The sequence below is a fragment of the Eucyclogobius newberryi genome, unplaced genomic scaffold, assembly GCF_026437365.1.
Source record: "Eucyclogobius newberryi isolate DKJ021-1_F unplaced genomic scaffold, fEucNew1.0.hap1 SCAF_21, whole genome shotgun sequence".
Lineage (NCBI taxonomy): Eukaryota > Metazoa > Chordata > Actinopteri > Gobiiformes > Gobiidae > Eucyclogobius > Eucyclogobius newberryi.
Genome location: NW_027315846.1, coordinates 22042970 through 22115058, shown reverse-complemented (window position 1 = coordinate 22115058; position 72089 = coordinate 22042970). Strand labels below are relative to the sequence as shown.

The window sequence follows — 72089 nt, the reverse complement described above, 5'->3', positions numbered from 1 at the left end:
GCCTGGAGGCGGACCTGCTAATGAATGCTAGGCCCAGAAATAAGAAAGTTAAAAGATGGTCCTTTATAAAGTAATTTAAGAAAATCCTGTTAGCTGGATCAAGTACAAGAGTATAATGTCTCCAAACGAGAGACGGAGAGCTTCACTTAATAACAAATGAAGGAGGTGGAGAGATAAAGAGCAGAATCAATTATAGGACAGGCCTGTAAACAGAGCTGCAGGAGGAAGAGGGGCGGCACGTGGAGGTCCCCCGGGGGACGGTCCCACTCCACAGCCCACAGGTGAACCAGGCAGGTGGGCGAAGAGGCCAAGAGTTTGTCCCAAGTTACTCCAACTCCAAACTTAGCAGTGTAAGGCAAGGCAAGGCAAGGCAAGTTTATTTGTAGAGCACATTTCATACACAAGGCAATTCAAAGTGCTTCACAAGTGTAGCGCCTCCATCCGCTACACGGTTCACGATAAAAGGGACACTTGTGTAAAATCCACTTTCATGAGTTTTTAGCCATGTTACTACTGTGTTTCTTCATCATATTCCTATTCAAAGTTATTTTTCGATTGGTTCATGCATGTTTGAGTAATCCTGTAGTGTTATGCATTTGAGGTTTGGTGCTCAGAAAGTTCCTGTTTTCACCTATTCCCGCCCACATCCCTGTACTTATCTGTGATTGTTTTTTTTTTTTTTTTTTTTTTTGTGTTAAAACATTTTTCAATAGCCATTCTTCATAAAAATTAAAACACATCCAGAACAAGCAGCTATCAGCTCTGCAGTTATGAACAGGAAGACACTGGGCCAACGTCTATTACAAAGCCATTTTAGAGCAGTTTTACATTTTACAAATAACAAAATGTTAAATTATAGATTCATATTAAGTTTAAGGAAAAAGCATAATATATATCCTTAAATTAACAGCATTGTGACAGGCCAATAAATGAATGACTGTATGAGGGAGGGCATCAGGTATAAAGCTCAGATGTAAAAGAGGGAAAAAATAAATATAAATTATAATCACTGGACTTCCTGTGGTTGTGTGACTGGTGTTTTATATTTATTTGTGAATCGAGTCATCATAATTTTTATGGGCCATGTTTACACTTTTATAGAAAGAATATTTGTTTTATACTCAGTCCAGATAAGAAGGTGTAATGTATCTATCTACTTGTACATTGTGAAAGTAAAAGGTATGTATGAAAAATATCACTCAAAACACTAGTTACTTTTTAATACAATTTAAGATAATTTTTAGAGCAGTCTTTTATATAAAACTTAGGTATTTTAACAGTTTAAAAGGTGAATGACATAGTTATAAACCACAATGGCATAGTCTCGGCCCTGTGTGCTGTAGAAAGGAGCAGAGACAGAGGTGGGACTTGTACTGAAATGTAGTTCATTACAATTACATGCTAGAATTATACGCACAAGTGTAAAAATATAATGGTCCCAAAAAGAAATTCTCCCAAAAAATCGACTCAATTGCAGTAACATCACTAGTTGTAATGAGTTAATTTGCACCCCTGATTACTCATCATGGAAACAATTATTCTCAACATTTTCAATACTTTTTTGTTGTTGTTGTTTTAATTTACTACAACATTATTTGTATTTTATTACAAAGGTAATCTTATTTACAATATAACATATATCTGGATTTTTATCAAACTAAGCTTTTCTTTTTTTGATAATAATAATAATAATAATAATAATAATAATAATAATAATAATAATAATAATAATAATAATAATAATAATAATAATAAATATATCAGGGTGGACCTTCATTGCAAAATTGTCTGTTAAAATACAATTTAAATATAAGTCTAGAGAGAATACAATGACTGAGAGGGGCTTCTTTGATCAAACGTATGAAATCAATTTGTACGGTCTGAGGCTCTAAAAAATAATAAAATGTTTTAGAAAAGACCGAGCCTAATTAAATGTTTACATATATGAATAGTTATAATTTAAAAGATTTGTAATAACCATTTATCCATTTTCACTTTTATCCATATTTATTGTGCCTGAATACAAATCCAAACATATAGTCACTTCAGACTACAAGAATACATTTCAAATATTTTCTTATAGCTAAATTATTTTTCCCATCAATGAATAATATAAAATATGTAACAATATAGAATAGCTCCAGGCTGTTGTATGTGAGAATATGGTGGTGTCCCTCTCTCAAATGTAGTTTACTTATTATTAGAGGCAAATTATTATTTTCATACAATAATAGGCTGCAAGAATGTCTCTACAAAAAACAAATGTCCCCCAATATTTGTTTCAAAATTATATTTAGAGTATAATAAAAAACGAATACAATTATTTTGAAATATATTATATACAGCCAACTGAAAATAACACTCCTGTCCCTGTAATTTTAAAATGACAGTTTGGAAGTGGATAAAACATGGACAGGACGAAACCAGAGCAAATCGACTGTGAATTGGCCTGATGCTGTTAGTATGTTAACCTAGTGTCACGCTCTGACCTCTCTGACCTCTCTGACCTCTCTGACCTCTCTGACCTCTCTGACCCTCTCTCTGACCCTCTCTGACCCTCTCCTCTCACAGATTACAGTCGGGATGAGCGCTCTCTCCGCGGGCCCTGCTCCACGCACTGATGCCGCCTCTCCTGGGCCTCTTCACGGGGGAAATGTTTGTTTCTCTGTGCTGTGCTGTGCTCTGGGTAATTCTTAATGCCTTCTAGAGATTATACGGTAACTCCCAAACTCCCATGATTATAATTAAGCCTGACTTGGTTATAAAATGAGAAAATAGCAATCTAGCTGTGCGTCGTGTGAGGGAGCGCGGTGCGCGTCTTCTGCGTCTCCAAATATCTCCGCATTTCTCTGTATGATGCATTGTGAGTGTTGAGGGAAGAAAGTGGTGCAATGGAAAGGCACATTTGCAGGGCTCAGTTTGGCACCAAGACGGCTATCATCTTCCTCCTGGCAAAAAGAGAAAAAGAAGAAATGGCACAAACATTGGCTCCATTCTGTGGCCCGTGATTATTCTGTTGCACTCTCTCTCTCTGAGCTCCTCTCTCTTTCTGTATCACTTACAAAGGCAGCGCTGCCTCCAAAACGAGGCCACGTACGGAAGGTATGCAAATGAAATCATGGCTCGTGGATTAGAATGGGACACCATATACCCTAAATCATGATTGTCAATCATAGCTGCGGATTAAGGGATATGGGCTCACAGACCTAAAAAAGCAACATTCCCCCTCAGGCACTTCCCCATTGTGAGACGCTCTGAGGAACGCACGCAGCACTGGAGCACCAGTGCCCCCTTGTGGCGCGCTCGCGCTACAGCAGCTCAGCGCTGGCACACGCGGGCCTGTTCATCCACGGAGCGTGGCCCGGGGCGAAAGCTTGATTAGACAAACGCACTTGCTTTGGTGATGCACTGTTTCATCTGGAGTGAGGAGAGACCTCTGTGTGTGTGCCATGTTCTGCTGCACATCAGTGTGCGCAGGGCCACGGGCAGATGTAGCTCTGCCCTGTGAGCCGCGCGTTTAGCGCGTGTAGCGCGCCGCTCCCGCTCCATCACAATCAATTAGTTCTTTAAAGTGTCTGTGATGTGAACATGGGCTCCCGTGTAGGCCGTTTGATGTGCATTTGTACTGTTTAGTATGGGCCACATTTGTCACACATGCAGTGTTTGACATGCGTGTACTCTGCCTAATGACACATGCAGAGGACCGTCTGGATAAACACAGAAAAGTATCAAATAAAGTTGTAAGTTGAAAATAAAGTTACTCTAGTATTTTTTCTCTCTCTTTCCCCCCAAAAAACAGTTATTTTAAAATCACAACCCTTCCTATCAGTTTGCAGCATTGACATTTGCTAAAATAATAAAATAATTGTCCTTACTAATATTGTATGTAACAATAATTGTAATATTCTAACACTATTCATGTTGTTAAGCCCATCACAGTGAATAAACACTGCCCTTAGGCTTCAGCCCTAAGAGCCTTAGCTGCAGGCATAGGGCCCACAACAGAATCAGAATTACAAGTAAAATAAAATAAAATGAATTCAAGTATATGTAATCGATGAGTTATTCCCATCCATCTTCACCCTTCCTAACATTATGAGAGGACGTGTTGAGCCGAATTAATGTGTTCAGTGTTTGGAGTGGTGCATATTTGAGGCTCACAGACATGTTTGGTGTGCTGTAGACCCCGGAGCCCTCAGCTAGAGTGCCAGTCTGTTCCTGTGGAGCGCTGAACCAGACCAAGCAGCCAAAAGAGAGAAGGAGAGGAGAGGGAGAGAGGAGAGGGAGAGAGTGGGGCTGGGGCACAGGGCCAGCACAGAGCAGTGGAAACGCTCCTCCACGCCTCACAATTAATACTGCTTCTAAAGGAGACATGGCACGACGCAGAGAGGCACAAACAAGAGCACACTGTTACATTTGCACTCTTAAAGGGGCGCTGCATATGCTCCGGCTGAATGTAGCCCAGCAGAGGAGCAGAGTTGGCATCACTCACATCCTGCACAGCTCCTGCCGCTCTCAAGGTGGCCGTCACCTGTGCCATTTTGGACAGGGCATTTTCTGGGCACCGGGTCAGAGCCAGGGCAACATCTGCAGCACACCAGAGCTCCTGGCTGTAAGCCCAAGACCAGACACGACCGATGTTCATTTACACTATAGTTATAGAGTTCAAGAACAAATGGAAACGATCACACTGGTTGTTTGCAGTTATGCATGTTTAGTATATTGAGTAACAGGAGTAATAAAAAGCCAGTTATAAATATTTGAAGTAATATGTGTGTACAATTGTGGCTGCTTTTACAGTCCATTCACTTTTTTTTTTGCAATATTTGAACCTCAACCATGACATTTATAGCCAATTTTTAGCACATTTCTGATGAATTGCTGTCTGAATATTGTCATTGCAATAACCAAAATGCTTTTTGTCAATATTTCCCACTCTTAAAGTGTTTTGTACTAAGCCTACAATACTTACAATATTTATTATACTGTGTATCAACTCATCGTTCAATACATGATAGATGGAACAATATGTTTTGGAGCTCAATTAGGTGAACCTATTTTGTGGTATATTAACATTTTAGCCGTAGAAGGATGAATAATTAAAATCTATGACCCATTTATGATACTTAAGTGTTTCATTCTGTTATTTATTTCTGCAAAAAATATTTGTTTACATCATTTACTGTAATATTTCCATGCAACAATCTATTGCACTCGAAAAAATGTATCGTGACAGGTTTGAGTAGTGTTCAGGCTTGAGTATTGGTCCAAAGTACATTTTTTGTTATTTATTATTTAAAAAAATATATTTGTGACCTGAAAGATAGTCACCCTGCAACCAGAGAGTGCTGGGTTCAAATAAGTAGACTTCAGAAGCTAGTAAGTAATAGTGGTGGTACAGAGCGCAGCAGAAGTTATGGAGGTATATTTTGCTATTATTCTATAGATTTTCATTTTAAAAGGTGACATATTATGCTTTATTCTGGAACCTAATAATACACTACAACATAAGTAGATCACTATTTTATATTTTGTTAATTGAAAATGGCTCATAGAACCTACCTACCTACCTAATGTGTATCATTTTGAATCGCAAATCAGTGTAGGGCAGAGGGTGGAGATAGGGGGTAGATGTAAGCAGGAATTCTCTGAGCTCTCAAAAATATAGTATTACTCAACTAGTATACTATGAACCAATCAAAATAGAACTTTGAGTAAAGATATGAAGAAACACCAGTGAAACATGGCTAAAAGCTCACAAAAGGAAATATGCAAAGTCCCCTTTAACTAGTTACTTTAAATACTTTTACTACAGTAATATCCAGTGACATTTTGAAGTAACAGTAGTTCCCTTCTAGTCCTGATTTGAACTGATTCTCCCCGTGTTTCATCAGTTGAAACAATCCCATCTGTGTGCAGTGTGTGTATTCTCAATTAGCTGGCTCACGTCAACTCTGCATCTTCTTGTTGCTAATGCGGCCCCAGCGCTGCGTCCCCGCCGAGCCCACCTGAGCCATCTCTCTAATGGTGAGGAAATCGAGTGCACAACTGGATACAAGCCGGCTGCACGCTAAAGAGCAAATCATTATGCATCATTAGGTGAAGACTTAGTTTAAACGTGTTTAGCAGGAATTAAGCAAAGCTGTTGTTGACATGGATTGACTGCTGTAATGCTTTATTGTCAGCGCTCCAGGAGGCAGAGGCAGGGCCAGGGCTGGAGTACCACTGCACTCAAAGCAAAGCATTATGGGATGTTGGAGGACCAGCCGGGCATGAAGCTAGAGTGGACAAACAGGACCGGTCACGTGGTAAATGGCACAGGCTCCTCCTAAAGCTTGGGCTCGATCAGTGTGCAATGAATTGGAAAATGTTTTGATGTAAAATGTACAGCAAAGAATGACACAGTTCAACATGTGATTCTAATTCCTTACAATGGAAACCTGTGCTTAGAAAAGTCAGGTTTTCACTTTGACAGAGGATGTTCCGTTCTAAATGAGAGAACAATGAACTGGGATCTTCTGGTGAAACTTTGTGCTTTTAGTTGACAGTGCGGTGCATTTGTCCTGGTGTCTGTCTCTTGCCAAATGTGTATGTGCTAGAGTGGCTCACAGTGACGCAGAGGAGAGGACAGTCTTATCCAGTGCACCAGTGTTGACAGCATCACTAATCCCCTCCACCTGCTCAAACAGCCACCCCAAAAAGCAGAGCCCCCTCCCTGGTGTGTGCGTGTGCTGGGAGTCCCCAGGGCCTCGCTGTGCTGCTGCCTCCGTCTCCACACCGGTTATCAAGCTTGGCCCGGCTCCTCTCCCTCCTCCCCTCCATCAAACACACACAGTAATCGCTGCAAAAACAAATACTTTTCAAATGTTTGGAATGGGCCCACTGTTTGCATCAGGGCCTAACAAAATAATTTTTACAAGCTATCCAGTTGTGATTAGGGCTGAGAGAATTGAATTTATGTGGCATTGATAATATTAATATTAGCCTAATTAATGATGTTGTTTGAACTTGCCCCGCTCTGTGTACCTTCTACACAACACTAACCAGCTGGAGCTGCAGCTGAGCTCAGGCATCTCTATCTGCCCGCTCTTCCCAGTCCATGACTACAGCACACAATTCATCAACTGGCAGATATCTAATCCCCTCTGGCTCTGCACACTTCCTCAAGTCAAAGAAAGAACTTTACTCTGGTGGCAAGAATTCCCATGAATACTTGATGACTTTCATAGAAAGGCGAACTGTTTCATCTTGCTTTCAAAGTGACATTCGCAGTCAGTAACTTTCAATTCACTGCTCAGTCTCAGAACAGAGGCGTGATGATTGCACCATCTTTGAAATGAGTTGCTAATTGAGGTAAACAGTAGTGCTGAGAGCAGCTGTAAGCAGCAGAGTCTTTGACAATGTGACTGTCAGGTTGTGAGCAGACACATTAACACATGACTGTGGTTTGTTTCTTTAATCAGCGAGGTCACATCAGAGAATGTTCTGACCCAGAAACAGCCTCAGAGCATCAGAGCATCAGAGCAGCGCTGTGTGCAGCCTGTGCACTCACATTCACACACTCAGTGCCATCCAGAGGGGCTGAGACTGGACCACCCCAACAGCTTCATAACACTCACTGGGATGACCTCTGCTCCAGCAGGTCTCAGGTCAGGGGTCAGAGGTGGTCATGTGGCTGTCAGACACAGAGCCCTATCTCGTGCTTCTCTCAGAGCTCTGCACTTGATTGCACTGAGGCTCTGACAGCTTTCTTTGACTGTAGCTTTAGGTTTATTCCTGCACAGCCACAGAATTACATATATATTTGGCACAATCAATGTCTTTATATATGCACAGAATTCAGTGTTATCCAGTTTACATATATTTTCTGAAATCCAACCATGAGGACTTGAAGAATTAGTATTTAAAACAATTGAAAAGAGTCTAATGACATCAAAATGAAGTAAAGTAAAATGCACATATGCCTCCTTCTTGGTTTCCCACAACAGTCTTCTGTGGGTCGCTCCCTGAGGCAGGGACGAGCATCTTCAAGGTGCATGTTTCAGCTCAAAGCCCTTGTGGACGGAGTGAGGAGCCCGGCCGCTCACTAGCTGAAGTGGCGCCCCAGCCTGGACTGCCTGTAGTCCACCCTCAGCTGGACGAAGGCGTGGAGCAGGTTGCGGTCCAGGTTGGTGAGCTGCTCTCCAGAACACACCTGCTTCAGGTTGTCAGGGGCGACCACCAGGAGGTTACACAGAGCATGGAGAGTGTCGAAGAGCTGCAGCACCAAAGGGACCTACAAAAAAGTGCAAAAATATAACATATTATAGTATTTATTTATTCAACCTAACCTACATGAATTCTAACATTTCATTAAGTTTGTATTCTATACACAAATAATAATATTGCCACACACACATTCTCAAACAGCAACAGAGGGAGGAAGTCCAAGTTAAAATGTTACTTCCCCAAATCGTTACATGCTCATGACTTAAATCAAAATCAATACCCAAATACTAAAGTAAAACTAGATTCAAAACTAGACACACATTTCAATTGTTGGACAAAAGTTGGACTTTACTTGGTTTTAGAATTGTCTTGGTTTATATAAGAACTAGTACAACTGAATTATTTGTGTAGGAAATTAAGATTATATGCGTTTTTTCCGTAGGATCAAAATTGAGTTTGACATTTTAGTATCATCAACTCTAACTGGCTCTCACAAACCCCTCTGCACACGGCCCAATTCTTTATATGCATTTTTTCTTAAATTTGTTGGTTGTCTTAACAATAAACTCTGCTTTATACACAAACACCATCAAATGGACAACACACAGCTGTCACAAATTGCTGCTTTTTCCAATATTCTCAACCCATTCCATTTACTACAAGGAAAAACGCCTACAAACAACAGAGCCTTACAACCCTAACTTATTCTGTCACAAGCAAAAAGCTAAAGGGAAACAGTATTTTGTTATATAGACACATCATTTAGCTTTCCTTTGACGTAGCGCCTCAGGAACCCGGCCCCCTCTCTCCCTCTCCCCCTCTCTCTCACCCGGAAGTCCTTGGCGCAGCGTCGGTATTCGGCCACGTCGCAGATGGCCAGCATGCCCCCCATGGAGCTGTAGCTGAACTGCTGCAGGTGCTCGTGGATCAGCCTGTGGAAGCGGATCCCCAGCTCCGTCAGCACCGTGTCCACGTTCTTCCCGTCCATGGACTTCCTCACGTGCTCCACCTGACGCCTCACGTACGCGCACACTTTAGAGCAGGCCTGCAATGAGAAGCAACATTCAAAACACTGTGTCTAAATATATCAGATGATTGCAGTTGAATGAGTCTTACTGTGGTGTACTGGATCATGACATTGTTCTCGTCTTCAGGCCTAAAATCAGTCTTCTTCTGTTCTGTTGCCAAAATGTGCTTCATCTGTCCCGCCATGCAGTTTAGTGTTCTATTTAGAGCAGGGAATATGTTTAGGCTTCGCTTTCTGCAATCCATTGTTTCATCATTTGCTCTACCTGTCAATTCCAGTGTCCAGTTTGACTTCCATTTGTTCGATCACCTCCTTCTTCTTGTGCAGGCACTCGGCCAACTTTGGTGATGAGCTGAGAAGACACATTTTGTAATGCAAGTACTTTACAAAAGTAACCGAGGAAGAGGTTTTGGTACAGACCTTATTAGTGGCATTAGCTGGTCATTGAACTGCTTATCAAACAGGTGAAATATGGAGTTTGCCTGTTGAACCACATCCAGGAAGTACAAGTTTGCATTTTTGGCATCGGGTGAGGGAATGGCTGCATAAAACAACATGCTCACTTTTAATACAGAGATTTATTAGGTTTTTATTGACATGTTTTAGAGGAGTGGTCACCTACCGGCCAGGCCAATCTCCAGGGCATAATCTATGTGGTCCACACACAGATGTTCTACTAACAATAGAAAGATTGAGAAGGCGTTTCTCGGCAGGTCAGAAGGATCTGAAAGCTACATAAAAATAATTCAAATCAACACCACACTCATATAAGCGCTGATAATAGTTTATATATATGTTGTACTAGATTTTTACGTTCATAAAAATGTGGAAAACTGTTTACACATTATTCCTCACTTTGTTAATGCATTCTTAACATTTTAGTTGTTCACCGCACTGAGTTTATGAGCACATTTTACAACTTTCAGAGGCCAGAACAAAGTTTTACGGTCACGCCACTGATAAACACAACTAGCATGCTAACAGCGCACCAGCATTACCTCCTGGTTTGCAAACGATAAAACACTCCATAATTGGATGCGGAGCGTGCATACAAAAAGAAGCCAGTCTATTATAACATGACTCAAACAGATTTGTTGTAAAAACTAAAATGTAATCACTGAAATGATTTGGAGATAAATAACTCGCAGGGGAAATGTAAATTAAGTTAAGAGTTTAAATTGTTTGCTTTTTGTCCCTTTAAAGTGCATTGCAAGTTATCATGGTTTCATTAGGTGGGATTGTACCTAGTATAGTTATAGTTTGAAGTATACAATGATAGGAAGTAGAACTGAGAATGAAATGCTTTTATCTAGATCATTTAATGCCTTTTAATGCATTCACAGCGCTTTTTAAAGATTACCCACAATGCCAGTGCTCTTGCTTGGCATGATAAATAAGCAAATATGTAACTTAAAAATAATTGTGAACATTCATATTACTGATTCGATTCGATATATTCTGCAGCCCTAAAAGGCACTTTAAATCCATTGCAGATGGACGGATTCCTCACCCTGTGGCATCTCTCAAAAGCATGTCTGGTTTCCTGCAGGAGATTGACCACCAGCTCTGGGGACAGAAAGGTCTCTCCGTGGGTGTCGATGCTGGGACCTAGGGGCAGATTGGTGCGCTGTCTGATCCTCTCCTTTAACTCCTGGATACTGTGGCGGGACATGAAGACAGCCGTGTAAACCGCTAGACCACATAAGAGCCACGACAATCTGGTCAAGCCCACCCGTACCTTCCCGTGCCGATGGGCCGCTTCTGGTGGTTCTTAGAGTCGTAGTAGCGCTGCAGGATCATGCCCCCCCGAGAGCGCAGGTACTCCCTCTCCATGTCCATGTAGCTCTCCAGGTATGTGGAGAAGATGCTCTTTATCAGTTTGGAAAGGAACGTGTGCTTGTCCGAGCCCAGGTTAAACTCGGAGAGCTTAGTGGCCAGAGCTGTGGTGCTGTAATAAGAATGGTTCGGTGTTAGGAGCTTTAAATCATTAGAAGATTTTATTTGTTTGTTTTTAAAGCTTTTGTTGTTTGTAATCTTGTCCCTGATATGCTTAGGTTGAGTCTTTTTTATCAATTCTCTGTCAGTAAAGGCACATGGTTTGGAGATCAGACTTTGGAAGAAGGCATTTTAAGATTTTTATGTTAGAGTTGTCAAAACCCAAAAGGAGGAAGTATGTATTTAAATCTATAACTCGTCTATAGCTCACAAACTACTTGCATGCATTCATTTTCAGGCTTAGAACACATTTCTCAGATGGCAAAGTGAAGCTGGGGTTTCAGCTCTTACTTCCTGGATGACAAGAAATAAAATACTTTATTAGGGGTTAGTTACTTTATTATTAGCGGTGGCACTTTGTCACAAAGTGCTGCTTTTACTATGCACCCATTCCCCAGCTTTACATTTTTATTTTAAACAAAATGTTATTAAAATGTGGTCATGCTTAGATAGTTGCTATGAATATAATGAAAGCAATTATTATTTGCTTTTAATAAGACTAAATCAAATCTAATTAAATATCAAACATTGAGATTGATCATTATGAGGTGGAAGTTTTAATACATCTCGTTGTCATATTGCTCATCCCCATTTATAATTGACTGGGCCCAGAGGCCATCTCAGACCTAATCCAAATTTACCAATTTACATTTGATCAATTTATGCCTATTTATTAGTCTTGTCATTTTTATGTATGGTTTTATTTATTGTGTTATCTATTGTGTAAAATGTGCAATAGAAATGAAGTGGATGGGATTAGATCGCAAAGGGCCATTTACTACCGTGTGTAAAGGTCGTAGAGGTTCTTGAGGTACTGTTCCACATCCGAGTGCCGCGTACTGTCAAGTTTTTCCTTCACATGAGCCTGAGGAAGAATATATCATGAAGACAAAAATACATTTACACTATATCCATTGGTGAGCAAAGACAGATTTACCTGTAGTTTGTTTTCAAAGATGTTCTGGATGAGTTTGGCCATCACAGTCTCGGGGCTGCTGAACACCTCCCCCACCTGCTTGTTGACCCTCTGACAGAGCGCTGCGGTGTCCTCGAACACATCGTTTCTCATGTAGGCTCCCTGTCCCATTAAACATTGTTGAGGAATTTGATAGGAAAACTCACAATATTTATTAATCTTCTAAATGTCTTGAATACACTCACTTCCTGACATTGCTTGATGTAGACATCCACACAATGTGCATAGCCCTGAAGGACAAAGTTACAAACTGTATGAGTGCATTCTTTAAATATATGCCTTAAAAGTGCTGATGTCCCTTACCTTGAAATGTAATAAAACTGCTGCCACTTCCCTCATTCGTCCAATCTCACCCCTGCGCTGGGCTGTTGTAAACTCCTGGATCAACTGTCGCTCCAAATCATGGTATTTACCTTTCAAATGCAAGCAAAAATCTTATATAGTTTGTCATCTTTTGTGGGTCATAGCCAAAGCAAAAACAATAAACTCACTTGCTATTTTGGCCTTGACCTCAGAAAATCTGCCAAATACAAAAACACATTATTGGGTTGCCAAATTGGTTTAGATAATGAGGCATAACTGTATTTGTAAACCAATGTTACATACGTTCATTTTTGATACAAGAGTTGAATGTTAAATAAAGTGCAAGTCTGCTTACTGACAGGGACAAACAGTGAGCTCACCTGTCAAACGGCAGCTCCTGGGCGATGAGGTGCAACTTCTGAATGATGTCAGCTGCCTCTTTAATCTGCACCACAAGAGTGAGAGAGAGAGGAGGAGGATGGGGAAAGAAACAGTGAGAAGAGAGGGAGAGGAGATGGAGAGAGACAGTGAGAGTGAGGGGAGAGGAGAAAGGGCGGGAGGGGAGAGGGAGAAGTAAGTGTCCAATGCAGGTTTAGATGACAGAGGCAGGCCGCTGGCAGTTCTTCTTGTCGCAGTCTGACTTGTGCTGGTGCTGATGAGCAGCCTGCTGCCTGTGTGTTCTCCAGGAGCAGATAACAGGCCCTCACCTGGCCATCAGCAGCTACAGCAGCAGCACATCCACCTCTTTATTGGCATGATTTTTCTGAATGGGCTGTAATCCCACAGGAGTCTAAATCGCCTTCAATAATCTGTCGGGCCAGGGATATGTGTGTAAGGGGCCTGTAGACCCCCTCCCCTCGTGCCTCCTGACATACACGCAGGAGAAAAAGCCAGTGGTAGCAAAGGCCCGCGTTCACAACTCCTCTGTTCGCGCAGATGCCTGACTCAGCTAACATCATTACTGTGCTCCCGTGAGGAGGATCCAGCCTTTCTGCTCGGCGAAGGTTTTCTAAGTATCTGTCCCCCAGCTAAGATTAGCTAAATCCCATGTAAGTAATGTAGCCGTCTCCCTGCAGTCAGGGTTTAGCAGCACTTGTCTCCACGCTGGCGGCCCAGCCCTCCCTTTCAGAAGGATTAGCAAAGCCATACCCCTTCAGCTATTCACTTGCAGCTTTCCTCCTCTCCTCATCTGGAGGTATGCTCAGGAAGTCTGTGGACAGATATTTCAGAACGCCGCTCTGGAAAAACAGGCTCCATCTGTAGCTCTCGTCTGTGGGATTGACCCCAGACTCCCAGCGCGCATCCACTAATGATGCTTCTGCTGACAGGACTTAGTCTAAAGCAGGCCCTACTCTACTGCAACGGCAAAATCAAACTTTCAGGGTCAGCGTTTATTTAGCTCACAGAATTGGCTGAAATAGACAAAAACTGTAATTTGAGTGCATATTATCATTTACTGTACATAAATACTGCAATAATGCGACACAAAGCTGAGGACCAAACACATTTCCACTCCTCGAAAGCCCACTAAATGTAATTAAAGTTGACATGAACATGTTGACATCCATGTTAGTCAATCAGCCAGCTATTGTCACACAGCAAATGACAGTTTATTAATCCAAATTAGCCCAGGGATCCAACTAAAGGGATAAACTTGACAAATTAATATGGGTGGTTTGCCTCCTAATCCTGTTCATTCTCACCTCCAGCGCTGTCTCAGCTGGATACTTGTCACTGCCTACACTGAGCATCAGAGAACACCTGCAGGGCTCTCACCTTGTCTGGGTTATGAAACACATCACTGCGGAGGTCTCCATCCAGGAACTCATTGAAGTAGGTCATGAGACGCTGGGCCTCCACAGCCCTCTGCCGGGGCGTGTTCACCCCCTCCAACTGGTCCCCAAGGTGGCACACCTTAGTCGCCACGTAGCTGATGTGTTCATCCAGCTCCTGAAAGTGCTGAAAGGCCACCTGGATTCATAGAACATCAAACTAAATTAGCAAATGAGACTGGGGAGTGGTATAAAATCAAACGATAAACATAAACACATTCCACACCTGGTTGCTCCTCTGCAGGTCCTGCACTTTGTGAGCAAACTCCTTGGCTTCTCGATGACACTGATGTTCAAGTTTCTCCACTTTCCGTTGGATTTTCTCATCTAGCTGCTTCAGCTCCTCTATATGGCTCTCAAATTCTTCTAACAGTCTATAAAAACATGGGAACCATCAGATCAAAAACAGATGAGTGGACCATCAGACTTGTGCAGTCTGCTAGAGTCATTTGGATTGAGGGTTAAATCTGTCCTACTGACCTCGCACTTATAGTTACTGATTACAGAATAACGCTGTTGCTTAATTCCTGGGCCCTAGACTTAAGAAGCTCTGAGAAGCAGCAGCTTCGTCAGCTGCATTTAAAATGTCATCAGGACGCTGAGGAAATGTTCCAAGTCAGCAGCACATTTCAGAACAGGAAACATCCCAAAACGACGAGTTTATAATCTCCTGACTAATTCCCTCGCACTGGTTGGAGCTTAAAGACATCTCCCATCCTTCCATAGACACACGCTCTGTGGTGACGCAGAATGGTGGCCTCCTCTGATATGTGGGCTCAGGGAGCTTCAGCAAGGTGCTGGTGGTGGAGGAGGCAACAGTTTTATGGAAGAAACAGATAAGTCAGCACACCCAAGTGTAGTTAAACTGGTGTGGCATTTGTGCTTATGAGCGGTAACACAAGCATAAACATCACAGCCACCACCGCAGAGAGCTCAGCTTTGAATACATTCTTAGACATTAGCAAATACTACTATGCCAAGTGCCACAACAATAACAACATTTATAGAAAGCTGAAGTGACAGTACAAAATTGTGAATTAATCTGGATCTATCTAAAGGAAAGTGCTGATGCAGCAAGAGAAAGCAAATCTGATGCCAGTCCAGAGGTCTTTTGCTGTATGTGATCTATAATCAAGCAGATCATGTGACAGTGACAGTCTTCATGTACCTTTTGGGGTCAAAGGCCTCGGCCCCTCCTTTAGAGCCCCCTCCTGGAGTCCTCCAGGCCAGTCTCTCAATGTACTCATCTGCATCGAAGGGCTCCTGCAGGGACAGTGTTCAGGGACAGTGTTCAGAGTGTGAGCAGCTCTTACAAACCACAAACAAAAACAATGAATAGCACTCATTCATAAGCTTCTACATCTATTCTACTTCTGTAGTTAAGTCTATAAGTATTCTGTAGTGCCACTGTGTAAATGAAAAGCATCGGTCCTTATGTATATCTCTTAAATGTTTACAACTGTATACTTCTGCATTTGGGGCTAATTAACCGTATCATACGTCAGAAATAAAAGTGAATAGAAAGGCTTCCATATCTCAGCTTTAGCCGCTGAGCTAAAAAGGGGCTAACACAGCTCGGACTGTTCTTACCTCGAACAGCTGAGCAGTGGTCGCCATGGTAACACTGGCGCCGCAGTCTAAAGTAGAGTAGGGTCAGGGTCCTAAAGCAGAGCAGCACATACACCTCCACATGGATTGGGTGATCTCTGCACAGATGTCCTTTGTTGACAGCTAACACTTAGCTGCAGCTAGCGCTCTAGCCTTTTCCTGTATGAGGGTGGGACAGCTGCAGGCCAGTGCGCATGCGCGCCATCAGCTGAGAGTTGTCACGTGAGGAAACACAGGAAGTGTTGTTCATCTGCTTTTCTTTTCCACATGATTTTGCCTCAGTTGTGATGCAATTACCTGGTGCACAACGGATTAAATATTAATTATTTCTTGGTCCGTATTTTCTAAATGATGGCGTTTTGACGCTGGAGTCATGAGCATCCGGGCTCTGTGGATCATTTCCCTTGAAAAGGGAGACCATGTATCTTTACGATACTCCAAGTAAGTAAATGAGTACATAAATTTACAGGTCCGACCCTTTGTAAAGAGCTGGAGGTTGGTACAACGTTGTTCTCTTGGAATGAAGAAAAACATCTGCCAGTTTAATTTTTGGCTGAGGCTGAAACTAATGACGATTTCATTTAAAAAAAATGCTTTTGTTTGGTATTTATTTAATTCAATCCTAAACGTTTTTTGTTTTTTTTCAAACCAGAATACCTCATTCCATGAGTAAACTGAATCAATTTTCCCTTCAAATGCAGTATTCATCCTCTGCTCTGTGTTCCCTGTATATCAGAAAGCTCAAGTCTCCTCTTTCTCTTTACAGGAGATTTTCCACTGTGGAGCACCGGGCTAAGCTGCTGGCGGGCGCAGTGTATGTCCCTGTCCCAGATGAGGACGTGGTGCTGCAGCTCCTGTTGACTGAGCTGGGGCTGTCAGACTCAGAGAAGTCCTACGTGTCTTCTCGGGACAACTGCTCCCACTGTCCGCGCACCCCAGCCCTGGAGCTGCGTCTGAGCGGCCGTGAGCAGGACACCCTCTGGCCTGTGCTGACTGTTTCTCAGGGATCACTTATTCTGGCATGTTTGCCTTTAGTAGATGTCCCCACAAAACCACGTCCAGCCTTGCTTAGCCTGCTCTCTGTATCCAAAGGCCTCACACTTCTTTCAGGCCTGCAGACATTCCTCCTCAGCTCTGGTAAGTCGGACTCTGAAGGACTGGCCTCCCGACTGGCTCTTTTACCTTCAGTGCTGCTGCAGATCTGCCCCCTGGGAACACCCCTGGACGTTCCTATTGTGGGATCTACTGCCACGTCCACAGCAGCCATACCTGTGGGAAACCAGAAGCAGCCAGCTTGGAAGACAGGACTACACCGAGGCAGAGCAGTAGTTAACGTGGCTCTGACTGAGGTGGTGCGCTCGATGCAGTACGGGAACCCCACCAGACAAGACCTGTGGGATGTCTATGGAACTGTGACATGCAAAGTAAGTTCAAGTTAACCGAGGCTCCAGGGTACATTCCAAACCCCCACCGCCGCCTGCACCACAAATGACCTCTAATACAATTTAAATTCGACAGTTGACAGCTGTTTGTTTTGTTCCTACAGTGTGAAGTGGAGGGTGTTCTTCCTGACGTCACTGTGACCCTGACGCTGCCGCCGAATGGCTCTCCGCTGCAGGACATTCTGGTTCATCCCTGCGTTACTTCCCTGGACGCCAGCATCCTCACAGCCTCCAGCGTGGACAGCAGTGACAGCTCTGCCTTCTCGGGACCCTACAAGTTCCCCTTCTCCCCTCCTCTAGAGGCCTTCAGACTGTGCAGCTATACTTCCCAGGCAAGACGTCAGGAAATTCAACCATGTCCTAAATAAGGGCTGCACAATATGGCTTTTTTATAGTTGTTTATTATTGATTTCCATTGCTTCTGTCAGGTCCCTGTGCCGCCAATCCTCGGTTCTTATCAGCTGAAGATCGAAGACAACCTTTTGCACGTATCAGCCACTTTAAAGCTTCACGAGAGCGTAAAGAACAGCTTTGAATACTGTGAAGCGCACCTGCCATTTTTCAACAGGTATTTACTTCAGATGACACAGGTTTCACACCATTTTAGTCCATATGCATTGTTACATCATTTTGCATATCATTGCATCATCGTTGCAGGGATCAGATGAGTGCGGTGGACGTGAAAGTCAGCCATGGACAGATGGATGTCTCAAAGGAAAAGAACCTGCTTGTGTGGCTCATAGGTATGGTCTCTAATAAATACTTATATATATTAAAAAAACAATCAATTAAATTAATACTTTTAATAATACTGAATTACTAGGGCAAAAATTTTCAAAGTCACGAGAAGTTTCACTTGAAGGGAAGATCAGCTTTGGCGGACCAGCAGCAGGACCCACAGACCCCTTGTGCAGTGAACTTACAGCTTATATTAAGGTGAGTACGTTTGGGACATAGTTGTATCTCTACAGAAAATGTTGCGATAAACGATAATATGCGTTTTATGTCTCTGGCATCTTAAGCCTAAAGCGAGATTAACACTTTTCTGAATGAATTATGTTGTAAATAGAACATGGCACAATGAAAAAAACTCGTAGTTAGTAACTGTATATAATAAGTCCTTGATATGTATGTAATGTAACTGTACTAAAGATCAGAAAAAGTGACTTACTTGTGCAAATACAAGGTACATGGCATAAATATTATTATAATATTGAGCTCCGAATATATTGTTTAATCTCTCAAAATCAATGGGAAAAAAATGAAGCCTCATGGACCAATGACCCCTTCACAGCACAAAGCTCCACCAAAATGAAGCCGCAAAATACTGCCATCCACTGGAGATTTAAATGTATTACAAACAATATAACGTTTATTTTGAAGCTTTTGTCAATTATAAAAATAAGAAGAATTTGTATGATTATTAAATGTTTTTTGCATAGGCATATACAGAATATTTTTTTATTTCAGACAAACCGAAGCCCTTAGTCACATGACTTTCTTGTTCATAACACACGGTTCATTTCAAAGCTTTTTTACACACACTCTTTAGCTCGAACATGGCTTCCAACTCTTGCTTTATTTTGCGTATCACAAGTAAATACTACTATTACTACCTTTGCTAATTCTACTCTGCTCTTCAAATTTGCACTATTACTGTTAAACACCCAAATCTGTAGAATACTTTTCCAAACTGTTTTCCCCACAGTTGTATTTCAAAGTGCCTGATCTCACATTGTCGGGGTGCGTTGTGGACCAGCATTCAGTCCAGGTTTACTCCACTGCCAAATCCAGAATCTTCACCGGTGAGTGCCAAGATCTTGTATTAATTCTGTCCATCAGTTAACATTTCTTAAACATGTTTCCCTTTTGTTTGTCTTTTAGCTCGAGATCTTCAGTCAAGCGAGTATTTTATTTGGAACTCCACAGGCACAGCTCCGGTCTCCTCCGGACAGATGATACTGTGACGTGGGAAAACGGAGATAAAAAGTCACACACAGTCCATTTTCTATACTTTTTTTTTCTTTTTTATGTGCACAAACTATACTATTCTCTTTGTCTAAAGTTTTTTTATTGAAATGGTGGCTGATTGACACATTTATAGGTTTAGGAATGCATGGATTTTCTTTTTTGAATACTACAACTCGGAGACAGAGGGAACAAATGATGATAAATCCAAGAATGGTGCAATATAAACCTTCATTAAATATATTCAACTTGTCAACCGCTTGCATATCCAGTCCTATTTACGCTCACGCCTTCACCCGCCCCCTCGTTTATCCCTTTGCCTGGACACAAGGGCCGACTCTCCATCAGACGCATAATTAGCAGCTGGGGCCCCATCGTCAGCTGCTGTGTTCCTTTGGACTGGTGAATGGGCCGGCCTGCTCTGGACACTGCCTCGGCCACAAAAGGCTCCTCTTTCTGGGCTTGGCAGGAGTCCTCGCACCCCCCTCCCCTTCATCCATCCACTCCCCCTCCCCATCCTGTCAACTAGTTAAAACACACGGGCTCTCCAAGCAGACTGATTAGCCGCTGACCCCCTTGGCCCTCGCAAACTTGAAAGGAACACAGCCTTTTCAGTTACTCGACATGGCTTGGCTAATTGGTCAAAAAGTCACAAGGGGCGCAAGTGGTGGTTTAGCTCTTGAAGTTGCATCGCAGGTGCCTTTATGCTTCAAAAGTATTACGTGGCATTGCTTTAAATTGTGTTTTTAAATGTGTAGGTTGAATACTGTAAGTTGTTGAAAATGCTACTATGATTTATTAACACTGAAATGAATTGTGTATATGATTGATTGAAGTACTAACCAAATAATTGTGTAACTTGCGGAAGAAGTTTTACACTTTTTACTTGTACTTGAATATCTTTTTGTTGGACAAAAATGCAGTGTTGTTCAAAATAAACTCCAGATTAGGACTTGACTGTCTTTCGGGGTAGTTAACAAGTTAATTGATAGATTCAACGAATCGATAATTGAAATGATAATCGTCAACTAATTTAGTAATCGAATAATCGTTACATTTACAGACTTCAAAGCAAATGTTGTGGTATGAAATGCAGTTTAATGGCTCAGACAAGGCAAACAGCACACACAAAATTACACAAGGAACATGTAAATTTAATGTTTCTGATTAAAAAACATACTTTCTGGCTCAAAATTGCTAAAAAATACATTATAATTTCCAAGGTTTTGCTTGATCTAAACATCTAATTAATCACATTTCAAAATAATTGTTAGTTGCAGCCCTATAATCTTTTAAATCAAATATCAGGAAGACAATTCTCATCTCATTTGAGTAATATGTATTTGAAAGTAACAATGCTACGTAAAAGTTTTGACTACTAAACGTTTTAAAAGTGACAAAAGCTCAGAGATGTGAGAAGTTAAACATAATAATCATCAATTTCTTGTGCTGTTGTAGTGAGTTGTTGAACTAAGTAAGTAAATCTGATCCAAATTCAATCATTTACATTAGTTTCCTTTACAGTTATGGCACTATTTACATTCTCTGACTGCTCTACTCTGTGCACGACTCTTCAGATGGACAAAATAAGCAGCGTTTGAATGGTTTCTCGGTCTCCGGTGAGAGCTTTCATTGCGGGCCACATTCTCACGTGGATTTCCCTCTGAAGCCTGACCATGACCAATCCTCTGTCAATCGGAACCAATTGCTCGCATGGCATCCTTTACCTTCTGCGCTCTCTCCGTCCACCTCTGTCTGTGTGCAGTCAACTGGAAAAGGAGAGCTGTACCCTAAATCTCCTGCAGTGCCCCCATATGTGGTCAGTCAGTCTGCAGTCACTGGCCTCTCGCTGGGAGAATGGGCTTCGTTTAAAGAAGAACTTCTTTAAAATCCTAACGCTCGTTTCAATCCTATTTTCAGACCTTTGAATCCTAATGATATATTTGCTTTAGTTCAAATGAAGGAGAGTTTTGTCCTGAGGGTTGTTACGCTCACAAACTGTCCTGACAAACAATACACTGAGACTTGAGGCATTCTGATGACTCCGGTAATAATAATCAGACAAGTTGTCTAAAATGTATAATTCTAGTTTCCATTCATGTTAATAACTCCCAGTGATATTGTAGGTAAATGTTTTGCCCAAAAATAAAACTGATTGTCCACTAAAGTGCAGAAACTTAAACTTAAATATCAATGTTTTTAAGATTACACTGCAAAATAATAGAATGTCTGCAACACTTTGAAATAATGTTCCTTGATAAACTATTTAAAATGCATTAATATGGTCTAGTTATTTGTGTATAAGCCCTTATAAGGCATTTAGAAACATTTATCCTTTGGTTACTGAAAACTATTTGATAAACAGCTCATTAATGCTTTGATTTGGTTATTTATTAATTTCCAGCTTATAGCATATAGTAGGACACATATGGTCTATTTGCATACCCCTACCAACATACAGGTGCACAAACAAGTTCATATGAAATTGCACATATACATTTGAATGTCCCCCATGTGTCCAATGATTCAAGTCAATGAGGAAAATACTAATGGAGAAAAATCGCTCGAAATGGAGAAAAACTGCTCTTACAAACACACACGTTTTTTGTTTATAACTTATTAACATTTATAAGTCCTTATGAGCCTTTTACAAATGATCGTAAATGTTTAAGTGTTTATGAACAAATAACTAGAGCTTATTAACGCCTTATAATTTCTTATAATGATTTATTTCAAAGCGTGTTCTCTTCATGCAGTTTTTTGTTTGCGTGTAAAACAGTTACAGTTACATTTTTAGGTGATTTACAGTAACTCCCATCTTAAACAGATATTATTTGAACTAGTGTAATCCAACAAATAGAAATCACAAATGTTATTTATTCATTGTTTACTCTGTCTGAACTGATCTCTTATAAATGTTCAAGACCTGATCATGGCACTCTGGAAGAAAGAACAAAACAAAGGGAAATCTGGGAACTCCATGAGAATCCACTTGTTATGGTAAAGAGCAAATGAATATCATAACTACCACAACATGTTTGGATACAGATCTGGCTCATTGTTTGGCTCAAATCACTGCGTTAAAAAAAAACATAGTATTTAGAGTTTACATAGTATATAGAGCTAGTTTCAGTTTTTTCATAGCTTTTACCAATAGGGGGCACTGTTAGCTTAGCCATCAGAGTACTTCAATTAATACAAATACAAAACATTACCAGAAATATACAATTTTAACTGTTGTAAACTGAAAATCAAAGTTCATCTTTATTCACTCATCCAGCCACTTCTTTTCAAAACATCTTCATCTGAAAATCCTCCAAAAATATCATGTAAGTAAGTAATTAAGTAAGTCATTTTTATTTGTACAGCACCTTTCTCAGAGAGAAGACAAATACCAGAGTGCTTTTATGTGCTGTAACCCACGGGTGTCATTTGCCAAATAAGACATTACACAAAGCCCTTGTTTGAGTAGCTCAGATCTGATCCAGATTATTAACCAGCACTTTTACAGGGGCTTAGGAGAGCAGATCCCAGATAGTCCCTGATCCTCCCTTCGTGACACCCAGCCTCTTCTCACAGCTCCAGGAGGCAGCAGGGGCCCAGGCGTTCCTGTCCCAGATAAGGTCTCTCTGTGTGGGACGGTCCACAGGGTTGTTCATGGGTCAAGCTGTCGTTAGGTTCTGCAAATACAAAGAAAGTGTCATTTTGAGTGAAACAACATATTGTACAATTGATGTGGAAAAGAATGAAATAAGACATTTTGCCTTCCATGCAAAAGGTTAGCGGTCTAAAGTTTGCCATCCCAATACTCACCAATGCATAATGTTGTTGTGTCGTTGGGCAAGACACTTAAATCGACCTAAAAATGAAATGTGTAACACAGATTGACAGCCACTTAAACATCAGTTAGCCTCCAGGCAGGTGTGGCTTTGGTAAGTTAGCCGAGCTTGTAGTAATATTATTTATTCGTATCGCCTCATGGCCTGGTGGATGACAGGTTGTTGCTTGCCTCCATGGAGATATTTTATGTACAAGTCAGGTCTGTGAAGATGCAAGCACGCTCACAGTAAAAATGCATGTTTTTCAAGGATTTTAGTTCTGTAAAAGCAGTTGTACTGAAGTAAATATTTTTATTTCAGTAACATAAATGCTTTATTTCAGTATTTTACTGTCCACTTATCTTATTCGGTGGGGGTTTAAGAAGGACTAATTATACAGAAATAGGAAATAGACAAGAACATACTATTCAGTTAAGTAGTTAAACAGCAGGTAGACTATGAGACCTGGCAAAGTAATGGTCACATTTTTATTTTTCTAATCCCTTGCAGTGCATATGCCAGGTCAGACTACACATTTCACTAAAACATTTCATTTTAGTGGCAGTTTTGCATTTTTTATCCTTTGGTAACGTTTATAATGTTACTTCCTGGTTGAACATGAAAAGTTTTATAATACAATTCTATAATTGTTAAATAGTAACCATATGCTAAACAAGGCACAATAGGTATGATTGGACCTTGAATACCTGAAAACACCTTTAAACACGTTTACTTTGTTACAGTACATGTTTAAACTGTCTGAAAAATGTTGCATGTAAATGGTCTCTCATTTTGGATGGAATGTCAGTTATTGATGATATATGTAGAGGGACTTTCATTTTCCTATTTTTCTTCTCAAATTGCCTCTTGACGGATTTAAAACTATAATAAATATTTACCAGATACGATACCATTAAACAAAGTAATAATTAGACAAACACAAAGATCCACTGCATAAGCTTTCTGCTGGAGGGTCCGCCACTTCATGTTAGTGCCAGAACAGACCCCTTTAATCAAATCAAATCAAATCAATTTATTTTTGTAAGGCCCAAAATCACAACAACAGTTGCCTCTGAGGGCCACAGGGAGAAATGAATCAACAATGTCTGTGGTGGCGAGGGAGTCAGACAATGTCTGTGGTGGCGAGGGACGATGTCCCAGGGTCCACTGTCCTTAGACTCTCCTTCTCGGCCAGGAAAAACTACAAAAAAAAAAACCTCTTTGGGAAAAAAGCGTAGAAACCTGGAGGAGTTCCAGTGAAGGAGAGATCCGACTCTCACAGACGGACAGACGGACACAAGGAGACTGGAGCTGGACCCACTCTTCAGGCAGAAGAGGGACCGTCTGAGTCGAGCTGGACCCACTCTTCAGGCAGATGAGGGACCGACTGAGGCGAGCTGGACCCACTCTTCAGGCAGATGAGGGACCGTCTGAGTCGAGCTGGACCCACTCTTCAGGCAGATGAGGGACCGTCGGGGGCGAGCTGGACCCACTCTTCAGGCAGATAAGGGACCGTCGGGGGCGAGCTGGACCCACTCTTCAGGCAGATGAGGGACCGACTGAGGCGAGCTGGACCCACTCTTCAGGCAGATGAGGGACCGACTGAGGCGAGCTGGACCCACTCTTCAGGCAGATGAGGGACCGTCGGGGGCGAGCTGGACCCACTCTTCAGGCAGATGAGGGACCGACTGAGGCGAGCTGGACCCACTCTTCAGGCAGATGAGGGACCGACTGAGGCGAGCTGGACCCACTCTTCAGGCAGATGAGGGACCGTCCACACAGGGCAGGGACCACTTCACCAGGGGAGGGGCATCTGGGTCCACAGGTCCTCAGGAGTGAGAGAAAGAAAAGAAGGCGGTGAACAGTTTGCAAGTGGAATCAAAAAATAAATATTGTTTGATAGCATAAGTAGTCAGAAGAAGAAGAGGATAGTGCTCAAGCTGTCATACTTCCCCCAGCATAGTTACTCTTAGGGCAGCGTAGCTAAAGCTGTGGGTTTATGTTTCTGTTCCTAACTACTCTGACCATAAGCGATTTCGAAGAGGAACGTTTTAAGCCTGGACTTAAATGAAGAGACTGTGTCAGCATATTTAACATGGGTCGGGAGCTGATTCCATAACACAGGAGCTTGGTGGCTAAACGCTCTACCTCCTACAGTACTTTTAGAGACTCTTGGGACCACCAGAAGGCCGGCATTCTGAGAGCGAAGAGCTCTGTTTGGATGATATGGTTCTATAGCATCTTTGAGGTCGGATGGGGCCATGTCATTTATGGCTTTGTAGGTCAAGAGTAGAATTTTGAATTTGATTCTAGACTCGACGGGGAGCCAGTGAAGAGACTTCAGCACTGGCGTAATGTGCTCTCTTCTTTTTGTTCCTGTTAGTAATCTTGCTGCTGCATTTTGAACCAGTTGAAAGCTTTTTATGGAGCTTTTAGGACACGCTGCAAGCAGGGAGTTACAGTAGTCTAATCTAGTCGTTACAAATGCATGGATAAGTTTTTCGGCATCACTTTTAGGCAGGATTCTTCTGATTTTGGCTATGTTGCGCAAATGGAAATAGGCTGTTTTACAAGCTTGATTTATATGAGCTTTAAATGAGAGCTCCTGGTCAAATAAGACTCCAAGGTTTCTTACAGTAGAACTGGAGGCTACACTGACATTGTCCAGTGTGACTATCTGCTCAGATAGAGCGTCTCGTAGATGCTTAGGGCCAAGCACAATGACCTCGGTTTTTTCAGGGTTAAGAAGCAGGTAGTTTAGTGTCATCCAGGTTTTTATCTCCTTCACACAAGTACTAAGTCTGTCTACTTGATCGCTCTGATCAGGTTTCATTGATAAATACAGCTGAGTGTCATCTGCATAGCAGTGGAAGTTAATGTCATGCTTTCTGATAATGTTGCCTAATGGCAGCATATAAAGAGTAAACAGAATTGGACCAAGTACCGAACCCTGTGGCACACCGTAAATTACTTTAGAGCTTGGTGAGGAGCTCTGGATTACATTAACAAATTGGAACCTATCAGATAGATAGGATTTAAACCAGCTGAGGGCTGTTCCTCCAACACCTACATCACATTCTAACCTCTGCAGTAAGTGTCATTACCATACACTGCACAGAAACCCTAATGTCTCTCCTGCTCTCTATCCTGCTGCAGGTGGCTTCTCCTGTATCTGGACATTTTTAGAGAGAGGTCAGTCTGAGTGTCCAGAACTCTGCTCTGGACAAAACATTGAAGTTACAACATGAGATTTCTGATAAAAGACCATTAGTGTTTCCCCATGTTCTATCTTCGGCCTTGCCTTCACATTTCCCCTCAGCATCAATCAATCACATCTGAATTATTGATGCCACATTATGTACTTAAGCTATATACAGTCTCTTACCTGAATGGGACGTGCGGAGCCGAGCGGTCGCGCCCCATTAGAGACCCTGCTCTGGACACATTAGTACTGTACTGTAGATTAAAGGATGAACAAAGGGACGCAGAACGGGAGGGAACTACAACTTTTTTTTCTCTAACTATGGCAAACAGTATTGTGGTCTTCTGAGTAGATTTGAATGAGTGATGCTAATGTTGTCAGTCTGATTTGATGTGCCCGTAGAGTGAAGCTCTTTTGTACAGTTTTGTATTGCATTTGTAACAACAATTAAATCTTTTACAATCATTAAAATATGTATTTTTCTTTACTAACCTGGTTTTGTTTCCTCTTTCAGTGGTGGTAGGACTGTCCTCTGCTGTTGTATGTTTCCTCTTGTAGTTCAGTCCAACTTGTGTCCACTTCCTTTGGCTTTTCAATGCTGCAACTTTACACGTGCACGGTTTGGAGCCAATGGACTTTACACAAAACTACATCCTAAATGATTGTCTATAAAATGTACAAATCACGTTGCCTCTCCAGTCCTCATATGTGTTACTAATATGTTATGTTTCTATAGCAACCCTCCCCATAGGTTATGCTGTAACTCCTAAGTTAATGCTTGAAAGAACCGGTTGTTTTCTACACCCTGGAGTCTGGAGAAGCCCTGAGGTGACAGTCAAGTCACTGTCTCTGTGCGTGAAGTGAGTAAAGCTGTGCTGCAGTACTTTACTTTACTGTCTTTACTGTGTGGAGTGAGTAAAGCTGTGCTGCAGTACTGTACTTTACTGTCTTTACTGTGTGGAGTGAGTAAAGCTGTGCTGCAGTACTTTACTTTACTGTCTTTACTGTGTGGAGTGAGTAAAGCTGTGCTGCAGTACTTTACTTTACTGTCTTTACTGTGTGGAGTGAGTAAAGCTGTGCTGCAGTACTGTACTTTACTGTCTTTACTGTGTGAAGTGAGTAAAGCTGTGCTGCAGTACTGTACTTTACTGTCTTTACTGTGTGAAGTGAGTAAAGCTGTGCTGCAGTACTTTACTTTACTGTCTTTACTGTGTGGAGTGAGTAAAGCTGTGCTGCAGTACTGTACTTTACTGTCTTTACTGTGTGGAGTGAGTAAAGCTGTGCTGCAGTACTTTACTTTACTGTCTTTACTGTGTGGAGTGAGTAAAGCTGTGCTGCAGTACTGTACTTTACTGTCTTTACTGTGTGGAGTGAGTAAAGCTGTGCTGCAGTACTTTACTTTACTGTCTTTACTGTGTGGAGTGAGTAAAGCTGTGCTGCAGTACTGTACTTTACTGTCTTTACTGTGTGGAGTGAGTAAAGCTGTGCTGCAGTACTTTACTTTACTGTCTTTACTGTGTGAAGTGAGTAAAGCTGTGCTGCAGTACTGTACTTTACTGTCTTTACTGTGTGGAGTGAGTAAAGCTGTGCTGCAGTACTGTACTTTACTGTCTTTACTGTGTGGAGTGAGTAAAGCTGTGCTGCAGTACTTTACTTTACTGTCTTTACTGTGTGGAGTGAGTAAAGCTGTGCTGCAGTACTGTACTTTACTGTCTTTACTGTGTGGAGTGAGTAAAGCTGTGCTGCAGTACTGTACTTTACTGTCTTTACTGTGTGGAGTGAGTAAAGCTGTGCTGCAGTACTGTACTTTACTGTCTTTACTGTGTGAAGTGAGTAAAGCTGTGCTGCAGTACTGTACTTTACTGTCTTTACTGTGTGGAGTGAGTAAAGCTGTGCTGCAGTACTGTACTTTACTGTCTTTACTGTGTGGAGTGAGTAAAGCTGTGCTGCAGTACTTTACTTTACTGTCTTTACTGTGTGAAGTGAGTAAAGCTGTGCTGCAGTACTGTACTTTACTGTCTTTACTGTGTGGAGTGAGTAAAGCTGTGCTGCAGTACTGTACTTTACTGTCCTTACTGTGTGAAGTGAGTAAAGCTGTGCTGCAGTACTTTACTTTACTGTCTTTACTGTGTGGAGTGAGTAAAGCTGTGCTGCTGTACTGTACTTTTCTGTCTTTACTGTGTGGAGTGAGTAAAGCTGTGCTGCAGTACTGTACTTTACTGTCTTTACTGTGTGAAGTGAGTAAAGCTGTGCTGCAGTACTGTACTTTACTGTCTTTACTGTGTGAAGTGAGTAAAGCTGTGCTGCAGTACTTTACTTTACTGTCTTTACTGTGTGAAGTGAGTAAAGCTGTGCTGCAGTACTGTACTTTACTGTCTTTACTGTGTGGAGTGAGTAAAGCTGTGCTGCAGTACTGTACTTTACTGTCTTTACTGTGTGGAGTGAGTAAAGCTGTGCTGCAGTACTGTACTTTACTGTCTTTACTGTGTGGAGTGAGTAAAGCTGTGCTGCAGTACTGTACTTTACTGTCTTTACTGTGTGGAGTGAGTAAAGCTGTGCTGCAGTACTGTACTTTACTGTCTTTACTGTGTGGAGTGAGTAAAGCTGTGCTGCAGTACTTTACTTTACTGTCTTTACTGTGTGGAGTGAGTAAAGCTGTGCTGCAGTACTTTACTTTACTGTCTTTACTGTGTGAAGTGAGTAAAGCTGTGCTGCAGTACTGTACTTTACTGTCTTTACTGTGTGGAGTGAGTAAAGCTGTGCTGCAGTACTGTACTTTACTGTCTTTACTGTGTGGAGTGAGTAAAGCTGTGCTGCAGTACTTTACTTTACTGTCTTTACTGTGTGGAGTGAGTAAAGCTGTGCTGCAGTACTGTACTTTACTGTCTTTACTGTGTGGAGTGAGTAAAGCTGTGCTGCAGTACTGTACTTTACTGTCTTTACTGTGTGAAGTGAGTAAAGCTGTGCTGCAGTACTTTACTTTACTGTTTTTACTGTGTGGAGTGAGTAAAGCTGTGCTGCAGCACTTTACTTTACTGTCTTTACTGTGTGGAGTGAGTAAAGCTGTGCTGCAGTACTGTACTTTACTGTCTTTACTGTGTGAAGTGAGTAAAGCTGTGCTGCAGTACTGTACTTTACTGTCTTTACTGTGTGGAGTGAGTAAAGCTGTGCTGCAGTACTGTACTTTACTGTCTTTACTGTGTGGAGTGAGTAAAGCTGTGCTGCAGTACTGTACTTTACTGTCTTTACTGTGTGGAGTGAGTAAAGCTGTGCTGCAGTACTGTACTTTACTGTCTTTACTGTGTGGAGTGAGTAAAGCTGTGCTGCAGTACTGTACTTTACTGTCTTTACTGTGTGGAGTGAGTAAAGCTGTGCTGCAGTACTGTACTTTACTGTCTTTACTGTGTGAAGTGAGTAAAGCTGTGCTGCAGTACTTTACTTTACTGTCTTTACTGTGTGGAGTGAGTAAAGCTGTGCTGCAGCACTTTACTTTACTGTCTTTACTGTGTGGAGTGAGTAAAGCTGTGCTGCAGCACTTTACTTTACTGTCTTTACTGTGTGGAGTGAGTAAAGCTGTGCTGCAGTACTGTACTTTACTGTCTTTACTGTGTGAAGTGAGTAAAGCTGTGCTGCAGTACTGTACTTTACTGTCTTTACTGTGTGAAGTGAGTAAAGCTGTGCTGCAGTACTGTACTTTACTGTCTTTACTGTGTGGAGTGAGTAAAGCTGTGCTGCAGTACTGTACTTTACTGTCCTTACTGTGTGGAGTGAGTAAAGCTGTGCTGCAGTACTTTACTTTACTGTTTTTTACTGTGTGGAGTGAGTAAAGCTGTGCTGCAGTACTGTACTTTACTGTCTTTACTGTGTGGAGTGAGTAAAGCTGTGCTGCAGTACTGTACTTTACTGTCTTTACTGTGTGAAGTGAGTAAAGCTGTGCTGCAGTACTTTACTTTACTGTCTTTACTGTGTGGAGTGAGTAAAGCTGTGCTGCAGCACTGTACTTTACTGTCTTTACTGTGTGGAGTGAGTAAAGCTGTGCTGCAGTACTGTACTTTACTGTCTTTACTGTGTGAAGTGAGTAAAGCTGTGCTGCAGCACTGTACTTTACTGTCTTTACTGTGTGGAGTGAGTAAAGCTGTGCTGCAGTACTGTACTTTACTGTCTTTACTGTGTGGAGTGAGTAAAGCTGTGCTGCAGTACTGTACTTTACTGTCTTTACTGTGTGAAGTGAGTAAAGCTGTGCTGCAGTACTGTACTTTACTGTCTTTACTGTGTGAAGTGAGTAAAGCTGTGCTGCAGTACTTTACTTTACTGTCTTTACTGTGTGGAGTGAGTAAAGCTGTGCTGCAGTACTGTACTTTACTGTCTTTACTGTGTGAAGTGAGTAAAGCTGTGCTGCAGCACTTTACTTTACTGTCTTTACTGTGTGGAGTGAGTAAAGCTGTGCTGCAGCACTTTACTTTACTGTCTTTACTGTGTGGAGTGAGTAAAGCTGTGCTGCAGTACTGTACTTTACTGTCTTTACTGTGTGGAGTGAGTAAAGCTGTGCTGCAGTACTGTACTTTACTGTCTTTACTGTGTGGAGTGAGTAAAGCTGTGCTGCAGTACTGTACTTTACTGTCTTTACTGTGTGGAGTGAGTAAAGCTGTGCTGCAGTACTGTACTTTACTGTCTTTACTGTGTGGAGTGAGTAAAGCTGTGCTGCAGTACTGTACTTTACTGTCTTTACTGTGTGAAGTGAGTAAAGCTGTGCTGCAGTACTGTACTTTACTGTCTTTACTGTGTGGAGTGAGTAAAGCTGTGCTGCAGTACTGTACTTTACTGTCTTTACTGTGTGGAGTGAGTAAAGCTGTGCTGCAGTACTGTACTTAACTGTCTTTACTGTGTGAAGTGAGTAAAGCTGTGCTGCAGCACTTTACTTTACTGTCTTTACTGTGTGGAGTGAGTAAAGCTGTGCTGCAGCACTTTACTTTACTGTCTTTACTGTGTGGAGTGAGTAAAGCTGTGCTGCAGTACTGTACTTTACTGTCTTTACTGTGTGGAGTGAGTAAAGCTGTGCTGCAGTACTGTACTTTACTGTCTTTACTGTGTGAAGTGAGTAAAGCTGTGCTGCAGTACTGTACTTTACTGTCTTTACTGTGTGGAGTGAGTAAAGCTGTGCTGCAGTACTGTACTTTACTGTCTTTACTGTGTGGAGTGAGTAAAGCTGTGCTGCAGTACTGTACTTAACTGTCTTTACTGTGTGAAGTGAGTAAAGCTGTGCTGCAGCACTTTACTTTACTGTCTTTACTGTGTGGAGTGAGTAAAGCTGTGCTGCAGCACTTTACTTTACTGTCTTTACTGTGTGGAGTGAGTAAAGCTGTGCTGCAGTACTGTACTTTACTGTCTTTACTGTGTGGAGTGAGTAAAGCTGTGCTGCAGTACTGTACTTTACTGTCTTTACTGTGTGAAGTGAGTAAAACTGTGCTGCAGTACTGTACTTTACTGTCTTTACTGTGTGGAGTGAGTAAAGCTGTGCTGCAGTACTGTACTTTACTGTCTTTACTGTGTGGAGTGAGTAAAGCTGTGCTGCAGTACTGTACTTTACTGTCTTTACTGTGTGGAGTGAGTAAAGCTGTGCTGCAGTACTGTACTTTACTGTCTTTACTGTGTGGAGTGAGTAAAGCTGTGCTGCAGTACTGTACTTTACTGTCTTTACTGTGTGGAGTGAGTAAAGCTGTGCTGCAGTACTGTACTTTACTGTCTTTACTGTGTGGAGTGAGTAAAGCTGTGCTGCAGTACTTTACTTTACTGTCTTTACTGTGTGGAGTGAGTAAAGCTGTGCTGCAGTACTGTACTTTACTGTCTTTACTGTGTGGAGTGAGTAAAGCTGTGCTGTAGTACTTTACTGTATTTACTGTGTGGAGTGAGTAAAGCTGTGCTGCAGTACTGTACTTTACTGTCTTTACTGTGTGGAGTGAGTAAAGCTGTGCTGCAGTACTGTACTTTACTGTCTTTACTGTGTGAAGTGAGTAAAGCTGTGCTGCAGTACTGTACTTTACTGTCTTTACTGTGTGAAGTGAGTAAAGCTGTGCTGCAGTACTTTACTTTACTGTCTTTACTGTGTGAAGTGAGTAAAGCTGTGCTGCAGCACTTTACTTTACTGTCTTTACTGTGTGGAGTGAGTAAAGCTGTGCTGCAGTACTGTACTTTACTGTCTTTACTGTGTGAAGTGAGTAAAGCTGTGCTGCAGTACTTTACTTTACTGTCTTTACTGTGTGAAGTGAGTAAAGCTGTGCTGCAGTACTGTACTTTACTGTCTTTACTGTGTGGAGTGAGTAAAGCTGTGCTGCAGTACTGTACTTTACTGTCTTTACTGTGTGAAGTGAGTAAAGCTGTGCTGCAGTACTGTACTTTACTGTCTTTACTGTGTGAAGTGAGTAAAGCTGTGCTGCAGTACTGTACTTTACTGTCTTTACTGTGTGGAGTGAGTAAAGCTGTGCTGTAGTACTTTACTGTCTTTACTGTGTGGAGTGAGTAAAGCTGTGCTGCAGTACTGTACTTTACTGTCTTTACTGTGTGAAGTGAGTAAAGCTGTGCTGCAGTACTGTACTTTACTGTCTTTACTGTGTGGAGTGAGTAAAGCTGTGCTGCAGTACTGTACTTTACTGTCTTTACTGTGTGGAGTGAGTAAAGCTGTGCTGCAGTACTGTACTTTACTGTCTTTACTGTGTGAAGTGAGTAAAGCTGTGCTGCAGTACTGTACTTTACTGTCTTTACTGTGTGGAGTGAGTAAAGCTGTGCTGTAGTACTTTACTGTATTTACTGTGTGGAGTGAGTAAAGCTGTGCTGCAGTACTGTACTTTACTGTCTTTACTGTGTGGAGTGAGTAAAGCTGTGCTGCAGTACTGTACTTTACTGTCTTTACTGTGTGGAGTGAGTAAAGCTGTGCTGCAGTACTGTACTTTACTGTCTTTACTGTGTGGAGTGAGTAAAGCTGTGCTGCAGTACTGTACTTTACTGTCTTTACTGTGTGGAGTGAGTAAAGCTGTGCTGCAGTACTGTACTTTACTGTCTTTACTGTGTGGAGTGAGTAAAGCTGTGCTGCAGTACTGTACTTTACTGTCTTTACTGTGTGGAGTGAGTAAAGCTGTGCTGCAGTACTGTACTTTACTGTCTTTACTGTGTGGAGTGAGTAAAGCTGTGCTGCAGTACTGTACTTTACTGTCTTTACTGTGTGGAGTGAGTAAAGCTGTGCTGCAGTACTGTACTTTACTGTCTTTACTGTGTGAAGTGAGTAAAGCTGTGCTGCAGTACTGTACTTTACTGTCTTTACTGTGTGGAGTGAGTAAAGCTGTGCTGCAGTACTGTACTTTACTGTCTTTACTGTGTGGAGTGAGTAAAGCTGTGCTGCAGTACTTTACTTTACTGTCTTTACTGTGTGGAGTGAGTAAAGCTGTGCTGCAGTACTGTACTTTACTGTCTTTACTGTGTGGAGTGAGTAAAGCTGTGCTGCAGTACTGTACTTTACTGTCTTTACTGTGTGGAGTGAGTAAAGCTGTGCTGCAGTACTGTACTTTACTGTCTTTACTGTGTGGAGTGAGTAAAGCTGTGCTGCAGTACTGTACTTTACTGTCTTTACTGTGTGGAGTGAGTAAAGCTGTGCTGCTGTACTGTACTTTACTGTCTTTACTGTGTGGAGTGAGTAAAGCTGTGCTGCAGTACTGTACTTTACTGTCTTTACTGTGTGGAGTGAGTAAAGCTGTGCTGTAGTACTTTACTGTATTTACTGTGTGGAGTGAGTAAAGCTGTGCTGCAGTACTGTACTTTACTGTCTTTACTGTGTGGAGTGAGTAAAGCTGTGCTGTAGTACTTTACTGTGTGGGTGTAGGCTTAAAGTAGCTTCTGACCTTCTGTCTGGACTGCAGTGTCCTGTTAACTGTTGCTAACACTGCAGTAATGCAAGCAGGCTACTACAAATGTTTGGGACAGTGTTTTTCTTGTGGCCTACAATGGTCATGACACTTTCCCTAAATTATGTGGGTGTGCTGCAGTCTGTTTGTACTGTACCTTAGTTTTATGATGTAAAATAAATGTTGCTACAATCCCAAACTTTTGGAATGCAAAATGCCAACACGGTAGAAGTTATTAGTTATAATATTCTTATCACTGTCGCTCAGCCTGTCTGACATAAAGGCTGTCTGTTTCCCGCCGCATGTTTTCAAATGCTAAATGCTGTGGTGGGTGTTAAACTCAGACTTGAGCAGTGCCTTTACCAGACAGCACAGAGTGCTAGAAACCAGTCACACTATTGGACTCATTTCCACTTAAGCACCGTGTTATGCAACACTAGAAAGTCATTTTAACAAGTGCCTGCACCAACACTGAGCCCAGCAGTAGAAACACGTCCCAGGGGCCTGGAGTCTGCCAGCAGAGTCAGTCTGGGGCCGTGCATTCTAATGCAGTGATCACATACTATTGCAGCCACCTTCATTAATTCTGAACCTTTTTTGGCTACTAATATCACATCAGTTTATAAAGCAAGTCAAATGCTAATATTAATGATAAATGTCTTAAAATATTGTTATATTTTAAAGCTTTTATTATAAACCCCGTAGAGCCAGTCCGTTACATAGACTATCATGTCCTTCCTAAACTACTCAATAAGACTTTGAATCACTGCTCTTTAAAGAATACTGTTAGACTGGGCCAAACTGGCCCTGCATTGTTATATTCACAGAATACAGTCTGCCGAGCAGGTCGACTCATGAAAGATGGTTCAATATCAGAATGTAAAGCTCTCCTCCCTTGGCTCTTCAGTCTGTGGATCAGATGGTGTTCATCACAGGACTGTGTCCTCCACAGAAGGTTCATGAGACTGTTCTAAGCACAGGAGCTGTTTGAACATAGAGGTCCTGCTCATGCCAAGGGGATGGACACCACCCCATTGGCCCGACTCCTGCTCCGGCCGTTCACACTGGAGTCGGTCAGCTCCTCTCCGTGCTCCTCAGACTTCTTGTCTGCGAGGTTGGCCAGGAAGCGCAGTGTGACTGAGTCCCACTCTTCAGGCAGCAGCAGCAGCAGGAAGCCCAGGCAGATGATGCAGGTGGCAGCCAGGCGCACCACACTGAAGATCACCTCGTGTTTCAACACGTCCACGGCTGGAAGGACAGAGAGGCAGAAGCAGATTCATTACACTAAGTAAGAGAAACCACAGGACATCAGGCCAAGAGGATGAGACACAAACACGGATTATAATCCTCCACTTTATCCTGTGTGTCTTTGCACCTCAGGCCTGCACTAGTGTGACCTTCATGTGCTCCACCATGGTAAAAAAAGAGATGCAGGCATTTAGAGTCGCCGTGGCAACCTGATCCTCCCTCAGTGAGAGAGAGCAGGGATACCGAGGCACGCTGGTGATTGAGTTTCCTCTGTCGGAGGGGCAGACCTGCTGCGTAATGACTTTATCATTGGCCCCAAGTGCTGACCACACTGGACACAACCACACTCTCTCACCATTTGCTCTTCTTCTTGTAGCTCTTGTACCTCTGAGCTCAGCCTGTGCCCCTCCCCATCATCACGGCCCATTCAACTACATTCTCCAAGTCTGACTGCAAAGACAAAGGAGGCCCCTTTGGAAATGCACAATCTTTTATGGGTTGCGATGACTCAACTACACACTTATAAATGAATGGTTTGGTAAGTCTCTTATGGCGCGAGATTGATCTGTTTACTAAAGAAATCTTTCTGACCAAATATACTTCCCTCTTGCAGAGTTCAGGAAACTGACTGTTAACTGTATTGCTGAAGTGATAGACATTACCTGCATTCCCAGGCACACTGAGTAGAGTCCCTATGGAGATGAGAATGGGGTACGTGAGCACTACGCCAACATGCACCAGGATGTTAAACACTGCAGACAGAAGAGTCAGAATTACATTGGAAAATCAACTTGTAAAGATCAATTTAGTTTAATTTGTTGTGGATTTCAACATATCATCATGTATAGAGTACATTCTCCCCTCTCGTGTGTCTTTACCGAGCCAGAGTCCGGCCAGTCCACAGAGGTATCCCCAGGGCAGGGAGGAGAGCGACCCCCAGTGCTCCACCCGGGTCAGGTACAGGATCAGGGGCACACAGGAGATGAAGAGCAGGTTAAACATGCCCATGGTGGAGAGGAAGTGAGCTACCTCGCCCAAGTTTGCACTGCCCAGGAACATCTTAAACAGCACCTGCCGAACAGACAATACACTTATGTATGTGGAGTGTCGTCACAGCAAAATGAAATGAACGTTGACACATAAAAATGCCAAATATATGGTATGCATGAACTATTTCTTTATGAAGTGACTCTAAAAAACGTTTGTCATGTCAAGTTCATTAGGTACAGTAGAAAAAGGAATATTGAAATTGTAAAAATACTAAGCAAATTGTACTAAAAAAAAGGCAAATATTGAATTGAAAATGAAAGAAAGCCATGTTTGCAGTGTAGACTAACTTTGTAGAGAGCAGATGTGGATGCAGAGCCCACCGCCAACGCCACGCCCACAAAGGAGTCTCCATGGAAACCGTCGGCATAGGCCATCATGACAATCCCGGTTATGGCCATAATCGCAGCCACAATCTACAGGTGCAGGGAGGGGACAGTTAGCTCACATATAGCACGCGTGTACACTGCACTATCACCGCAATTCAGTTTGTTTCAAGGTATTTGTGCTTTCAATATAATTCTAACCAAAAAATGATGTTGGCTTGAAAAATATGTAACATAACTTTTTTATTCTTGTACTAAAGTAAATTTGTCTTGCCACAGTGCATGTATTTGTCAAACCCTCTGTGCTCTCTTGAACTCTTTCTGTTTTTCATGTTTTTAAGACAATAACGGCACATAATGTCAAATCAGAACAAAATAGATGATATTGAAACCCAATAATTTGCTTTGGATCAACATAAAATAATGAATGGAAACTGGTGACATAATATAGTTGTGTAAAGTCCATTATTTTTTCCTTAAATAGATTTTTTGCCCATAGATTTTATTTGACAGGAAAGCGCAGCGTGAAACGAGGAAGAGATCGGGGATGGACACGCAGCAAACTGTCAAGATCTGGACTGTAACTACCGGCGCTGCGGCCTGCTCCACATTGCAGGCATATGTGCTTTCCACTCCACCACGAGCGGCACTAAAGTCAGCATTTGAGTGCTTTACCTGGTTCATGCAGTATTTTTTTTATTTTACCTTATTTTTCAGGAAATTAGATAAATATAAATGGAAACAACTCCAAAACCTAGTGCAACAAACGTATATTTCATTATTCATAAAACGTGAAAACAAGCCACAGACCCGCACTCCCATGAAGCGGTCTTTGAGCACGATCCAGGACAGCAGGAAGACGAAGGCCTTGTGGCAGCAGTACAGCGCAGACACGTCGGTGGCAGTGAGCTTCTTCAGGGCCAGCAGGTACAGGTAGTTTGTCAGAGTCCACAGGATGGAGAAGGGGGCGCTCCGCTTCACAAACTGCTTCAGGGTCATGCCATCCTCTCCAAACAGCTTACTGCACTCTCTAGACAGGCAAACGTTGTATCAAAAAACTGCAGTTTCCCTTTTAAAAAGTTTAAAGGTAGAAAAGGTTTCAACGGATTCATTAGACTAAGTAAGAATCCCATCTGGGCACTGCAGAAGTCATTTTCAATCTGAAGGTACTGGTCTGAGAAGTTAGAATTTATACTGCCTTGAGCTAGATTAGTTCTGCGGAAAGGGAGTCGTTTTATTTTAACGTTTAACTGCTCTGAACGTTTACTGTACTCCGAGAGTGCACATGCACAGCACCACTACAGCACCTAGTGGACAGTACAGGAACAACATGTCCTCTGCAAGTTTCAGAATGACAGCATTTTCACAAAGTGCACTCACACAAAAACTCACACAAAAACAGTGTACGGAGTCATGATGAAATAAATGTATGAATCGTGTGTGCTGTAAATGGTCTCCTCACCTGAATTTCTGAATGGGCGTCTGCTTGTCCCTGGTAGTGAGCACGTGCACAGAGTAGTAGATGGGGAAGAAGAGGATGTTCCAGTTGCTGCTGAACCAGGAGATGAAGAAGGGGCAGGAGAAGGAGTGGAAGGTGAGCTTGATGACCTGCGTGGTGCCCACCCAGGAGGAGGAGATACAGAGCACCACCAGGAGCCCGCCCAGCACCTTCAGCAGAGTGATGGTGCATGTGTGGTAAGAGCGGCTCTCTTCACTGGCCTCACTGCCCAGAGCGTCTGCTTGGCACTCGGAGCCATCCTCTCCTGGGGACACCACACAACAACATACTGACACTTTCAACATGCTAGTTCAAACTATTATTCAAACTATTATTTTTGAGATTTTGAATATTGTAGTAGGCCCTTTTGTTTGCCACTAAAATAATATCTGGAATTGACTTCGTCCAGAGCATGATTTATACTTTGTGCCACCACCACAACCTCTACAACTACCACTGTCACAATCTGTGAGCCCAGCCTTTTTACTTTCAATTCAATTCCAATTGATTCCAGATCAATGCAGGGTATTTTCTTTCCAAACTTTTACTTATACCATTATAACTTATTAAGGCAGCATTTATAATTCTATTAAAAATATTCTATTCAAACTACTACTACTACCACAACCACTATAGTGGTTATAGTCAAGGTACTTGACTATAACCAACAACAACGTCTACTACTACCACTACTACTACCACTATCACTAGTACTACCACTAACACTACCACTACTACTACTCCAATACTATTTGCAAGTGGTATTAAGCAAATATTGACATATTGACATTTAATCAAATCTTTTTTTCACTGAGATCAAAACTAAAACATGTTGATCTCTTTGTTCCTTCATTCTAAAAGCCCTTCACATATCTTCATTACCCATCAGCCCCTGATGCCTCATGATGCCGTCCTAGTGAACGGCCCCTACATGGAAACCCTACTCCCAGAGCCTGCGTAAACCTAACCACATGACATTCTGCAGAAGTCAGGCCAACCTTGGACTCTCCACAGCAGCGTGAGCAGCCACAGACACATACAGACAGCTACAGACACATACAGACAGCTACAGACACATACAGCTACAGACACATACAGACAGCTACAGACACATACAGACAGCTACAGACACATACAGACAGCTACAGACACATACAGACAGCTACAGACACATACAGCTACAGACAGCTACAGACACAGACAGCTACAGACACATACAGCTACAGACACATACAGACAGCTACAGACACATACAGCTACAGACACATACAGAGAGATACAGACACATACAGCTACAGACAGCTACAGACACATACAGAGAGATACAGAGAGTTTTAGAGTGACACTGATACATACAGACAAATACACACACACACACACACACACACAATCACACACACACACACACATACACACGTATACACACATACAGACACATACACACATACAGACACACACACACACACACACACATACACACACATACACACACATACACACGTATACACACATACAGACACATACACACATACAGACACACACACACACACACACACATACACACACATACACACATACACACACATACACACAGATACACACAGATACACACACATACACACAGATACAGACACATACACACAGATACAGACACATACACACAGATACACACAGATACAGACACATACAGACACATACACACAGATACAGACACATACACACAGATACAGACGCATACAGACACATACACACATATACAGACGCATACAGACACATACACACATATACACACACAGATACAGACACATACACACAGATACACACACATACACACAGATACAGACGCATACAGACACATACACACATATACACACACAGATACAGACACATACACACATATACACACACAGATACAGACACATACACACACATACACACAGATACAGACACATACAGACACATACACACATATACACACACAGATACAGACACATACACACACATACACACAGATACAGACACATACAGACACATACACACATATACACACACAGATACAGACACATACACACACATACACACAGATACAGACACATACAGACACATACACACATATACACACACAGATACAGACACATACACACATATACACACACAGATACAGACACATACACACAGATACACACACAGATACAGACACATACACACAGATACAGACGCATACAGACACATACACACATATACAGACGCATACAGACACATACACACATATACACACACAGATACAGACACATACACACAGATACACACACATACACACAGATACAGACGCATACAGACACATACACACATATACACACACAGATACAGACACATACACACACATACACACAGATACAGACACATACAGACACATACACACATATACACACACAGATACAGACACATACACACAGATACACACACATACACACAGATACAGACACATACAGACACATACACACATATACACACAGAGATACACACACATACACACATATACACACACAGATACAGACACATACACACAGATACACACACATACACACAGATACAGACACATACAGACACATACACACATATACACACACAGATACACACACATACACACATATACACACACAGATACAGACACATACACACATATACACACACAGATACAGACACATACACACAGATACACACACATACACACAGATACAGACACATACAGACACATACACACATATACACACACAGATACACACACATACACACATATACACACACAGATACAGACACATACACACATATACACACACAGATACACACACATACACACATATACACACACAGATACAGACACATACACACATATACACACACAGATACACACACATACACACATATACACACACAGATACAGACACATACACACATATACACACACAGATACAGACACATACACACATATACACACACAGATACACACACATACACACAGATACAGACACATACAGACACTGGCCCAATGCCTCACTGCACCGTCAGACTAACGTGACAGGCTCTGGAGTTCTCATCATTCAAGTACTATAGCCGTGGGCGGGAGAGAGAGAGAGAGAGAGAGAGAGAGAGAGAGAGAGAGAGAGAGAGAGAGAGAGAGAGAGAGAGAGAGAGAGAGAGATGGAAATAAAGAGAGAAAAGGGGCGAGGGAGAGAAAGAAAGATTATTGATGGATAAGAAGGAGAGAGCGAGAAAGACGGAGAGGGATACAGAGAGAGAGAGAGATGAGAGATGAGAAAAGTGAGAAGGGGGGAGCGAAATATGGATGAGGAGGGAGGGGAGATAGAGAGAGGGATGAGGCTGGAAACATGTGGGGAGAGCGATGAGGACAGGGATGAGGATGGGGAGATGAGGAGAGAGAGAGAGATTGAGTGATGAGGAGGGAGAGAGAAGGATGAAGAGAGAGGGAAAGAGCGGGATGGAAGGAAGTAGTTACATTAGATTCTTCACCTCTCCAAAGTCTTATCACTTTACACCAGGCTAGGAATAAGAGAGGACGCGTGCTGCCTCTGCTAACTCATCGCCTTTGCAGTGTGTGCGCGGCTGCTAAGCATGCGGCGTAGTGCGAGCAGCTCCGGAGAGTGAATGAACAGAATGAATCATATCAGTTATCTGCAGAACAGCACGCCGTGGGACAAGATGGCTTTGGGAACGTTCTGCTGACAGGGAATTCTGAGGGAAAGTTTGTGGAATCGCGCCACGTGGAACCGCATCGAGAAACGGTGATAGGGGTGGAACAGTGTTGGCCTCGTGAGGTTGTTATGGATCTCCTGGGAGTTATGTCGCACAGGGAACTACGTTAACCATGATGCTTTGCTCCGTTTCAATGCGGTTAACGTTTCTCTTTTTATTCAGTTTTGGCAAGTCATTCATCGTTGCCAATACAATGAGTTGACATCGATATAAAACTTGAAATTGACATTAAAAGTGTGGGATTAACATGCAAAATAATAGTTTATGATGAAAGGTATTTAAAAGGGCTGATTAGAACTGTAAATAAAAGAAACTTGTTGTGGAATTTGTACATTATTTCAACCACAACCAAGACAATTGTACATTTTAGCACATTTCTGAAAATATATACTGTATATTATCGTCAGAATAATAATGCAAAATGATGATGATTCTTTTTTGTCATTTCTTTGTCAAGTTTGAAAATAATGACTGCGACAATAAAAGAAATACCATGAGATTTGGCTTTTCTTTCCAGTGCCACTGAGCAGCAGCAGCAGTAGTTTTAAATGTGTTTAACTGATCAGGCAGAACTAAATGTCCCCATGAAGAAGCCCCAAAAATCTACTCTTAAATGAAACAGCGAATTTGCAATCTCAACCCTAATGAAGCACCTTTAAAACCAATGTTATGAAATGGAATAAAAGTCAAACCGTTGCACAGTTCCTTTTCCCAGTTGTATAGTGACAGTATAATGTTGTAGTAGGATTAAGAACAGGACAAATAGTACTCTCACAGCTTAGACGGACAGACATAGAGCCAAATAGTCCCAGGCTGAGATGATTGTAAACACAAATATGATTTCAAGAGTGTTATCATGTCATCAGCTAAACACTGCATCCACCATAAGACTGCAGCCACGGCAACATTAAACACTAACTTAATAAAGAGCTTTTTAGCACGTGGTTATGGTCAGCGATGATTGTCTTCTGCATTAAATCCATCCAAAACACAACATTCTGCAACTTGTCAGGAGCAAAGGTTAGGTTGATGGCAAAAGAGAACAAACACAGGAAGAACATGCAAACTACACACAGACTGAGACTTTTGCCACTTACAAACTCTATGTTGGGAGCATTTAGAGCGGACAGTGAAGCCAACACGCTGAAAAGTTTCCCCTCCAGATTATCCTCGTAATTACACTCTGTCACGGCGAGAATCCTGCGTCACTTTAATGAGTTTAAAGTGCTTTCAGACTGTAAATCTTCACAAAGGCGTCTCTTATTTGTACGCTGGTGCCGCATCTGCCCACCACGTCACCCAGCGGTTTGTGGATTGTGGATCTGAGCGCCGATTTGTCTTTCTCGCTCCACAGTTTGAGCTGGTGCCAACATGCAGTAATATTATAAAGCCACTATTCCCTATGCGGCCTCGTAAAGCAAATCCTCCAGCCAAAACACGCAGGGAAATTGCTGACTAATAAAAGGCTGCAGAGGTAATGATAAACCCTATAAAGCAGACACTACTGTAGTACTACTACAAGTACTCGGTGATGGGACAAATACTATGGATAAAGAATACTAAATACCTGTATTCAATATGTTTTGGACTTTATTTGACTTTAGAATTTTTAATACCGTGCAGTTTGAAGTCTAAATGTGTAAACAAGTACCAACATTGTATTCCTTTAATTTAAGTAACTGTATTTAGAATACACACTTTGCTGCTCCCACTACTACTGCTACTACTACTACTACTACTACTACTACTACTACTACTACTACTACTACTACTACTGCTACTACTACTACTACTACTACTACTACTACTACTACTACTACTACTACTGCTACTACTACTACTACTACTACTACTACTACTACTACTACTACTACTACTACTGCTACTACTACTACTACTACTACTACTACTACTACTACTACTACTGCTACTACTACTACTACTAACTACTACTACTACTACTACTACTACTACTACTACTACTACTACTACTACTACTGCTACTACTACTACTACTACTACTGCTACTACTACTACTACTAACTACTACTACTACTACTACTACTACTACTACTACTGCTACTACTACTACTACTAACTACTACTACTACTACTACTACTACTACTACTACTACTACTACTACTACTACTACTACTACTGCTACTACTACTACTACTAACTACTACTACTACTACTACTACTACTACTACTACTACTGATGAATATGGTAATTACAAAGCTGCAGAGTAAATAATAAAGCCTATGCAAGACTACTTTAACTATTACTAATACGTGTGTTGTTCATTCATAATCCTCACACATTCATACTAGGGCTGCACTTAAGTCATTTAATCGATTAATCGGTCCATGTTGTCTATACCAACATGTTTATTTGTCGACGAAGTCATTCGTTGGGATTAAAAGGATTTTTACGGCTCACGTCAGAAAGGAGACGGCTTGAAATGAGCTGGAATAAGATTTATAAGTGAATTGTGAGTTTAATCTGCCCATTTACAGACAAATACACATTACGCTAGTAGTTCTCTGTGCAAATACATGTAATTGTGTGAACTCCAGCAATCTTTTGGTAGTGTCTGTGCAGTTTGGGTCGGATCCAGAGTCAGTTCATAGAGATGAATTGATGTACAAAACACACTTGTCCTAATTCACACAGGCAAGATGAGTGATGTGTCAGGACTTGAACCTGCAGCCGCTGTAGGCAAACAACTGAGCTACTGCCTCAAACTGACAACTTAAATATTCAAGCTGTGTTCAAAGTAACCGAAGTATAGATTCCCATTAACCCCAACAAATCTTGATGCACATTAAGTAGTGTTTGTGTGTGTATGTATTCCAGTACTTCAGACAGATTACAGTGTCAGTCAGGGCTGGCTCCATAAAACGGGCGTAATTAAATAAGACAGTGTGTTGTGGTTTGATTTTCACCACCAAAATTGACTCATTTATGAGAAAAAAGTCAGGGCAAAAAGTTAATAACGTGTAAAAACCAGTGATCTTTGTCATTTTGTAGCCGAGTAAAATTATGGCAAATACTGTGACCGATAACAATGAGTTTTGTTTAAAAATGCGTTGACTATTAAAAAGAATTTCACCTTAGCATGGATCTTTTCGGGATTTCCTTGCTCTATGTTTGCTTGAACTGATTCAAATATTATGAATATTTGATTAAAGAACAGCCATTTTTGCAGAAGAATCACATCTTAAAACTCAAACTAGCCTTTCTTTAACACGGTTGTCAAATGTGTGAAATAAGCAGCACTATATATGTCTGACAAATGATTGTTATTAGAATCAATACCTTTTGATATCTGTCTGTATCCATATATTGATATTTGGTATCACTAACAAGCCCCACTGTAAAAATAATGACCTAAAACTAAAATGAGTTTGAATGTTATCCTTTGAGTCAATTTCTCATCATTTATTTTAGATATTTTTAAAGTGGAATATGACTTTTCCATAATCAAAACCACAAAACATTCCCCTCTCATTTCAGGCATGTTCCCGGTGCCCTGGCATGACCCAAGGAGAAGTGCAGATTGGGGCCTTACCTTCGGAGACAGGGCAGGTGAGGACTTGGGTGCTGTAGGAGCCGAGAGGAGCCACCCGGGCTGAGTGCTTCTTCATCCTCCTTGGGGGGGACGACACGCTGTCCTGTCCCGGGGCGAGTGTGGGGCGAGTAGTGCACTGTCAGCAGCTGCCCTCTCTGTGAGCTTCAGGGCGCATCCTCGGCTCCTCGCTGCTCCCGCTCTTGTCTACTCCTCTTTTGTTTTTTTCCCACTGGAGGTAAAGTTAAAGATTTCCTTAACACTTATTGATTCTTGGTTTTCGATGATCTGGCCTTGTTGTTTCTGCTCGGTGAAGTTAGACGTGTCGTACAAAGTGCTCTGGTTGTCCCTCTTCCTCTGCGACCCGGTTCTCTTTGCTCACTGGTTCTTCTCATTTGAGTTCCGTACGATCCGACAGCAGAACCTCCCGGAAAGAGCGAGTGCACGTTAAAAAAATCACTTGTTCCCTCGTCTCCTGCCCTGTCTCCTCTCTCGTTTTCCTCTCCTCTTGCTCGCTCCACAAATCAGCAGCTTTGTTTGGAAGGTAACCAAGCAGCCCATGCTAATTATGCTGCGCTTGCTTCTCCTCCACCTCCTCCTCCTCTTCTTCTTCCTCTCTTTCACCTGACCACTCTCTCTCTCTCTCTCTCTCTGACTGTCTCTTCTTTCCCTGCTCCAGAGCGCTCTTCAACACTTGTTCAAAATCAAATATTAATTCAGCCCCAGTAAACAAATCTAATGTAATAATAATTGAATAACAGCTTTAGACCATTCAAGTGTATCAACATCCTGCAGTGAAGTAAACAAGGCCATTATCTATACATGTGTGTAAAGTTGGTGATGCCATCTCCATGGAGACAAGCAGAAAAGTTCCATAGTGTACCTTTAACTTGTTGACAGATAAGATATTCCTTTATTGTCCCACATGGGGAAATTTCATTGGTGCAACGCAGGTAGATACAGAGGTAGATACAGAAGAAAAGAACAGATCACTTAGGAAGTTTGAAAAACACTTTCAGTAGAAGATCTCCTATAAACAAAAACTCCCATAGACAAATAAATAAATACATAAATACTATTGCATGTGATCCCGACAGTAATTGCGCATGAATATGTGTCACGGCGGCACATAGATTGCACATGAATTTCACAGTATACATATGACGGAATTGCACATCAGTATTAGGTTAGGTCAGTATTGCGAGTGTTCAGGACTAACAGTGTTTGTTATAAAGTCTGACAGCAGCAGGAAGGAAAGACCTACGAAACCTACGAAACCTTGGCATGGTTGCATTGGAAAAGGGTGTAATGTGGCCACACCACTGCCTCAGGAGCCTCTGAGGGCTCTTTGCACAAAAAAATACTGTATTTTCCGGACTATAAGTCACATTTTTTCATAGTTTATGAATAAATACTTATATTTGTACTTATATACTTATACTCCGGAGTGACTTATACGTGATATTATTAGTTATTTTCACACTTGTAACCGCATTTCATCCTCCAGTGCAACTTATATATGTTTTTTTCTTCTCTATTATGCATTTTTTGGCTGGTGTGACTTATACTCCGGTCCAGAAAATACGGTAAATAGAAATACTTCAGTAAAAATAATATTTACCGTAGGTTTTGTGTTAGTACCAAAAGGTGAAATAGAGAAACAACAAAACAGTGTCCAATATTTAAGGTACTTGGTAAAATAAATATATATATATATATATATATATATATATATATATATATATATTTACCATAGTGATCTATTAACACAAAAACAACCCAATATGATCATAAAACGGACATGACACAAAATGATGAGTTTTTGTTAACTTTGAACCACTGTGAAAACTGCTTAAAACTGCCAAAAAGCATTGATCCTTCATCCACACCAAGTCAACACTTTCGCAATTCCATTAAATCTGCCACTTGACACTGACATTATTCCAGAAAAAAATGCATTTTTGGCCACAAAGCAATAAAGCCACATCCTGTCCACCTCTCTTTTGTTTGCAATCACAAATAACTGGCACCTCCGCTTATCTTAATGCCCATTTTGACATTAAATATTTAACACTCCCAGCCTTTCTACATCCATAAAACATCTCCATCATTTTTGATAAAAGACGATCGAAAACGGCCGGGGATGGAGGCCTCATCACGGTCGTCTCTGGGGGATTTCTGTGGTCCGGAATTTCCATTTTAGGATCGCCCTTTGCCGCTCTTCCTGTGTACATTTAAACATAATGCAATCTCACTCGTATCGATGCCTCACGCTTTGGCATCACATAATATTAGCTCAGAAATAACCATAGCGACGGTCTTGACAGTGCATTGCTCAGCTAGTTAGTTAAAAATACAGTGTTTTGCTTTAGGCCCCTTGCGCTCTCCCGCTCTCTTTCTCCAGCTAAACTTCTGGCATGACTTTAGACAGCATGTTAGATCAGAGTGTGTCTCAGTCGCACTCAGAAACACTCGTATTGTTTGGGTGTGTTCGGAAACAGTGAAGATTCGACCCACTTACGTACCCGATCCCATGGCTTTAAGTGGATTGGTTTGATGTCGGTTTTAAAATAGGCCAAAGGAAGTTCATCGGAGGAGATGTTGTAGTGCTAGTAGTCATTGTTTGGATTATACTTTCAAAATAGTGGATCCGGAGAGCCAACAGTGAGACAGGGTGGATGCCGAACCATGGAGTCAGCAGCACATATACTCCTCACTCACATTAAGCACTTTCAAGGTGCACTAAGTTAATATAAGCAGCAGTGGCTAAAGCACCGGTAAGTACAAGTAAGAATACCGGTACAAAATATGACCACATATTACAGTAATCATCATTACATCTAATAAATTATTATCTATTGGGGAAACTGCTAAGCAAGAGCAACTGTAACTTTTGACATAACAACAAATCATTCTTTTTTTCAAAAGATAGACACCACAAAAATTAGAAAAACTAAATCAGAATCAGGATGCCTCTTTTATCATCGCACAAACTGCACAACAAAATGTTAAATCTGATGGGACGGTGCGAGAAACACAAATGGTCAAAACATCTATCATCAGTTTTGCCAATATAAAGCTTTTGTCACAGTGAGAAGTAACCAAACCTTAACGTAAATGTTACACTGTTTGAATATACAATTTCACACTCAAAATATATTACTCGAGGAGGATGGAAAGTAACTGTGAAGTACCACACTATTATGAACATGGATCATAAAAGCTTTAGTGTTTCAATACAAAAAGAGGCGATACTTGTCAGGAAAGACAAAACAGAAATGAGGGTGCGATCATCCACCCAATCACAACTCCATCCTCAGGCCTAAACCAAAACAGAGAACACAATAGTGCTTATTGGAGAATGCTAATACGAGTTAGATGGCCCATTAGGGACAGGAATCTGTATGCTAATGCTAAGATAGACTTTATGAATCCCTCGTGAGAGAAATTCATTTTCTGTCTTTGACCCATTCTTCAACCCGTACAGCTGGGGCAGTCTGTCAGGAGCAGTGAGCTGAGGGCCCGGGGGCCCATCTGCAGATCCTGAGCTTGGCTTGGTCAATACTAACTTAGCTAGAGGATTTAACAACTATACGATGTGCTAGTTTCAGTGTAGTTAGCTAGTTAGGCAGGCTTATTCTGACTTTATTCTGTGATTTAGACCTCTTCAAACATGTTCTCACTTCATCACTTCATATTTCAGTCTTCTCTTAAATGTTACTGCTCCTGGACTTGTTTACAGTGTGCACTCTGAACAGAATTCTACTGAACATATAGCAAATCTAACCACAATTGGATTATTTTTCCCAAAATGGAAAACGGAAAACTGAATTTGCTGTAACTATAGTTAATTAACTGTCATTTTGAACCATAACACCAGATGTGACAGGCACTTATGGCATGAAACGATGCAAGGTGATCCATATAATAAAACAATGCACCCTGAAATGAAAGCCTGCATCTTCTTGTGTCCCTCCATAGCAACAGGGCCCTTCACTGACGCACAGGGCCCATTCAGTCTCTTTGTCATTCAGATGAACCTGTAACTGGGTTTATGGAGCGGTCTCCCTCGCCACACGTCTGAGGACAGAGCGAGAGCAGTAATAAGAGAGACGAGGACCACCTTTGTCTCAAGTGACTCACAAAAACGTATTCTCGGACGCTCAAGTATAAAACATGAGGACATCTTGTGGTAAGAGGGACATACTACATCACAGTATTTGAAAAAGTTACATCGTGCACCTTTAAGACACCTGACATCATGCCAATAATAATCCATGATTAGCCCTAATAATATGAATGATTCAAATGCATGTTATAAAGTTGTTAAGTCATTTGTATTCTTAAAATATATATAAATCATTAAGAATTTCAAGCAAAGTTTATAAATATTGCCACTAACACGCATTGGTTGAAATTAGAGCGGCAACAATTAACAATATTAATTAACAGTCATAGTCGTATTTTGATCATTTGATTATGTTATCTTGACTAAACAGACTCTAAAACACATGGAAAGTATGTTTTAATGGCAAAAAAGATAAACATTTTCCTATTTTCATTCATAATACACTTTATTTGTATATATTCTCTATCTAGAAGCGTTCTATCAGCATGTATTTGGCAGATAGTGAATTTAAAAAGTCTCAGTGTACAATCATTGATTGTTAGTCATTAACTAAAATAACAATCACTGACTAGTTGACTTCTATAATAATAAATGGCAGCCCTAGTTGAAATTGGGCTTTTTTGCCACAAGGGGGCGCTGTTAGCAAACACTTAAAGCTTTGACTCATCAGGGAAAATCTCTGTAATCTGAGTTTTTTTTAAATAAACTAAAACAACTGCTTTTGGATCATCTTTTGCTAATGGGAACACCTCATAGTGTCACGGAAAAGCTCATGCAAATACTACACAGGCTGAAAAAGTACTCACCGTTGTAATACTCAAGTAAAAGTAAAGCTACAGACATATTAAAAGGGTATGTAACAGATACGTAATCCACATTTTTTTTGCAAGGCTACATGTTGTTGCTATGGCGTCGATCTTCAAAGAAACAGCAATCCAAAGCACTTTTACCACTCATTATTACTTTCAAGTCTGTTTGTTTCCATAAATACCCGTTCATAAGTTGTGATTAAGTTGTTTTTTGCTCCAGTATCTTTAGATAAGTTTGGATTTTCAGCTAAATGCAGTGCCTACTTCACGTGAACGATGCCCACAAGTTTGAGGCATAAATAAACTTAAATGTAAATCTCATACTACAGTGCAATGTTATAATCCTTGTGCTGTAAAGAGGTTTTTGTATTTAATTTGCCCTTCATTGCCATATTTAGGCCTGTAAAACATTCAAGTTAGTTCATAGTTTGGATGAATGTGTTTAAAATGTGAACCTCCTGGCCCAGGGTTTGGCTCCGCCGCCGACTCCTCTGAGCCACTGAACATGTCACAATCAGAAAGGATTTATTGTCATCGTCTATGAACAGAATTCACAAACATAGGAACTTGTCTTGGTGCACTCACAGTCTCAGAGTTTAGAATTTACCCTGTGGTTTTCACTTTTATTGGTAGATTATCGCACCTTAACATCTTCTGCCTCAGCCTGCAATTCCCATCGACAGGGGCAAACAAGTCATCACAACATAAAAAAATAAAAAAGGTACAAATATATTTATGTTGAATCCATGTTTACAGTTCTGTGAGAGCATTTTACCTTGACATTTTTCCACTTGCAGCCCTAGTTCACAACACCAGCCTAACGCCTGTAGCCTCAGAGGAAACCATGAAGAGAACTAGAATAGCAATGATCTAGTTCTATTTCAAACCTAGTTTAGCCTTAATTAAAACCTAGAATAGTATTTTTTTACCTAGTGTAGATCTGGTGATATTCTGTCTTTACTTGGTGTGAAAAGTTTGGGAACCACAGCGTTAGTGTTTAGATCAGTGATTATTATACACATGTAAATATTGCCACTAACACCACCATTTTAATAAATACACTTTATTTGTATATATTCTCTATTTAGAAGCGTTCAGTCAGCATATTTCAACATTTATTTGGCAGATAGTGTATTTCGAAAGGCTCAGTGTACAACAGTTGTTTATTAGTCAATATTGGGGCCCTAGTTTAAATGTATCTTTCTGCCACTGGGGGGCGCTGTTTACAAGCATTTAACGCTTTGACTCATCGGGGGAAAGTCATTCAGCCACAACATCTCTGTAATCTGACTATTATATTTTCAAAAGGCCGATAACAGCATCTTTCTCTGATGGCAGCAGCTGACAGCACGGTGCAGTGTAAGTGTCCACACAGAACACCTCATATGCAGGTCAGCAGTTCTGTAGCAGCAGAAATATGGTCCCATTATTACAGCTTTTTCCCTCTTTCCCAGGAGCTGCAGCCCAAGAGAAACAGCTCTTTCTCAGTCATTCAGGCACAGCGCATGGCCCGTGCATCAGGACAGTTAAAAATAGCAGCACCAGGAAGTAGGCATGGGAACGGGACAGTCCAAAATACATGCACCAGCTAAATGTAAGTTAGAGAAATTCAGCTGGGCAAAGGCCATGCAACGTGCTGCAGAGTATCAGAGCATCAGAGCATCAGAGCATCAGGTGGGTTCAAGTGTCACAGAAAAGTACATGCAAATACTTGTTACTCAGCTCTGAAGGGGGAGAGGGTCTTACCTGGGTCCCAGACCAGGTAAGAACATATAGTACTATTATAGTTTAGATTTTGCATTCATTAAAGTATAATTTACATACACTAAACAAAAACACCTTTATTTTTGCTCCCATGTTTCAGAATCAGAATCAGAAAAGGTTTATTGCCATTGTCAATGAACAGAATTCACAAACAAAGGAACTTTGCTTTGGTGATGGTGATTTATGAGCTAAACTCCTCTGCTTCTATATCCACTAAAGACCCATCTCTCAAATATTGTTTAAAAATGTGTCAAAATCTGTCTTACTGAGCAATTCATATCAAAATAAAAAATCATCCCACGTCACAGGTGTGACATATCAAGATGCGGATGAGACGCCATGAATATTGCACAGGTGTGCCTAAGGGTGGTCACAATACAATGCCACTCTGAAATGTGCAATCTAGCTTTATTGGGGGGTCTGGAGCGGTCAGAATACCTGTCAGTATCTGCTGTGACCAAAGCTGCTGGACATTGTCTACTTCCACTATTGTGCCACGGCTGCTGCAGCTTCTATCACCACTATTATGTTTATACTCCTCCTAATGATAGTTTGATCTTTTGACCTTTTTTACATTTACTTAACCAGCTTGCTAAGGAAAAGCATTGACCTTTCATTATCCCTCCACCAAGATTGCACTTTTCTATCTTTTACACTAATGTTATGGCTCTTGAAATGTGCTGAGGACACACTTGCTGCTCCTCTGTACTCTAGTACAGAAAGCTACGGCGTTGCTTGCAGTATTGATAGTCACTGATGTATATTCAGGCTTGTGTGCAGCCCTATAAAGACCAGAGACCTTAGAGCTGTGTATATTGTGTTCGCTTGTGTCATGTTTTGACAGCATATTATCCTAACCATACGGTGCATGTATTACAAGCTCATAATATCCCCATGCAGTCTCGCTCACAGGCATCTCGAAGCGTGCGCAGATGGCAAGTGGCAATCTGACAAACTGGCAACGGTGTCCTGCTAAAAAAAGTTTTTTTCCCATAGGCTAGAAATGTTTACTATAGAGAAAGTCAACTGCTTTTGCATAGCTATTTATGGAAACTGATAGTAGTAAAATACTAGACAGAACAAATTAGGACAGGGCGATATGACAATCATATTGATCAATCCAGATTTTTCATTAAATTGTATTTTGTCTTCTTAAAACATATAAAACATACTTTACAACTTCCTGAACCTAAATAGAATAGAATTTAATAAATGGTAAAAATGTCTTCCTTCAAAGTTCCAAACTACTGGGGCTGTCAGCCATTATTCATTTGCCGTTTTGGTCGACCAAAATGTATGTATTACGACTAATTATTTGATTTATAAGGACAACAGTAGAAAGGAAAAGGCATGGAGAGAGCTACCATAAGTTTAATCTAGAAATACAGTTTCTTACTTTTCCTGCCAGGGCATTAACATTTGAATAGGAGTAGAAACTGGCTAAACTTCCAAGAATTTGATGCACTTCAGATGTTTTCCAAGGTCTAAACTCCAGACTTTGCAGAGTTTAAACATGAAAACCCATGAATCAGGATCATTCGTCAACATTATCCCACTATAATGACGTCAGACTTTACAATTTGCTTATTACGACCACTCAAATGTCAATATTAATTTGATTGCGATTAATCTTGGAGTCTTCATTGTGACCGCTCCGAGGAATCCAAAATCCCACCAAATGCAGATGGAGGGATTGAATGTGACAGATGGGATCATATTACTACAAGGGAAAGGGATTGGTTTTCTAAAAGACGGAGCCATTTTGTTTGCCAAGATCAGCACCTGGTTTCCAAATAACATCATAGTAAGCAATAAAACGGGCCCATGTGTCCCAGTGTAATACCTCTTGTTTTATACTACTTCAGATTTGACGAATTCAGCCATGAATAATAAATGTCAGCGGTCCAGAAGCACCAGCCTCTATGGAACTCAAAAATGCACAAGATGAATTGTACTATTACGACTGCTGTAATAACTCAGGAGGAGGACCAGGTCATTTGTCCCAGTGACATGTTTTCTTTTGGGTCTGCCAAGTGGGCTAAGTCTTCAAGAGTGCACTTTATGTGACCATAGTGTCTAGAAATACTACTAATTTAATTCATATTGATAAAATAAAAGATAGAAATCTAAACACATGTGTATACACTGACTCAGAACCACTCACTTTGCTGTGACTGGAGAATAGAAACACTATGAGAGCGTGGGCTTGGGTGGGAATGAAATTGAACAAATACTTAACCTACACCACCTTCCAAATCTGTGACTAGTTTGAGGAAATATATACAATACATATAAATGATAGTTTTACACCAATCACGTAGGTATTTGTGGATAAAACGTTGAAAAATCTGTAAAGAATTATTACTCTCTAAACATTAATTAATAGTGGTTGTCCAGTGTTTGTCATAAATTACAAACAGGAAGTTAAATTATTAACCTAAAAACTGTGTTATTCTGTGACAAAATGTAAATATTTTTTAGTCTTTAAACTTAAACTTATACTTAAAAAATTGTCTACAAAAAGGACTCTTCCTTTCATACCCGTCAGATGTTTCCCATGTCAAGAGTTGAATTAGCGCTCCATCTACTGACTGCAGAGGGAATTACAAAGGGGAGATAAACAAACCTTCAGACTTTCTGCTGGAGCTGCTGGTTGTGTTGACGTGTGGCTAACGCACGTAAACGCTGTGGCGAGCAGTGTGTTTAGACCCTGACATGGAGTTAGACTACATCTAGACTTCTCCAGGCGTGTTATTGGGATTTTGGAGATTTGAATCAAGACGACTTTACATACATTTGGAAAAATTGGAAAAATTAGGCTTAAATTAGACTAGCCAGTTATCCAGTTTCCCTAGCGTGCCAGTGGACTTCTCCATTAAAAACAAATGAGCATTAGACAATTAGAAATGTCTGAATCGCAATTAAAATCTGATTAGTTGTTCAGCCCTAAACTGAACAAATTACTAATACAAGATTTGTTTTGTCCCACAAGCGTCTTATCTTCTTTATTACGGCACTAACAACAACACTGATGTTATTAAAACTTTCGGTTTAAGCTCAATTACATTTCAGAAGCTGGCTGCACTCATTTCATCCAGCTCCACACACAATCCGGCTGTTAATGACAAACAGTCTAAGTGGCACAACATCAGCTTTAGTTTGCTCAAACCACCACTATTCTCAGTCTAAATACATATGTCACAGCAGAAGACCAGGTTTCTAACATTGATTAAAGCTGGCTCTCCTCTCTCCTTGTGCTGAAGACTTTGCATAACGAGCAGCCGGGGTGTGAGCGAGCCGCAGCGACAGGACTAACATATTAAAGGGGAGCTCTGGGGCATCTGAAGGAGAGCAACACAATTAAAAAAGTGAAATTAAGAATGCAGAATTCCACAGAAGAATCTCCAATATGTTCCTCATGTTCACAGCCCTCACTGATTCTGCTGCGTTAGCAAACAGCAGCTCCAGCAATCATAAAGCCACTGACAGAAGGAAATGAGAAGTCCACTTGTGACAGGCACAATGTCCACATGCATCACATGTGACAGTGCGGGGCCCCAGGGATGGAGCGCTTTAATTAAACTCTGTGAATGAGGGCCACAGTGAGAGCACAAGGGCCGAGGCACATGTGACTGTGCATGAAGAAGGAATCAGGAATCAGCTTTGAAAAGAGAGATTTAGGAGCTGCTCGCTGGCGAAGTGGATGGCACATGTGCCAGGCTCTATGTGCCACTTTGACTTGGATTCTGACAATTTGCTGAATGTCCTTCCCTCTCTCATCCCTATTTCAAGCTACACTGCAGGGCAAATAAAGCCTAAACTAATAAAGCCTAGGGGCAAATAAAGCCTAAACTAATAAAGCCTAGGGGCAAATAAAGCCTAAACTAATAAAGCCTAGGGGCAAATAAAGCCTAAACTAATAAAGCCTAGGGGCAAATAAAGCCTAAACTAATAAAGCCTAGGGGCAAATAAAGCCTAAACTAATAAAGCCTAGGGGCAAATAAAGCCTAAACTAATAAAGCCTAGGGGCAAATAAAGCCTAAACTAATAAAGCCTAGGAGCAAATAAAGCCTAAACTAATAAAGCCTAGGAGCAAATAAAGCCTAAACTAATAAAGCCTAGGAGCAAATAAAGCCTAAACTAATAAAGCCTAGGAGCAAATAAAGCCTAAACTAATAAAGCCTAGGGGCAAATAAAGCCTAAACTAATAAAGCCTAGGAGCAAATAAAGCCTAAACTAATAAAGCCTAGGGGCAAATAAAGCCTAAACTAATAAAGCCTAGGGGCAAATAAAGAAAAGAAAAGAGATTGTGGGATTGTCATATATGGACAGAGGAGTACGTGAGAGAGGGATGTCCCAGAGAATAAGCCACACACATCAGGCTTTAGAACCCTGATAAAGCACAATGTGCAGCACCTTCAGCTGTTGTAAAGAATACTCGAGTACCTGAGGCTCTTGTCTTAAACACTGATAAAGCACAATGTGCAGCACCTTCAGCTGTTGTAAAGAATACTCGAGTACCTGAGGCTCTTGTCTTAAACACTGATAAAGCACAATGTGCAGCACCTTCAGCTGTTGTAAAGAATACTCGAGTACCTGAGGCTCTTGTCTTAAACACTGATAAAGCACAATGTGCAGCACCTTCAGCTGTTGTAAAGAATACTCGAGTACCTGAGGCTCTTGTCTCGAGTACCTGAGGCTCACACATTATGCTCCTTTTCAACATGTTCACTCACTTCTGTGGCTGGAGTAGCCCGGGTTGTATCCGTAGTAGCCGGTGATTCTCAGAATCCTGTCCTCGATGTCGTGGACACCATTGGCGGCCACTTTGGAGTCGGTGTCCGCGCAGACTGCGTTCCTTCCCGGGGAAGGCGACGTCTTTCCCGGTAAATGTGTGTTCTTGATGGGCTCCAGGCGGATACAGGGCTGCTCTGCACTCTCCACAACAGCTTCGGAACTTGTCATTGTGAAAGGTAAAGAAAAGAGAGCCAGAAGACTGCATCAACAAGAAGCAACAGGAGCTGAGCGGCACATTCCTCCGGTAAAGCTCCGGACCCAAGGTTACCGCGCTGCACGCGCCTGGCACGCGGCGCACACCAGGGGGCGTGTTATAGTGATGCTGCAGACGTGACCATCACGAGCATCTCTGATTCTATCATTCATTCATTCCCAGACTAAACATATGAATATCGTGTGATGAGGGTCAGGCTGTATTTACATGAACATTTACTCAGACACTACGTGTTTCTGCTCTGAATGAATCCATGAATGAAGCTTCACATCACCTCACATGGCTCAGTAGTGTTTTCCCACAGTCCTCTCACAACTCCACTAAAAAGAAACAATTCTCTAAACATCTTCCACAGTTAGGGCTTGATTTGCCTCTGCACGCTTAACTTCTCTGTGATAAAGAGGTTCTCTCCGCTCTGGTGTATCTGCTGTGTGCAGTTGGCCACATGTCCCGCGCTGGCTCAGACAAACTGCATTGACTGGATCTCCACATGGCAGCAACAAAAACTCTTTTCCAATCCAATAAAAGTAGATGCCGTGTTCCCGCTTGTCTCCGATCCCCCGCTCTTGGTGTGAAATTGATTCCTCGCGTGTGGAGAATGCTCGGCCCTGTTGGCAAAGTGTAGCCCGGCTTTCCCCTGGACCCCCCTGCCCCCCTCCTCCCGCTCTCCGCACACGCACTAAACCATATCCACCTCGCCTTCTTTTGTTCTGCTCCAAAGCACTTATCTCATACATTCAGTTCAGGGACAGCTTTGCGGCTACAACAATGAAATACCAATGCCCAGAAAGTTTCTTCTCGCCTTACGCAAATGTACACTTGGACACTAAACTTCACTTCTTACTTTCCCTCTGTTTATGAGGTTCACGTGCTGACAAATATAGGCTTCAGTTTGGGCCCTGGACATTTCAACAGTAGGGCTTTGACTTGCCCATATCCATAACGTTATGAGTCAGGTCTATGGAAAGGCAAGTTTGCTCAAAGTGTCTGGAGAGGCAAGTTTTTACAGGTATTTCTCACGTAGACGTAACTAAATAATATTTTAGACTATACAGCACTCTCACTGCATATACATGGAAGCAGCAGGACCGATAGCCTCCTCGACCTCTCCATCTCCTCTTCTTCACTGCCTCCAGTGTCCGGGTACCTGCAGGGTAGTATTGTGGTTTGTCAAGCACCCAAACTAACAAAACAAACATGCAAATATGCAAATTTGAGCAGAAATATGGACTATTATGTTTTTAAAAAACACAAAGAGGCTTTGTGCATCTGGGGATGGGGAAGGTCTCTGTGCTTTTGATTTGATTTTTCTGTTTGCTCTGCCTTTTCTCCATCTCTTTCGTAAGCACAAAATCGATCATGTGTAGAGCTTAAATCATGGCAATCTGGCTTCTGCCAAGTTATGCAGAGCCGTACCCAACAGGCCAGACAGGCAATTTCTTTGGGCCGCTTGATCACCAGGGGCCCTCCAAGGGAAGTCCTTAGCTACAACCGCCTCATTAAAGTAATTATATTTTTATACTTTGCCCACTATAGGTGGGATTTATTGAGTGAGCCCAATTTCTTTGACAAACTGTCCTCAGTCATGGGGTCAGCAACTGCAATAACTACAGTAACTGTGGCATTATTGTTGCAGTGTGCAAGTAGACAAATATTAGTATAATTTCTTGTATTGTTCTTAGTCTGTAAACATGTTCTTGACTACCTTCAGTTTGGCATATTATGTTTTAGAACTCTTTATTTTTTATATAAAACTAAATTACAGTTGGATTTCTGCTGTTTCCTATTACTAACTAACTGAGTTTTGGCTGCTGAGGGAATTACAACAACTGATAAAAAAAAAGGTTCTCACGGAAATGCAAGGAAGCAGGCACAAGGAAGCATGCACAAGGAAGCAGGCACAAGGAAGCAGGCACAAGGAAGCAGGCACAAGGAAGCATGCACAAGGAAGCAGGCACAAGGAAGCAGGCACAAGGAAGCATGCACAAGGAAGCATGCACAAGGAAGCATGCACAAGGAAGCATGCACAAGGAAGCAGGCACAAGGAAGCAGGCACAAGGAAGCAGGCACAAGGAAGCAGGCACAAGGAAGCATGCACAAGGAAGCAGGCACAAGGAAGCAGGCACAAGGAAGCAGGCACACATGGACTGACAGTGATTAGATGGGAGAAATGAACAGAACAAGTTCATTAAACATTGTGCAGCTTTAGTAGTTGGCCGTACATGAAGAGAAAACGTTGATAGTGGACATGCCTTTGGACTGCAAATGTAAAAACGGGAAATGATTAGATTAAAAAGACGCATTTGAAATAATTTCACCGCCAATTGTCCCCCAGCTGTGAACCTCTAGCTGCGTGTAAAAGTCCTTGTAGTAATACACTTCCTTGTGCACTAAAGGTAACTGCAGCAAGGGAACTATTACAAGTTCCAAGGGCACGACGATGATCAGGAAGTCACAATCTGACTTCACTATTTGTATTCCTCTTTCTCATTTTACTTCAGCTTGTCTTTTGTGGTTGGACACATTTTCAAGTACATGCAAATGGACCACTAGTCTAGTTCTACAGGATGGGCCATTAGTTTCCATTCATAGGATTGGTCAGCGTGGTCCTGTGGAGTGGTCTCCCAGATCCCTAGATCGCTCCCCTCTTGATTTCTATCTTTGGGGCACTTGAAGTCTATAGTGCATCAGGGAAGTGGGAAATGAGACATAAATCATCTCAAGGAACGTGTCATTATAAGTATAACTCCAACTGTGCTAAAACACGTATTATGATGTGTTTTTGAAACAATGGTAATCATGTAGAGCACAAAATATAAATAAAAACAGTTTTCCAACATGAAATGTTTATTTTTCCTTTTTATGGAACGTATAACCTGTATAGGCCATATATGTTCTAAAATGGTTTCATTGTTGTTATACTCTGATAAATAAAACATTCAATGACTGGACTGCACTTTTGAAAATAGAAGCTTTATTATACATCATATTATACTTCACATTGCATGTTACCAACACACTTCTCCATAGAAGTTGTTGTTCCATCCTGTATAAGCAATTAGTCTCACAGTCATACAGAATCAATAGTACGGAGTTAAACATGAAAATTTGATCAGATCATTGCAGGTGTCTCTTCCTGGAGACCACCATTCTACACAGCAATAACATGGGGCCATGACACCCCCCACATAAAGACTCAGAATTACCACACCAAAATGAAACATGTACAAACAAATGACAACCAACCAACCAACCGACCAATTAACCAACCAAACCAACCAACCGACCAATTAACCAACCAAACTAACCAACCGACCAATTAACCAACCAAACTAACCAACCGACCAATTAACCAACCAACCAAACTAACCAACTGACCAATTAACCAACCAACCAAACTAACCAACCGACCAATTAACCAACCAACCAAACTAACCAACCGACCAATTAACCAACCAAACTAACCAACCGACCAATTAACCAACCAAACTAACCAACCGACCAATTAACCAACCAAACTAACCAACCGACCAATTAACCAATGAAATTTCCCCATGTGGGACAATAAAGGATTATCTTATCTTATCTTAACCAACCAACCAAACTAACCAACCGACCAATTAACCAACCAACCAAACTAACCAACCGACCAATTAACCAACCAAACTAACCAACCGACCAATTAACCAACCAACCAAACTAACCAACCGACCAATTGACCAACCAACCAAACTAACCGACCAATTAACCAACCAAACTAACCAGCCAATTGGGCGGCAGTAGCTCAGGTGGCAGAGTGCTTGTTCCCAACTGACCCACAGGTTGGTGGTGCGATCGCAGCTGCCTCAGGTGAATACTACTGTTGTGTCCTTGGGCACAACACCCAGTGTCTGCAAACAACTGGTGTATGAATGTGTGTGTGAATGGGTGACTGGTTGCTTGGAGTGCCTTAGAGGTAGAAATGCGCTATATATAAATGTGACCTAACTGGTCACATGGTAACTAACTAACTAACCAATCAACTGACCAACTAACCAACCAACCAACAAACCTAGCAACTCACCAACCAACCTATTTACCAACAAACCAACTATCAAACTAACCAACAATCAAGATAACCAACTGAAGTGTCCAGCTCAGCTTTTCTTCTTATGCACGAGAAAACAGTTGTGTAACTCTAGCCTCATGTCTCTTCTTTCAATTCTCATAGTACTTCAGTTTATTCAATTAGTCTCACTGTTATATAGAATCGCAGCACCTTATCCACGAGGGTGCACTTAACATTTGACCTTGCCCCATAAAATGGTAATCAATAGGCCCCAATCTCATCCCCCGAATATGTTGTTTGAGAGAAGAAAAAAAAATGTTTGTATACACAGCACATTGGTAGATGGGAAGGTAACGCATCAGTTTTGAGAACTGTGTAAATCTTTTTGTCACTTTACATGTTAACTTGAATGCATTCATTTGAATGTCTTTCTCAAATAAGTGTTGTCTTTTTGCCCTTTCTCCTAACTTCCTGTATTTCTTTTTACCGGTCTACGGTTTTAGTTGTTACACCAAATTTTTTTGAATATATAAATTTAGCATGATCAGATTTTGCATTGTTTTTTGCAATTTGCAAAAGCAGTTTTGTAGTCCTATTTGTATTAGCTTTGATCTTTCACGGTCTCATGAGGAAACATCCACAAGTTTAGCTCCTTTTCATGCAGCTTCCATCCTCCTCTCTGTCGCTCTGCAGTCAATGTGATGAAGGAGAGGCTAAGTGCACAGGAAGAGCACACAGAGCTACACAACACAACACAGAGATGGGGTCGTTAGATTTGCGGTTCACAAGGGACTGTGGGTAATCTTTAATGATGGTATCTTATAGGCTCAGTCTCAATCCTTGTATAGTATTTATAGTACCACTCTGTGGTATTTTGGTAATAAAATAAAACCTTGAAAATGATTGTGTTTTTTTGTTCACTGTGATTATTTTGAGGTGAGGAAGAGATGGAGAGGCTGAGGAGTCTGTTGGTTCTGCTGCTGTAGAGATGAGCGCAGTGGCCTTTAATAGGAAAGGCCAGTGTTGGAAAAGTTCACTTTCTACATGAACTAGTTCAGTTCATAGTTCATAATTAAAAAAAATTAACTATGTTCACAGCCCCAAAAAAAGTTTGCACAGAAATGTTAGATTGTTCCCATCCTCACCGACCTTATCATAAAACTCACATAACTGGTCGTAGGGCGACTCTTGCTGCTCTGTTGCTGTTGTGTCCATGCTGCTTTTTGTTACTACTTCGGAGCTCTCACACTTGCCAGGCTCTGGGCGGGCAACATAACGGTGTGTTTTTCGCCTGGAAGTCTCTAGAAATCTGACACCTTATTGAACGAAATTAAAAAGAACGAACGTGCCGTTCACAGACACCAGAATGAACGCGTTCATATTATCGTTCGTCTGCAGTAATACCGTTCGATCAGTTCACGTTCACCAAAATTATGAACGCGTTCAGGCACAACACTGGGAAAGGCAGTAGGCAAAAGAGGGGCTGCATCTAAATGAGGCTTCAAAAGGGATTGCTAAACGTGCACAGTGTAACTTTTCAGGTTTGCCACCTGCAACATGAGTGACTAGCACACTCGCCTCAGAGCAAGAAGGTTCCGGGTTAAAATCCCAGCCATTCTGTGCAGAGTTAGTATGTGTGTCTGAATAGGTTTTCTCCGGGTTTCCCCCATCAACCCAAAACATGCACAATAGGTAGAATCCTCCAGATGCAGTCCTGACCAAGCAAACTGGAGCTGGGTTCCTGGACACAGTTAAGCTAAATTTAAGAACTACTCTGTATTTCATGAAATGTTGTACATATACATGTAAATGTAGATTTCCTCAATTATGTCAATGGTTCGTAGGGTGCCCACTTACAAAAGATGACGGTTCTAGCTCCGGTAACTGACACATCATCTCCCTTGCCTCCAGTTGCAGCAGATAATCGGGTGTATGAATAATGCCTGGTGTTATGTATTTCTGAATGTTCAACAGAGTTGTAAAAGTGCCCACTGTGTCCATTTATCATAGTTGATGAGGTTGTCAAGAAGTGGAAATAACTTGATTGGAAGCCAAACATTTTGGACAAGTCACATTATAAGTTTTAACATTCCAACACTGAAAAACAACACTCATTCCCCATAAGACAAGAATCAACAGTGAGGAGTTAGCATGTGGAGCAATTAGCATGTATTATAATAAGAGTGTTTACTTACCATTAGTATTAGTATTATTTAGTCTTATGCTAGCTATTTTTACTTTACTTTATTTCATTATTATTTTTGTTTCATTATTTTTTTATTTTATTTTTATCTTTTATTTTATTTTTAATTTTTTCTTTCCTCCATTCCCTGTTAAGATATGAGAGGAGTATTGTTAAGAGTTTTTTGTTTTGTTTATAAGAGTGTTGTTTTGTGTGTCTTTTTTTCAAACTTCATATAAGTTATCTGTCCTTTTATCTGTATCTACTGCGTTGTAACACCGAAATCTTATCTTATCTTATTACTTCATTAATACAAGCTTATGAGGCTTTTCCTCACTGTAACATCAGACTATCCTTTTCATTTACAGCTTTTGTTACCATGGTGATTGTGTGTTGGATAAACTGTCCCAGTATTTCCAGTTCCTCCCACTCCTCATCAGCTCCATCTCGTTCCAGGTCTCTTGGGTCAATGCTGTCGGTCAGTCCATTGAACTGTGATTTATGTGTGGCACGCTGACCCCGGGAACTCAAGGATGAAATGGGTATTGACAGAAAAGTCCCTTAAAGGGATTTGGGAATTGTACTCGCTACGGTTTACGTATAAAAGATAAATGCAGAGTGTTGCTGAAAACTGGTCAGAACATTGTCACACCAGGTGTATTGGCAGGTGTTGTAAATAATGGATAAGAGGTGCAGTTTCACCATCAGAAATGTGAGGCTAAGATTTGTCAATGCAGTATTTACTGTAGTACATCAGCATTGACTTTACTGTCTTCACTTAGAGGGTTGATTTCAAATCGATTGACCCTAATGACCATTGAACCCATAATTTTACTAATTGGAATACCAGTTAATACCATTACAGGCCAGGTTAGATCATTAACGTTTAGTGCAAACCTTATTAACATACTACAAAAAATAATAACAAAATCTCCCAACAAATACAAAGAAAATGTTCACACGCTCAATATTGAATCCAAAAAATATTGTTCCAGATATTATAATACAATAGGTTGATTTAGTAAGTATTTTGACAGGGATAGTTGTGGTTGAAAGGGTTTGTATGTCCATACATCAACAAATATAGGGTCAAATGCAGAGATCAAATGTCCCTACAACAAAGTATTCCATACCTTACTCTTACCTTGACAGACTGATCTGTGAAGATGGATACATTTCTAGTAGAGGTAGATCAGTGCTGTCCGGTGGTCGAGTGGTTAAGGCACAGCACATGTATGCCAGGCTCCAAGTTCAGCCGGCCACAGTGTCGTGAGTTTGAATCCATTCGTAGCCACAAGCTACTTTTATATTCACGATTATTCTTCTCCAGCAGTGGGATCGGTTGGTAGCGCAAGAAAGGGTTTTGTATTGAAGGCTATTCCGGTCCGATGGTAGGAAAAATTACTCCAGCTCCTCCTACCAGCCGCACTCTGGGAACAGACCCTGGGAATGCTCCACCAAGAACATGGTCACCAGGGTATTGGGAGGGCCTCAGAACTGGTGCACCAGCGATTTTACTGGCCCAGAATGTCTACTGACATTAAGCGGTGGGTACAGCAATGAGAAAGATGCCAGGTAGCAAAGGATTCATCTTGGATCTACTTGCTTCACACCCAAACAAAATTCTGGCCATTGATTTCACATTGCTCGAACCAACCCGTAATGGAGATGAGAATGTGTTAGTTATAACGGACGTATTTACCAAGTACACAGCGGCGGTCCCCACTCGAAAGAAACGTGCCCCTATGGTGGTCTAGGTCAATACATAGGAGAGGTTCTGTAGGTTTGGTGTACCCAGTCATATACATTCAGATCAAGGAAGGTGCTTTGAGGGTGCATTGCTCCACCAGCTTTGTGACCTGTGCCATGTTGAGAAATTGCGGACCACGGCAGAGTGAGTGACATTGCTTGAAGTTCCAGGTGGCCTTTGGTGGTGCCCGCAGGTGGCTATTTACAAATGCCGGTCACAAAAAGGAGATACATGACCGCTGCGTATGGGAGGTCCCTTTCCAAGTTGGTCTATCTCCGAGACCATGGGGCTAGGGGATGCCATTAAATCCAAGACTTGTAGACTTGCCCTGCCTTGTACCAGGTCCTGAAGGTCCCTGTAGGGAATGGGCCGGTCTACACTGTTGCTCCCACAAACAATTTGAGGTATGCTAAAGACCCAGGCCATGCCGGACTCTTCACTGGAACCCCCCCAGGACAGAACCTATGCAAAGCATCCAGGCAGTGACTGCTCAAAGGACAGTGACTCATGGTGTTTAGTCACTGGTGATTCAGGGACTTTTGTCCCAGTGCGTTCCTCAGACCCTGGCCATTCTAGGATTCCAGAGGACCTTCCCTGGTAAGGTGCCATGACGGTAAGCAGTAAGATTGAGGTGCCACAACCCAGAACCAGTCAGCCTGTCTTACATCGCACAACTCGCACTACCGCTGTACAGCATTCTAGCGTCCACCACCTCCCTTGTATCCTTGGCTAGCATTCTTCTGGCTGTAAGTTTAAGTTTCCAAGTTTTAGAGCTTCTTGTTCAAAGGGGGGTAGACTGTAACATGTTAAGGTGGTGGTAACTTTAAGTTGCTTTGAAGGCGGCGTGGATACTCAGGTACGCGCAACACGTGCGTACACACCCACCACTTTGTCTCAAGTGGGCTTTGCAGTGGCAGCATGGTGTGCCGCAGGCGGACCAGGTTTGGGGAAAGCTTCTCAAAAAATCTAGTGCACATCCATAAAAGGTCAGTCCCCATGTTTCCTCACGTGTCGAGCTTCTTGGACCATCTTAACTCAGTGTCTCCTGTTTAGGGCTTTACCAGCCTGGCGCCACCTCGCCCGCTTCCTCCCTCTCCGTGTCAGGAGGATGCTTTGAGCATGCGGTGTGGTTTGGAGGCTCTCCTCGGGTGAGTATGCTCATTGTGCCGTGCCACAGAACCTAGGCTACGGCGCAATTCATCTGCACATCTCCCCCTTCTTTTGCTGCCTGTGGATGTGCGCTCCTCTGCTGGCAGGTAAGAAGCAATGGCTCCAGTAACGCCCGTGTAGCGTTCCATAGGCACGAGGGGCCGTTGTTTTGTCCGTTAATATTGTACATCTGCATTTTACTGGTGACAAACCTCCAGGTGATCAAAAGTGTATAAATAGGAACCATGCACTTTAAACAAGAAAGAGGTTCTAGCAAATAACAAATGCTGTGAAGGTACAACTTAAATTTTGGTAAGTATACAATTTTGTGTATTGTTGCATGTATTTTAAGCCAAATGTTATTTTGTCATTCAGTGCCCGATTTTGTTTATTTGTTTATTTTGCATGGCTTGCAGTGTTTGTTTGCATTTTGCGTGAATTCTGTTTATTTTGTTACACATGTGTGCTTGTCCCTTTAATTTACATTTGTCCAATATCTGAATTTCAATCCAATTTAACTAGGCCTGTTTTTAACTATTGTGATATTTAAATAAAACTAATGTATTTTGTCATAAATCCATCTCTCTTTATTTGTCTGGCGCTGCCTTTTCTTGGTTCAATCGTAGCTTTAATTGTGGTCCCAGGGCCCCATTCCCCGGTTGGCGTTGTTGGTTCTGTTCATTAGGTCTTCTATCCACCGCTCATGTCACATAAAGTAGAGCCCCTTTTCTGTTTCAAGTAACACAAATAGGCATTCCATTGAAACAAGGACAAGACCTTATTTCTGTGTGAGCTTATGCAAACTGTGCTGCTTGTGACTCTTGATGTCAGAGGATAAGCATATTAAACAGAGTATCCCGGGCTATACAGTTTCACATACTTACACATGCTAAAAGCGTCCCCCTCTGGTTGAGATGTTACTTACAGGAATTCCCAGCATGTCCATGATGATGGTATCACTTTAAAATAACGTTTGTAGATAGATAATATAGAATCAGAAACTTGCTTCATACAAATACTGTATGTATGTGCAAGAATGAAAAGGAAAATATCTTATAATATCAACTAAAAACGTGTGTGTTAATGAATTAAAATAAATAAATAACCAAAACCTTAAATAAATAACCAAAACCTGTCATGTGGACAGATATAACAGTGCGTAATACATCTAAAAGTGAGTGACGTCAGAGGCTTTACACAGCGGTTAGTCCATTGAGGCCAGTGTTTCTCATTAGGCAGTCAGAGCAGAGCTTCCCCTGTTCTCACGACACAGCAGCCAGCTGCTTTTGTACTGCAGGGGTCAATCCACATGTTTCACACAGATATATTCAAGAACCATATGTCTCAATGTTAGCAAGTGTAAGGATGGGAATTCTCTTTAAAGGAGACATGGTCCTTAAAACAGGCTCTATAATAGTTTGTAAACACAATAAATAATGCTATGGATTTGACTTTCAAGACACTTGAGTTGAGTTTTGCATTACTTTTATCAGTCACTTTGTTATTGGTGGTAAGTAGCCACTGCTGCTCTGGTTTAGGTAGACATCTGCAGCATCTCCCTTAAACAATGACCAAATCTACCACCAACAATTACCACATGCATTAGAAAGATGAGTGAAGTGTCTTGCCCAACGACACAAGCAGCGGTGATCATATTGTTATAGTGCATTTCAAGGCACTCAAAGCGCTTGACTGGGCAATGTGGGTGAAGTGTCTTGCCTAAGGACACAATGCCATTTCCTCCAACCGCCCCACTGTGGCACTTAGTGTTCCAGTGGTCTCCCATCCAGGCCCTGAAGTGGAAAGCAGGTATGGCCATATTGGTGAATGCTGTAAGTACTGAGCTGATGCTTTCCAATGTGTTGTTTGTAAAGAGCTGCCTTGACAATTAGATTCTGTGGGATTAAGATTCGCACTAATGAGACAAATTCAATATTCAGACTTTGTTTTACCATTGTCAGTGAGTTTCAAACTTGCAATTTGCTTTGCGGATTTGATGCAAAGATACAACATCGAGCAATAACAATAATAGTATGCAGGGTAAGATAAGTAATGAATACATTATACAAAATATACAATATGGATAGACCACAGAAAAGTTCAAAGTTCAAAAGTTATGTTTCCACGTCAAGTTGTCTTTTTATAGATCACAAACTTAACGTGGAAAGTTACGTATGTAACATTTTAGTTTGTAAGCTTTATACATTTTCAGAGCTGGACTTTATACTGCTCTGAGCTGAATTAGCTCTGCCCTCAGGGGGAGCTTCCCCTGAAACTATCCTGCCTTAGACCTGTTGTGTTTTTCTTTTTGATGATAGATCACTTCTGGACAAATGAGGGAGAATGCCGACTTGTTTCAAAGAAATATGGACAGACACACACTCATCCATTTCACAATATGAACTTCTCTCTCGTTTTCCCCCAAAATGTTTACACTTTTAGTCGAACCTAATCCTTTGACCCTCCAAAGGAATGTGGGTGTAAATAGAATGTGGGAGTAAATAGAATGTAAGAGTAAATTACAGTCTCTAAGCAGTTCTACATGGTGGATTGATACAAGATGAGTCATTATTTTTCAGAATAATAAAAGTAAAATATTGTCAAGTATCAGCCCTTACTGGCTGTCAGAATACTCTGTCTTTGGACCGAATCAGATCTGACTCTGATCCACTTTGACTGTGTGAGATCAAAACAAAGCAGTCTGACGCATTAGCTTTGCAGTCACATCGCTCATTCAGATTCATATATTTTGAATCTGTTGTATTTTATGCACTACCTCTGAAACATGACCACATCACACATGTTTTGACTGTTCTTTCATCTTGCTTTCCTCAAAGGACTTTGTGACGAAGCATCTGAGCCAGTTTTCTCTAACCAGACAAGGCACAACTTTTGTTTTTCTTTTTGCCTATATTTTCTTACATTATTTTGGTGTCAATCCCACTCCCTGTGTAAAATGATTCATTTATCGCGCAGCTCTTGATCAATTGCTCTGAATATTTTATCTAGTAACCCTTCCCTTGCCCCTCCATCAATCCCATACTTTATTTATATGTGATGACTACTTCCCATGCAAAACTTAGCAACGTTCCCAGCTGTGCCACATCTGCAGAACTGCATTTCCGGGCCTGTGTTCATGTTTCCCATGCTCACTGTGCTCTCTGCTCAGTCATGGTTATCTAATCCTGGTCTAGCAGTCTTATTCAACTCCTCTACTTTATATACAACTCAGCAATGTGCAGAGTCTGTGTGCATGTTAGGAAGGCATTTCCTCCTGAGACCTGCAAGTGCAGATAAGAGCGCCGCCTAGAGGAAGCAGGAGGAGGGGCACCTGAGTGGTTCCTGGCATCACATGGAAGAATTACAGGCAGTAGTTTGTTTATCTGTACTTAGGGAGGAGTGAAGGGTAGTGAGATCAACCATCAACTGGTGTGGTTGGAGATGTTAATCGTCAACGTGGGTTCAGGAGCGGGACCACGCCTTAACCTCTACTCCTCCAGTAAACACGCCCCACTCTTTAACCACACCTCTAATTACCCAGAAGCCCTATTTTTAAGTCCTATTCACAGCATCCCTTGTCGTCTCTGTTCTCTCGACCCCACCCTCCCACCCAATGTCTCTTTCATCTCCACCTTAACACATCACCATCTATTAGGTGGGGTTTCTGAATCGGCTGGGCTGATTACCCGAGACAGAGCCCCCATCCTGAGTCTCTACCCAGCCAACTCTTGTTGCTCGATCGTGGCTACATCGTGGCTACATTGTGGCTACATTGTGGCTACATCGTAGCTCGATCGTCGATCTCCATTGTCGCTCCATCGTCGCTCCATCATCGCTCTATCGTCGCTCCATTGACGATCCATCGTCGACCCATCGTCGTTCTCCATTGTCGCTCCATCGTCGACCCATCGTCGATCTATCGTCGATTGCCATCATCGCGCCATCGTCGATCTCCATTGTCGCTCCATCGACGATCCATCGTCGATCCATCGTCGTTATTATCAATAAACATTCTTACATACTCCATTGTTGTGGCGTGGTCCCTGCTAGTGAAGAGCTAATGTGTTAGGATATTTCTTTAAATCCTTCACTGTCCCCAAAATGTCAATATTTTTTCTTTTAAAAATGACTAGAATTTAGGTAACTCTATTCTAATTGAAAAACACAAGACTTTCAATGCTCTAGAGCTGCTGTCACCACCTGGATGAATGTGTCTGCAGTGACCTCCACAGATTACACAGGAACACATTAGAACACACGCATTACTTTCTTCTTCAAAATATGTCTAGGTGATAAATGTTACTGATCCTTGTCCTTGTCTCAGATCAGACAAGATTGAAGCCGTGCACTGGAAACCAATCACAGCAGGGCTTTGACTTCTTGAGCACACACTTTGTTTTCATACCAGCCTTCTTTTTCTGTGTGTGCGTCTGAAAGGTCAAACCGGGTCTATTTTCTCAGCGTTTAATCCTGGGTTACTCGGGTAAGCTCAACCCCCAAACCACAGAATGTAAAAAAAGACACATTAACACATTCATTAGTGTACACCAGACTTTAGGGTGTCTGGTCCACATTACTATTTTTTTCATCTACAAAGTTCTGGTGTTAAAGGATCTTCCTGCAGCTGTTAGCAGCCATGTTATTCCAAGAGGCACGGTTGTTGTTTTTTTGTCATGTTGTTTTATCTGCCTGTCAATCTCACGCTCCATCCTTCCCTCACTCGTGAACAAGAGCCCGAGATACTAGAACTTCTCCACTTGGGGCAAAGACTCCCCACCCACCTGGACAGGGCAAGGCAAGGCAAGTTTATTTGTAGAGCACATTTCATACACAAGGCAATTCAAAGTGCTTCACACAGCAGGAAAAATGCATTCAAATCACAAAGAAATTACAGAAACAGAAATACAATAAAATTAACTAAATTAAAAATTATCAATCCAACTGATTGTCTAAACTAATAAAATCACAAACAAAAGAGAAGAGTGCAAAGAAAAAATCCTTTCAGTCATATGCGCAGCTAAACAAAACTGTTTTTAGCTTAGATTTGAACATTGTCAGAGTAGAAGCCTGTCTCACATCTTCAGGAAGACTGTTCCAGATTTTAGCTGCATAAAACTGAAACGCAGATTCCCCATGTTTAGTCCTGACTCTGGGCACCAGCAGGAGGCCGGTCCCTGAGGTCCTCAGAGTCCGAGATGGTTCATATGGCACTAACATATCCAAGATGTACTTTGGTGCTAGGCCATGGAGAGACTTGTACACAAGCAGAGCTGCTTTAAAGTCTATTCTCTGAGCCACAGGAGCCAGTGCAGAGACCTGAGAATAGGACTAATATGATGGTACTTCCTGGTTCTAGTCAGGACCCGAGCAGCAGCGTTCTGGATGTACTGCTGCTGTTTTACAACTCGTTTGGAGAGGCCAGTGAGCAGGCCGTTACAGTAGTCTAATCTACTGGAGACAAACGCATGGATAAGTCTCTCTAAATCTGGTTTTGACACTATATTTTTGATTTT

General features: G+C 41.6%; 3 protein-coding genes across 4 annotated transcripts; 1 reads left to right on the top strand and 2 right to left on the bottom strand.

The window, feature by feature from the left end:
- Positions 1–7441: 7441 nt before the first annotated feature.
- On the bottom strand, positions 7442–16153 carry exoc5 (exocyst complex component 5). The gene is made up of 18 exons (XM_072457377.1): positions 15932–16153; positions 15510–15604; positions 14568–14715; positions 14286–14480; positions 12890–12954; positions 12698–12726; positions 12510–12619; positions 12392–12436; positions 12168–12308; positions 12013–12095; positions 10974–11183; positions 10746–10893; positions 9858–9966; positions 9656–9776; positions 9501–9587; positions 9325–9433; positions 9038–9253; positions 7442–8275 (listed from the first exon to the last, which is right to left on the bottom strand). Exons 1-18 carry the CDS (start codon positions 15956–15958, stop codon positions 8087–8089), a joined length of 2127 nt encoding a protein of 708 aa, XP_072313478.1. The 5' UTR covers positions 15959–16153; the 3' UTR covers positions 7442–8086.
- A 162-nt stretch (positions 16154–16315) lies between these two features.
- On the top strand, positions 16316–19394 carry ap5m1 (adaptor related protein complex 5 subunit mu 1). The gene is made up of 8 exons (XM_072458042.1): positions 16316–16390; positions 16716–17373; positions 17496–17723; positions 17820–17959; positions 18049–18134; positions 18215–18327; positions 19100–19196; positions 19276–19394. Exons 1-8 carry the CDS (start codon positions 16323–16325, stop codon positions 19356–19358), a joined length of 1473 nt encoding a protein of 490 aa, XP_072314143.1. The 5' UTR covers positions 16316–16322; the 3' UTR covers positions 19359–19394.
- A 15545-nt stretch (positions 19395–34939) lies between these two features.
- On the bottom strand, positions 34940–57413 carry slc35f4 (solute carrier family 35 member F4). 2 transcript variants are annotated; one of them, XM_072458083.1, is made up of 7 exons: positions 57173–57413; positions 38355–38655; positions 37703–37922; positions 36857–36982; positions 36398–36590; positions 36182–36271; positions 34940–35519 (listed from the first exon to the last, which is right to left on the bottom strand). In XM_072458083.1, the coding sequence occupies exons 1-7, from the start codon at positions 57399–57401 to the stop codon at positions 35278–35280; spliced, it is 1401 nt and encodes a 466-aa protein (XP_072314184.1). In that variant the 5' UTR covers positions 57402–57413; the 3' UTR covers positions 34940–35277. The 2 variants fall into 2 exon arrangements, with proteins under 2 accessions (XP_072314184.1, XP_072314185.1); XM_072458084.1 differs by lacking the exon at positions 57173–57413 and adding an exon at positions 45738–46510.
- Between the last annotated feature and the right edge of the window lie 14676 nt (positions 57414–72089).

Coding starts and splice junctions, on each gene's coding strand:
- exoc5 (XM_072457377.1), bottom strand. CDS start 15,958: ATGGCGACCACTGCTCAGCTGTTCGAG. Junction 15,605..15,931: donor CCACTGCTCAGCTGTTCGAG/GTAAGAACAGTC, acceptor CTGTCCCTGCAG/GAGCCCTTCGATGCAGATGA. Junction 9,588..9,655: donor CAGCTAATGCCACTAATAAG/GTCTGTACCAAA, acceptor GTGTCTTCTCAG/CTCATCACCAAAGTTGGCCG.
- ap5m1 (XM_072458042.1), top strand. CDS start 16,323: ATGAGCATCCGGGCTCTGTGGATCATTTCCCTTGAAAAGGGAGACCAT. Junction 18,135..18,214: donor CCTGCTTGTGTGGCTCATAG/GTATGGTCTCTA, acceptor CTGAATTACTAG/GGCAAAAATTTTCAAAGTCA. Junction 18,328..19,099: donor AACTTACAGCTTATATTAAG/GTGAGTACGTTT, acceptor TTTTCCCCACAG/TTGTATTTCAAAGTGCCTGA.
- slc35f4 (XM_072458083.1), bottom strand. CDS start 57,401: ATGACAAGTTCCGAAGCTGTTGTGGAGAGTGCAGAGCAGCCCTGTATC. Junction 37,923..38,354: donor ACGCCCATTCAGAAATTCAG/GTGAGGAGACCA, acceptor TTGCCTGTCTAG/AGAGTGCAGTAAGCTGTTTG. Junction 35,520..36,181: donor CAGTGTGCCTGGGAATGCAG/GTAATGTCTATC, acceptor CTGTCCTTCCAG/CCGTGGACGTGTTGAAACAC.